At 45.9% G+C, this 72089-nt stretch overlaps 1 protein-coding gene and 1 long non-coding RNA gene across 2 annotated transcripts; one reads left to right on the forward strand and one right to left on the reverse strand.

The window, feature by feature from the left end:
• Positions 1-20100: 20100 nt before the first annotated feature.
• Positions 20101-35119, reverse strand: LOC137840504 (phospholipid-transporting ATPase ABCA1). The gene is given in 7 exon segments (XM_068651541.1): positions 20101-20279; positions 29826-29942; positions 33376-33577; positions 33680-33863; positions 33865-33941; positions 34124-34273; positions 34967-35119. Coding segments are annotated over 7 exon segments (1062 nt in total).
• Positions 35120-44581: 9462 nt separating this feature from the next.
• On the forward strand, positions 44582-46860 carry LOC125974006 (uncharacterized). The gene is made up of 5 exons (XR_007483360.2): positions 44582-45089; positions 45213-45290; positions 45391-45620; positions 45700-45819; positions 45906-46860. It is a non-coding gene; the product is annotated as an uncharacterized lncRNA (long non-coding RNA).
• Positions 46861-72089: the final 25229 nt, after the last annotated feature.

Consider the following 72089-nt stretch of genomic DNA (forward strand, 5'->3'; position numbering starts at 1 on the left):
GAAGGTCTTCACCTTCACACTAATAAAGGACAGCAATAACAATAGTGTGAAGGTCTTCACCTTCACACTAATAAAGGACAGCAATAACAATAGTGTGAAGGTCTTCACCTTCACACTAATAATAATAATAATAATAAAGGACAGCAATAACAATAGTGTGAAGGTCTTCACCTTCACACTAATAAAGGACAGCAATAACAATAGTGTGAAGGTCTTCACCTTCACACTAATAAAGGACAGCAATAACAATAGTGTGAAGGTCTTCACCTTCACACTAATAATAATAAAGGACAGCAATAACAATAGTGTGAAGGTCTTCACCTTCACACTAATAAAGGACAGCAATAACAATAGTGTGAAGGTCTTCACCTTCACACTAATTATATTAAATAAGAACTTACCAAGTGCGAACAAGGTCCATTGTTGTCAATAGATCCGAGGCAATATTTACTTCCTAGTTCCTGAGTTGGAGGAATGCCATTGGGAGACATCAAGTCACGTGCCGTTGTTACGAGTTTTGATTGGTTCTGCAGTAAGGACCCCTTTGCAGCAGTGCCTGTTGCATTTCGCAATCAAGCATTGATTTTCATAAAAGATGACCAAAAATAGGCTCCCAACAATCAGAAATGTGTTCATATAAAATCTATGTAGGTCATTAAAATATCACATCCTCCCTAGAACCAGATCAATCATTTCACTAACGAAAGCTCTAGCGAGCTTCGGCCTGCCACCTAATCAGGCTGTTAAAACCATCACCCCACCCCTGCTCATCCCATGCAAAGACTGACGCGGACCCTCCCCCCTTTTGGCCATTGTTCCAGTAAAGCTCAAGTCCAAGAAAGGCACACAGATAATTGAGACATACGCCTTCATAGATCCTGGCAGTTCGGCGACGTTTTGCACAGAGAAGATCATGAGAACACTGAACTTAAGAGGCAGGAAGACGGACATTTTGCTCCGAACTATGGGACAGGAGAAGCTTGTCCGTAGTCACATCCTGTCAGAACTGGAAGTCAGTGGATTTGAAGAGGAAAAATACATTGATCTACCTTCAGTGTTCACTCAACATGAAATTCCTGTCAAAAAGGCGAACATTCCTGATCAGAAAGACCTCCGGAAGTGGACATATTTGGATGAGGTGAACCTTCCAAGTATCAAGGCAGAAATTGGTCTGTTAGTTGGTTCTAATGCTCACAAAGCAATAGAACCATGGAAAGTCATCAACAGTCAAGGAGATGGTTCATACGCAGTGAAAACGTCGATTGGATGGATTGTCAATGGTCCTGTAAAGGGGGAAGAGGACGTTCAACAGTGTGAGAATGAGTTACCGAGGTTAACTGCGAACAGGATATCAGTGGCAAACCTTGAGGAATTGCTGATACAGCAATATAATTTGGATTTCACAGAGCGTAGCTGTGAAGACAAAACAGAGATATCACAAGATGATCAACAGTTCATGAAGGATGTGGAACAGTCTTGTCAGTTCTTCGACGGACATTACTGTATAAGTCTCCCATTTAAGAACAAGCCTCAGAAGATGCCCAATAATCGCAGTCTAGTTGAGCAGAGAGCCGTCAATCTCAAGAAGAAACTCGTAAAAAACCCTGATTGTCATGCTGACTATAAAGCAGGGATGTCAAAGTCAAACACACCGAGGGCCAAAAAAACAAATTTGCTACAAGCCGAGGGCCGGACTGGTTCAATGTTTATTAAAATATATCGGAATGATTGCACATAGCCTTTTGAACTAAGACCTAACACAGTGTACATTATTTAATGATTAAATGAATATGGCAATATTTTGTTATGGCTCTGTCAGTAACTTCAAGGGAAAACATTTTCAACAGCCAAACAGCAAAAAATTCAATTGTTTTAAAAACAAAATGTGTTTCTTAATATCAACATAAATGCATAAGTAAAAGTGCATGCATTATAAACTGAAAATGTATTATTGTGCTGCTCTATGATCTACCGATCATTGCTTTCAAATCGTAAAATAAAAAAATAATCAAATCAGTTGTATTCTTTCTCATGGCTCTTATCTGCAATTTTCCCTTGGTCCATTCAACTGAAAAATAAATATAAATAAATAAAATTCAAAAATTTACGGCACACAGACAAACCAATACTTTCTTCAAAGAAAAATCACGTCTTGTAGAAACAAATGTAAAAATGTAACCGAATTAAAAAATGGAAAATACGTTACTGTTCTGTGATGCTCACTTGTCTGAGGCTGAGCCTGATACTTAGAAGTGTCTCATTGTTTGTACAAGTTCATCAATGTTCGGGGTTAGGCTCTGAGGCTTAAAACCCGTTTTTGATCAACTCTCCTTCTGGAAAGGACCGGGCTGATTTGGCGATCTCTTTTGCCACAATTAAGCTAGCCTTGGCAGCAGCCTCGCTTTGTGATTTAGCATACGTGAACATAGCCTGTCTGGACTTAAGGCCTCGTTTTAATTCTTCCACCTTCTGTAGCTTTTGTTCATATTCCATATTCTTGTCTTGGTCTGTGTGTTTCTTAGACGTTTGATAGTGCCTTCTTAAATTTAATTCTTTCATTACAGCCGCATTTTCTCCACACAGAAGACACGCAGGTTTGCCTCTTACCTCCGTAAACATGTACTCTGCCTCCCACCTGGCCTGAAACCCCCTGTTCTCAGCATCCACCTTACGTTTAGCCATTTTTGAGGAGGGGGGTATCAGAAAGTTGAACTCTGCTCTGACTTCTGATGAATAATGAAGCCGCTTGTGCGAGCTGCAGGGACATCGCGGGCTGCCGTTGCATTGTGGGAAATGTAGTGTTGGTGCGTGCAAAACACCAGCGGGCGGCTGTGGCCTACGGGCCGGTTCTAATAGTAATTCAATATCATCCAGGGGGCCATAGATAATCAATTCGCGGGCCGGATCTGGCCCGCGGGCCGTAACTCTGACATATGTGCTATAAAGTCTTCATGCATGACATTATAGCAAAGGGTTACGCTGAAAAGGTGCCTGCAAACAGTCAGTGCAATGATGGAGAAGTGTGGTACATCCCACATCACGGGGTGTATCACCCAAGGAAGAAGAAAATCAGAGTTGTTTTTGACTGCAATGCAACATATCAGGGAGTTTCACTGAATAACCAGTTACTCCAAGGCCCAGACCTCACAAATACCTTGATTGGAGTTTTGACAAGGTTTAGAGAGGAGAAGGTTGCATTGATGGCTGACATAGAGGCAATGTTTTACCAAGTCAGGGTACCCTCAAAGGACTCTGATTTTCTGCGTTTTCTATGGTGGCCTGATGGAGATTTGAAGGGAAAACTGGAGGAGTAAAGAATGACAGTACATATTTTTGGAGCCACTTCGTCTCCAAGTTGTGCTAGTTTTGCCTTAAGAAAGACAGCCGAATACAAAGAAGATGAGACAACAGCTGAAGCCTCTAAAGCAATCAAGAGGAAGTTTTACATGGACGACTGTTTGGCAGCGGTGGCTTCAGAGGACCAAGCAATAGCACTTTCACAATCTCTGAAAGCTCTATGCTTGCAGGGTGGATTCAACTTGTCAAAATGGGTCAGTAACAGCAGAAAGGTTCTGTCATGTATTCCTGAAAATGAAAGAGCTGCAAAGATGAAGGATTTAGACTTGAAGACACTCTGCCTACCGAAAGAGCTCTGGGAATACACTGGTGTACAGAGTCGGACACTTTCACATTTAAGGTGAACGTACCAAGAAAACCTGCCACAAGGAGAGGAATTCTTTCAGTTGTTAACTCAGTTTATGATTCTCTGGGTTTAATTTCCCCATGTATTCTTCCTGCCAAGATGATTTTGAGGGAACTCTGTCAAAGAAAATTGAGCTGGGACGAGGATGTTGGAGAAGGAGATTTGCAAAGATGGATGCAGTGGGTTTCAGAACTCGAGGAACTTTCCAGCTTCCACATAAAGAGATGTATGAAACCAGATGATTTCTGTCCCACATCTAAAGCAGAGCTGCACCATTTCTCGGATGCAAGTGATATTGGTTATGGTACTGCTACATACCTATTGCTGATCAATGAAGATGGACGGAGGAGCTGCGGATTGCTCATGGCTAAATCCAGAGTTGCCCCACTGAAGAAAATAACAGTCCCTAGGATGGAACTGACTGCTGCAGTCATAGCAGTGAAAGTCGACAGACTGTTAAAACAGGAGCTGGAGACCCCCCTTGGAGCGTCTGTTTTTTGGACAGACAGCCTGATTGTACTTAGGTATATACAGAATGATGCTTCACGTTTCAAGACTTTTGTGGCCAACCGGGTTGCATGCATAAGGGAAGCTACTTCACCATCTCAATGGAGATACGTGAATAGTTCACTTAATCCAGCAGATACGGCTTCACGTGGTACAAAATTTACCACTCTTATCCAGAACCACAACTGGATTTGTGGTCCACATTTTCTTTATCAAGAGGAGTTTGAGTGGCCTACCAGACCTGACATACCAAGCACCATGAATGAGGACAGTGAGATCAAGAAGACAGCGCTGGTCAGTCTCTTGACCATGACTGAAATTACACCCATGAAGAGACTGGTGGAATACTACTCTGACTGGCACAAGCTGAAAAAGGCTGTTGCATGGATGCTACGCATGAAGGATCTGCTTCACTACCTTGTTGAGAAGAGAAGAGAATGTAAAGAGGTTATTTCCCTGAAAGAGACAGAATCATTGAAGCAACACCAGAAAGTGCATGAAGAAATGATGAGACTGAGAAAGTCAGTGAAAGGAAAACCTTTGTCTGTTCAGGACTTGGAAGATGCAAATGTTGTGCTAATACGTCACAGTCAAAGAGAGATGTTTTCAGAAGAGTTGTCTGCACTCTTAAGTAATGATTTACATATAAAGAGGTCACATCCGCTTTCCAAATTGGATCCTTTTCTGCACAATGGCATCATCAAAGTTGGAGGTCGATTGAACAAATCAACCATGCCAGAAGAAGCAAAATGCCCAACTGTGTTGCACAAAGAACATCACATTGCTAAGCTGATTCTGCAACAGGTTCATCGACATAATGGTCACTGCGGAAGGAACCAGCTGGTTGCAAAGGTCAGACAGCAATACTGGATACCAGGACTGAACAGAGCTGCCCGCACAACAATATCCAAATGCATCACATGCAGGAAAATACATGCAAAGCCTGCATTCCAAAAGATGGTAGACTTATTGGAGGAACGTGTACTCCCAGATAAACCTCCGTTCACGCATGTGGGAGTGGACTATTTTTGACCTTTTGGTGTAAAGAGAGGACGCAGCATAGTGAAGCGCTAAGGCGTTCTGTTTACATGCTTTGCACTTAGAGCAGTATACATAGAGGTTGCTCACTCATTGGATACCTCATCATGCATAAATGCCATCAGAAGGTTTATATGTAGAAGAGGTCAAGTTTCTACCCTGCACTCAGATAATGGCACTAATTTCATTGGTGCCGAAAAAGAACTTAGAGAAGCCATGGCTGAGCTTGATCATTCTAAAATAAGAGAGGATCTGATGTCAAAAGGTATTGCATGGACCTTTAACACACCAACCACCTCCCATCAAGGTGGAATATGGGAAAGACAGATTCGTACCGTCAGGAAGGTGTTGAACTCTGTGTTGAGGCAACAAACATTAGATGATGATGGCCTTCACACACTATTATGTGAAGTGGAAGCAGTCATAAATGATCGTCCTTTGACTGCTGCATCAGATGATCCAAATGACTTGGAGGTTTTGACCCCAAACCATCTTCTGTTGTTAAAGAAGCAGCCGATCCTTCCTCCAGGCTTATTTAACAGTGATGATACATACTCGCGTCGAAGATGGAGACAGACACAATACATGGCCGATCTGTTTTGGTCAAGATGGACAAAGGAATATCTTCCATTGCTACAAGAGAGACAGAGATGGCGGACTCAAAGAAGAAATTTTGTCGCTGGAGATCTTGTTCTCATTGTTGACAATTCAGCCCCAAGGAATACTTGGTTGACTGGAAGAATCCAAAAGACCTTCCCGGACTACAGAGGAATTGTGCGACGAGTTCAAGTTCAAACCAAGTCTAGTTTGTTGGATAGACCTATAAGTAAACTCTGTTTGTTACAGGAGGCAGAATGAGTCAGGAAAAGGCTGTTAGTTGACTCACAGGCAAAACCTTGATATATTTTGTTAGGTTAATAACTATATGGCTCTTTTTGAGGTGTAATTGTTATGCATCCTGCCTATACAATTAGGGGCCGGAATGTTAGAGCCATAAGTAGGAAATGTTTAAGTTAATTGTATTGTGGTTTGTTTTTTATTTTGTAAAATTGAGTTAAGACGATTGACATTTGTTTAGGCATTTTTATTGTGAAATTTTGTTTTATTTCGAAAGGTTTACTTCCTGTCAGGCTGTATTGCATTAGAACATACCATTTAGGGATCGTTTAGACAGTTGGATTACGTACCGTATTTTCCGGACTATAAGTCGCTCCGGAGTATAAGTCGCACCAGCCATAAAATGCCCCAAAAAGTGAAAAAAAACATATATAAGTCGCTCCGGAGTATAAGTCGCATTTTGGGGGCAATTTATTCGACAAAATCCCACACCAAAAACAGTCATGAACGAGCAACAACAGGCTAAACGATAGCAACAACAGGCTAAACGATAGGTATGCTAACGTGACAAACACAAACAAAGAGCTGAGAACGGGCCTGACGTAACATATAGAGTGATTAAGGACAACTATTACATGAATAACATGTTTATAAAACCATCAGTGTCACTCCAATTCATTAAATAGCAACAACAGGCTAAACGATAGGTATGCTAACGTGACAAACTCAAAGAAAGAGCTGAGAACGGGCCTGACGTAACATATAGAGTGATTAAGGACAACTATTACATGAATAACATGTTTATAAAACCATCGGTGTCACTCCAATTCATTAAATAGCAACAACAGGCTAAACGATAGGTATGCTAACTTGACAAACACAAACAAAGAGCTGAGAACGGGCCTGACGTAACATATAGAGTGATTAAGGACAACTATTACATGAATAACATGTTTATAAAACCATCGGTGTCACTCCAATTCATTAAATCCATCGATCGATCTTTGTCAACAATGGGTGCGCACGGCTGAGGGCGCTTGCGCTTCAAAATATTCCACAGGCTCATATAACGATAGATAAACTATATTTTAAATAACTATAATACAAGCCAATAATATTATCAAACCATCCGTGCACTTTAATTCCATTAAATCCATCGATCAAATTCCTCGTCCTTTGTCAACATCGCCGCGCGTGCGCCCTGACGTCACCCTCGTCTTTATTCCACAGATCTACTATATAACTATATTGTAGCATTAACAAAGTACAAGGATAGACGTAGGTTTGGTAAACGGCTCTTTATTAAACAAAACAAACTTCCAAGCGTGTGGCGGCGTGGACTTCCAGACAGACCGGGCGTGCGTAATGGCCATGCCCGAGCCCCGCGCACCGTTCGCGGACAACCACTCGGCCGATCGTCGGCCCCCGACTCAGTAGAGACCGGGCGTGCGTAAAAGCCATAATAGTTTTTCAAACCTTCTATGTCACTCCAAATCCTTAATTCCTTCAAACTCTTTGTCCTCCGTGTCACTTAGAAATGATCACCGCTAATGATGCCGGTCGTCCTTGTGTGGGCACGTTTGTATGTAAACAACCGGCGCGCCGCGCTACTGACGTCACTTGAAATAGTAATCCATTGGTACATCACGGTTCTCCAAACTTTCTTTCTGCTGCTCGATTACTGTTTTCAGCTGCATATTTTACAACTTGAAGTTTGTAACCTGCAAAATATGAGTTTCTTTTTGGTGCCATTTTTCTTAAGCCCACCCAGTTGATGAGTCACGGCCAACGGTAAAATTTAGAGCGCCCTCATCCAGTTTCGTCTGAAAATATAATTTTTTTTGGTTGTTTTATCAAAGTCAAAGTCTGCTTTATCGTCGATATATTTTTTTTATATACTAAGACACACAAAGAGATTGAAATTACATTTCCTCTATCCCTCGGTGAGATAGTACACATATGCATACAAGCAACACAAAAAAAACCAAGAAGGCACTAACAATGAATAAATAAGAGTATTGAATAAATGATAAATAAACAAATAATAATAAATAATAATAATAAATATAAGAGGAGCAAAAATGGAGCAAGTGTACATACAGCAGACAGTGGACTTGGATATGGTGCTTTAAAGTGTTAATTGCTTTATTTGATGTTTTCTCTATTTTTTATGTTTTGAATATGTTCAAGATAAAGAAATAAAAGCATGTGAAGTGATCAACTACACTAAAAATAACATGGGAAGTGGTCAACTATACTTGTAAGTGATGTCTTAATGATCAAGTAAAAATTTGTGAAAAAAAAACATATATAAGTCGCTCTTGAGTATAAGTCGCCCCCCCATCCAAACTATGAAAAAAACCGCGACTTATAGTCCGGAAATTACGGTAGATACGGAGAAAAACAGTTTTTGACCGTGTAGATCGTGTACATAGTATATACTGTGTATTTTTTGGAAAGAAAGAAAAAGGGATTGTAAAACTGATTTATCGTAATTTTTGTATTTGTATTTTTTATAGATAAAGACCTTTTTGTTAAATTCACGGTTCGCACGCATCCTTTACTACAAGTGTCTAGGGAATGACACAGATATTGGATCTGTTGCCATAATAAAATCCAACAAATGGTGACCCTGACGTGATTTCTTCAGAAGGGAAAGTGCATGCTCCACAAAGGATTCTTCCTTCTCTGCTCTTGCTCAACAATATTGCAGTCTGATCGGCACAAAAGGTAAGGGGGAACCTTTTTTTCTCTCTCCCAGTTCAGCAATATTGTGGAGTGAAAGCGGAATACAAAAATTAATAATTTCAGCTCTGTGTTCAGGAATGGTGGTTGTATAGAAGTGTGTGTTTGTGTGGAACTTGGTAAAAGTGATTTGTGGAAAAAATTAAAAATACAAAAACAGGTGAAGGCGTCGCTGATATAGCAGGACGGATGCCGAGCGACTCCAATAGTGTGACCTTAGAACATTATAGGGCTGTCTAAGGCGAGGGACATCTAGGATGTCCGAGTCGTGGTGAATTAAGAGAAAGGTGGTGAGGACTTTGTCTGATCAGCAAAGGGCGCTCACACCGCTGGAACTTGTGGGATGCCAGTGACTAGCATATGGGCACCTGAGTGGCCTCAATAGTAGACACTTAGGAATTTAGACTGTTGCCTAAGGTCGGGGTGGATTGGATCGGCCAGGCCACCAATACGAGTCGGGGACTCGTGAAAAAAAATAAAATAAATAAATAAATAAATAAATAAATAAATAAATAAATAAATAAATAAATAAATGGTGAAGGCATCGCTGATATAGCAGGACGGATGCCTGGCGACCTCAATAGTGCGACCTTAGAGACATATTGTTGTCTAGGGCGAAGGTCGCTACATAATTGTTGAAGTGTGTCTATGATGATATTGTGTGGAAAGCAGGCTTGGCTGTCAGATGGGACAGCGGCGCAGCTGAAGAAGTGAGTGATTAGTTGTGGTGCTGTTCATGGGATGAAAGTGATGATTTGTGGTTCATGAAGAACAATAAGTTGATTTGTATAAAATTGTTGATTTTATTTTGATTTTGCATGAGAGTTGGAGTCCAAAAAAAATGGCTTAACAAGAATTTGATAAAGAATGTATATTTAATTAGCATGAAGGTTATATCCCATTGTGTGGTGGGGTTAAACCAGGGGTGGGCAAACTTTTTGACTTGCGGGCCGAATTGGGTTCTAAATTTTGACCGGGGGGGCCGAACCAGGAGCAGATGGATGTAGTGTTTGTGTGAAGTAATATAAACGACCTGTAAAGGTCATTGCATAAAAGGTTTGGGCCTTTAGTAGGTAGTAAAACATGGATATTCCAAAAAATTTTTTTGAAAACAAATGCATTTATTAACAGCATTAAAAAAAAAAATCCCTAAATAACTGCTATCAGTGATTCTCATAAAATACGACACCGTTATTATGAATAACAGTCTCCATCACTTCAGTGCCTGCAGGTCAGATTAATGAAAGATGTATGTTTATCTTATGAGATCACATCAAACGGCAAACATTCTGACCAAATATATCATCTTGAAGAATCGGTGAAAGCATACATCCAAATAAAGTAATCAAAACGGCAACACGGTGAGGGGTATCTGAAAATCAGAGCAGAGTTTTAACTCACAAACACCTGGTAACAGAGGTGAGGAAACGGGAAACACTTCCTTAAAGTAAGCCTTAAGAACTTTACAGGTTAAGATTAGTCACAAACAGGTGGTGCATCAATGTCCTTGAGCATCCTGCATTGTTTGAAAATGAGAATGGTCGCTAATTTCAATCCCTGCTATTTGTACAGCTCATATTCAAAATGCATTTTTTTACAACAAACTTGAAAGCCTCCCCTTCATTTTCAGTGGGAACAGTGTTGTTGGTCTCCCTTTTTTTTGCTAGTGTGTTATAGTCTGGAGTAAAATTTGTTGTGGCAATTCTTAGGAGAGAGCCGAGGTGTTGGTCCGTTTACCTAGATCTGTGACGGGTTGATGTTGATCAAAGTCAAAGTCAAAGTCAGCTTTATTGTCAATTTCTCCACATGCCAAAGACACACAAAGAAACCGAAATTTCGTTCCCCCCTATCCCACGGTGACAAGACATGGCTCACAACAGACAAACAAGTAAACAAGTATAACAAAAGCGTGCTGAATAAATAATGAATAAATAACACAACAATAAATAAATAAATAAATAAATAAATAAATAAATAGGAGGAGCAGAAAAAAAGGAGCAAGTGCGCGTACAGCAGACATTCCCGAAAATAGCGCAACAGTGCCGCACGCTACGCAGAAGGGGGTAGCGAGTTCAGGGCCCTAACAGCCTGGAGAAAGAAGCTGTTGGCGAGTCTGGTGGTGCGGGAGCGCAGGCTCCTGTACCTCTTCCCAGAGGGCAGAAGGTCAAACAAAGAGTGAGCCGGGTGACTCACATCTCTGGCAATCGAGGTTGCCTTGCGGGCGACATGGGAGGTGTAAATGTCCTTCAGGGAGGGTAGCGAAGCACCAATAATCTTACCAGCCGTATTCACTATGCGCTGCAGGGCCTTCAAGTTCTGTTCAGTGCAGTTACCACCCCAGACAGCGATGCAACTGGTGAGGACGCTCTCAATGGTGCCACGGTAAAATGTAGACAGGACTGCCTGAGGAGCACATGCACGCCTGAGCTTCCGCAGGAAGTACAAGCGGCGCTGAGCTTTCTTTGCCAGTGACGAGGTGTTTTCGGACCAGGAGAGGTCCTCACTGATGTGCACCCCCAGGAACTTGGTGCAGCTCACCCTCTCCACCACAGCACCGTCAATGATCAGCGGCAGGTGTGTTGTGTGACCCTTCCGGAAGTCAACAATCATTTCCTTGGTCTTATTGACGTTCAGCAGGAGGTTGTTGTCCCTGCACCACGTGGTCAGAAGGTCAACTTCCGACCTGTACCGAGTCTCGTCGCCCTTCGTGATGAGACCCACCAGAGTCGTGTCGTCAGCAAACTTCACTATGCGGTTGTCGCTGTAGGTCGCAGTGCAGTCATGCGTCAGCAGGGTGAAGAGCAATGGACTGAGCACGCAGCCCTGGGGGGCTCCCGTGCTCAGCGTGATGCTGGCGGAGATTTTGTCGCCAACACGCACCACCTGAGGCCTCCGACAGAGGAAGTCCAGTATCCAGTTGCAGAGGGAGGTACTGAGGCCCAGCTCGTCGAGTTTGCAGATGAGTCGCTGCGGCACAATGGTGTTGAAGGCAGAGCTGAAGTCCACAAACAGCAACCTCACATATGAGTCCTTTCTCTCCAGATGGGTGAGGGCCGAGTGGAGGGCAGAGCAGATGGCATCCTCAGAGGACCGCTTGGCACGGTACGCAAACTGGAAAGGGTCAATGGTGGGGGGGGAGAACGGACTTGATGTGCTCCATGACCAGCCGCTCAAAGCACTTCATGATGATGGGCGTCAGTGCCACAGGGCGGTAGTCATTGAAGCAGGACGGTGCAGGTTTCTTTGGCACAGGAACGATGGTGGCAGATGTTCATGTGGCTGAACGTCACGTCGCGTACATCGAGCCAAATTGGCCACTCTTTTTAAACACTCGGCACTCAGTGTCCACCTTGCTTTTCCTTGGGCGACTCATTTTAATGGAAGGATTCCAGGGGAAGGTTTGTGGGTGGCTTTAGCGTAAAACTGTATCCGAAAGCTCGGCGCGCAAATTACAAGAATGCTGTCGTCACAGCCCACGCTCTAAATTCGGCACTTATACAAATAGAGCGCGAGTGCGCCATTTCCGTACTACTGAGTACGTACACGCACTTGTGAGTGTGCACCGAGCTTTCTGACACGGCTTCCGGTAGTAAATGCGCAGGCGAGTGGTTCCCCATCTACTGGGGAAACGAAGTCATTGCAGGCAAAATGACCGAATAAAAAAGTTTAATAATACAATTTATTTAGGGTTGGCGGGCCGGATTAAACGGTCCCGTGGGCCGGATGTGGCCCGCGGGCCGTAGTTTGCCCATACCTGAGCTAGAGGCACAACTGTGGAGGTGATCACAACAGGTAGGACACTCTGGCGACGAGCGGCTGACAGTGTGCTCCTTAAGGGCCCTCCTCTAACGAGCCTGATGAGCCGCACCTGGGACCTCTGCCACTCTGCTCACGGTTGCTCCCTGTGGAAAAAGGGGGTACACCACCCCGGACCCTGACAACTACTAGAATTGCAAATTGTCTTCACTTTTAAAAATATCGTGTTTTTTTTTTTAAATATTTGAACAGTTTTTACTAGTCTGATTTGAAAACGAGTTATTTGTCAGTTTGTTTTTAGCTTATACTGTATATAATATGAGGTGCTCATACATTTATTTGGGTTGACAGTCATAATGGCCCTCCGAAAGAAACTTTGACTACAATGCGGCCCGCGAAAAAAAAAAGAGTTTGACATCCCTGGATTACATGGTCGCCAATAATCGATTTGAATCTTTTCAGTCTGGTTTTAGAGCTAATCATTCCACCGAGACAGCACTTGCTAAAATGACTAATGATCTCCTCACAGCTATGGATTCAAACACTTCATCGGTCTTATTATTACTCAATCTTAGTGCTGCCTTCGACACTGTAGACTTCAATATTTTATTAGAGCGCCTTACAAGCTGTGTTGGTATTTCAGGGTCAGCACTATGCTGGTTCTATTCCTATCAATAAGAATGGACCCACCGAGTGGTCCATGGCAATGCGACCTCTGAGCTCTATAACATTACGTGTGGTGTCCCGCAGGGATCGGTACTCGGACCAATTCTATTTAATATTTATATGATTCCGCTTGGGGATATAATACATAAATATAACATTAGTTTTCAATGTTACGTGGATGACACTCAATTATATATGCCGTTATCAATGACAAATCCGCGGGACTGCTGTAATCTTGAGGCGTGCCTTGTGGAGATCAAACAATGGATGTCTCTCCATTTCCTTCGTCTTAAACCAGATAAAACTGAGATGTTGATAATTGATAAGTCTCGTATTTTTTGGACTATAAGTCGCAATTTTTTTCATAGTTTGGGTGGGGGGGCGACTTATACTCAGGAGTGACTTATATGTGAAATTATTCATAAATGTTCAAAATTCAAAAATCCACGATGTAGTGAAACCGCAATAAACGAACCGCGTTGTAGCAAGGGATTACTGTAATATGAACTGCAACTGAAGTCAGTACATAAAGGACAAAGGATTCGATCACGGGATTTAATGACTTGGAGTGACAGAGATTGTTTGATAAAATTGTTGTTTATACAGTCAAGCCTCGGTTTTCGATCACAATCCGTTCCAGAAGGCGGTTCAAGAAGTGAATTGGTTGAATTCCGAATGTATTTTTCCCATTACAAATAATGGAAAAAATTTTAATCCGTTCCAAGACAAAAAAAAACCCGCCATTTTTAAGCATTTTTTCATTTGTGCATTTTTGTCCAATCGCGCAACTGCAGCGCATCGCCTAACGTGCAACCGTAGCGCATCGCCAACCACGCAACTGCACCGCGCTGGTCGCATTATTGTGACAGAGCTGTCGCTGAAATTTACAAAATATTTTTAAAGTCCTGATGTACTTTCCAAAATTTAAGTGGACCTATGTGCGCAGGGGGCTTAATTTTGTCCGATCGCGCAACTGCAGCGCACCGCCGAACGCGCAACCGTAGCGCGTCGCCGACCACGCAACTGCACCGCGCTGGTTGCATTATTGTGACAGAGCCGTCGCTGAAATTTAGAAAAGATTTTTAAAGTCCTGATGTACTTTCCAAAATTTAAGTGGACCTCAGTGCGCACAGAGCTTAATTTGGTCCGGTCGCGCAACCGCAGCGCGCCGGGCGCTCACTGTCGCATTGCTTTGTGTTTTAGGATGGCTTTACTGCTCCCACTTGCTTTCTTTAGAGGCATGATTCGGGGTTAATACAATCCTCAAAGTAACGAAAATTCAATAACAATGGAGTCAGTTGGCATCCAGGCCGCGCGGTCGGGTTTTCTCGGGTCCTCCCGGCTCATCTCACGAGGTTGGTCCGAATTTTGTTCGACAACTGAAGCAAAAAAATCTCGAATGTTTTGTTCAAATTCTGATTTGTTCGAGAACCGGGACGTTCGAAAACCGAGGTTTGACTGTAATTACATGGGCCTGTGGAGTAATTTGAACTGCAACTGACGACAAGTCCGGCGTCAGCGGCGCAGCGCACACGCGGCGTTGTTTACATAAAGGGTGAAGATTTTGATCGATGGATTTAGATTAGATTAGATTCAAATTTATTGTCAATGTACAGCACTAGTGCAGTACAGCGAAAAGAACTTTGACATCCAACCAGAAGTGCAAAAGGCAGTAAAGTGCATGTCACGGATCGCACCGATCCAAGCGACCTCACTGGCAACCGCGGTCTGCGGCCACTTGGGGACATAAACTACAATCGGCGGCACACACTGGGAACCCACACCGCAATCGGCGGCACACACTGGGGTCCTAAACCGCACTCGGGCGGGTACTTGGGGAACCTGAACCGCACTCGGGCGGGTACTTGAGGAACCTGAACCGCACTCAGGCGGGTACTTGGGGAACCTGAACCGCACTCTGGCAGGTACTTGAGGAACCTGAACCGCACTCGGGTGGGTACTTGGGGAACCTGAACCGCACTCGAGCGGGTACTTGGGGAACCTGAACCGCACTCGGGCGGGTACTTGGGGAACCTGAACCGCACTCGGGCGGGTACTTGGGGAACCTGAAACGCACTCGGGCGACAACCCGGGGAACATGAACCGCACTCGAGCGGCAACCCGAACATGAACCGCACTCGGGCGGCAACCCTAACATGAACCGCACTCGGGCGGCAACCCTAACATGAACCGCGCTCGGGCGGCAACCCTAACATGAACCGCGCTCGGGCGCCAACCCTAACATGAACCGCGCTCGGGCGCCAACCCTAACATGAACCGCGCTCGGGCGGCAACCCTAACATGAACCGCGCTCGGGCGGCAACCCTAACATGAACCGCGCTCGGGCGGCAACCCTAACATGAACCGCACTCGGGCGGCAACCCTAACATGCGCCGCAATCGGCGGCACCTCTAACATAAACGCAATCTGTGGCAACTCTCACATGAACCGCAATCTGCGGCAACTCTGGAAGTCTGTACCGCAATCGGCAGCAACTCTGGAAGTTCGTACCGCAATCGGCGGTATTCGGAAGGCGGGTCTGTGCGCGGCGGCAAGAGCCATCACGCGCCGCAGCAGTGGGAGTGGAGCCAGGGACAATCGCGGGTCCGACGCAGCTGGCTTGGATGTCTGCTGACGTTCGCGGGTCCTGCGACGCTGGGGTGGAGCCCGATGGCGGCCGTGAGTCTGATGACGCCGGGAGGCACTCCAATGGCGGCTGTGGGTCCGGCGTCGCGGCAGCAGAGTCCAATCGCGGCCGCAAAGCCGCTGGCGCTAGAAGCACCCCGATGGCGGCCCCGAGTCCGGCGTCGCCGGAACAAAGTCCGATGGTGCCCACAGGTCCGGCGTTGCGCCAGCAGAGTCCCAACGCTGCCGCGAAGCCCATGGCGCTGGAACATGCACGGATTGGTGGTTGAGGATTGGGCATCGCAGCAGGATCTGATGGAGGAGGGGGGTTCAAGCGCTGGTCGTTGTAGTGGTCGGATCATTCTGTCACGGATCGGGTGGAAATGGAGCAGGACGACCAAATGCAGCTTGGACCAGGGTTTATTGAAGAACGCAAACTAACAGACTCGGCAACTGACATGTCTTAGCAAAACCTAACAACGAGACTGACCAAAAAGTCGTGAAACAAAAAGACAGGGTGACATTACCAATGACAGGAACAGGAACCAAAAAGACATCATGACATGAACACACAACAATGATCCGACCGGGAGTGAGGGGCAGACAGGACTTTATACACTACAGGTAACAAGAGGCAGGTGGGAATAATCAAACTCATCATGGGCACACAGGAAGGGAGGGGCGAGCACACAGTCAGAAACCAAGACAACCGACACTTAGTGGAACAGCTGGGGCTAAGGCATGACAATGCAGAGTAAAAAGAATACTGAGCAGTAGGTACAGTGCAATCAGGTAAATATGAGGTGAGTTATACTATGCGGGATAATATACAAGAGGGACGGGTGCGGATATGACTGGCTAAGTATTTACAATAAGGTGCAGTAGAACAAATATTTGCAGGCGGTACTAGAATGCTAATTATAAATATAGGGTTATAACTATATATAGTGTCTGTATAATCAGATATGAACAGATATGTACAAGCGGAGTAAGAGTGATGAATAAATATATTGATTATATAGAATTATATGCAGATATGGACAGTATATTTATTTATTTGTTTATTTATTATTTATTCATTGTATGTGCCTTCTTGTTTTTACTTTTTGTATTGTTTACTTGAATGTTTTGTTTGTCCGTGGATCAATATAATATTATATATATATATATATATATATATATATATATATATATATATATATATATATATATATATATATATATATATATATATATATATACTATGTCTACCAGTAATCAGATACCCTTCAGGACCACAGCAAGCTCCCTGAACAGAACCCAGTAACCATCAGAGTGGCAGACATCCAGAGAAGAGTCTCAGGAATGAAAAACTGGACAGCACCAGGCCCTGACATGATCCACAGCTACTGGCTCAAGAAACTTACAACTCTCCATGAGCGCCTGGCAGCACAAATGAACCAGCTGCTAAGGGATGGGACTCACCCTGAATGGCTAACCCAAGGGCGTACGATCGTGATCCAGAAGGATCCTTCAAAGGGTCCAGTCCCATCCAACTACCGGCCAATCACTTGCCTCTCCACAACATGGAAGCTGATGTCGGGCATAATATCAGATAAGATCAGCGGGCACATGGATCAATACATGAGCACTGCTCAGAAAGGGATTGGTAAAAATACCAGAGGAGCAAAACATCAACTCCTGGTGGATAGAACAGTCACCCAAGACTGCAGAACCAGACGTACCAACCTGAGCACTGCCTGGATTGATTACAAGAAAGCATATGACTCAATGCCACATACTTGGATCACTGAATGCTTGAGGCTGTACAACATCAATGGGACTCTGAGAACCTTTATCGCCAACTCGATAAAACAGTGGAAAACCACACTTGAAGCCAATGGCAAGCCACTTCCACACGTGACCATCGAATGTGGTATATACCAAGGAGACGCTCTGTCCCCAATGCTGTTCTGTATAGGACTGAACCCCCTCAGCCAAATAATCAACAAGACGGGCTATGGATACCAACTCAGGAATGGGGCCACCATCAGCCACCTCCTCTACATGGATGACATAAAGCTGTATGCGAAGAACGAGCGGGACATTGACTCCCTGATCCACACTACCAGGATCTACAGCTCTGACATCGGAATGTCATTCGGACCTGAGAAATGTGGCCGCATGGTGACTAAAAGAGGAAAGGTAATCCACACAGAGGGGGTCTCACTCCCAGAAGGAACAATAGCAGACATTGAGGACAGCTACAAATACATTGGAATTCCACAGGCAAATGGCAACCTTGACGAGGAAACAAGGAAAGCATCCATCCATCCATCCATTTTCTGAACCGCTAAGTCCCCACGGGGGTCGCGGGCGTGCTGGAGCCTATCCCAGCCGTCATCGGGCAGTAGGCGGGGGACACCCTGAACCGGTTGCCAGCCAATCGCAGGGCACACAGAGACAAACAACCATTCGCACACGCACTCACACCTAAGGACAATTTGGAGTGATCAATCGGCCTACCAAGCATGTTTTTGGGATGTGGGAGGAAACCGGAGTGCCCGGAGAAAACCCACGCGGGCTCGGGGAGAACATGCAAACTCCGTACAGGGAGGGCCGGAGGTGGGATCGAACCCGCACCCTCCTAACTGTGAGGCGGACGTGCTACCCAGTGCGCCACCGAGCCGCCACAAGGAAAGCAGCCACAGCCAAATACCTCCATCGAGTAAGGCAAGTCCTAAAAAGTCAGCTCAACGGCAAGAACAAGTCCCTAGCCATTAACAGCTACGCCCTACCAGTAATCAGATACCCTGCAGGAATCATACGGTGGCCAAAGGAAGATATACTGTTGGGTCTAAATACGATTAGACATTAAATCACTCGCTGGAATGAAGAGGAGAAGACAACCAGAACAGGTTTACTCGCGAGGAGAACGATAGAGAAAGCAATCTCAGTTACAACCTCCATCAGTTCTGAGTCCTTACTCCACGTGCCCCTCTTTTTAATGTTATGGTTGCCCTGGTTACAGAGGCGTTGCTACACTAAAGGGAGGGGGGATTGTGTCTGTAGCAACGCTGATTAGCAAAAGAATGTAGTGTGGTGTGAATTAGCACTTCGTTGTTGGCTCGTGACCCCCCGCAGAGGCCGTCCCCAGCTGTCCTCCCTCACAGTTGGCTGACTCTTCCTCGACCAGGGTCAAATACCCTGAAGCACGTTGATTGCCGCTTTGCTGTGGAACAAATGCAACTAGACCTTTGCTAACTTTATCTACTTGGTAATTAACACATAATAATAATAATAAGTAACTTGTCCTAAACATTTCAACACACATTAAACAAATGTGAGGTAACCGGTATGCAGTTCCTTAAACAAACATTGAGTAAATATGGGATAACTTTTATGCAACTTACTTCTAACTGTATGTAACCTTTAAAAAAGAAAAACAGGTCTGATAAACTACAATCTATGAACCAAACCTATATCTAAATGAAAAGAAATGAAGTTCCTGTGAATCAAACAAAGACCATGTCACCTATGCAAATAAGCCCTGCTCATTGTTAGTGAAAGCCTCTTACGGGAACCAAAACACACAGACAACATCAAGACAGGAAGGATACAAATGGCTGACAGGGATCAAAAGACATCCCTATCACTAAAAAGGAAGAACCTAGATAAAAGGAAAGATAAACTCGTAAAGGCGAGGCCTCCAGGTCTGGCAGGCCAAAGCTTCACTTAAAATTATTCCAACATATACAGACCACAGATATCAAGACACGGAAGCTCCTAACCATGCATGGAGGGTTCCATCCCAAGTCCAGCACCCTGAGATTGTACACTAGCCGTAAAGAAGGAGGCCAAGGACTAGCGAGCCTGAGAGCCACTATCCAAGATGAAACATCCAAGATCCGTAAGTACATCAAGGATAAGGCCCCAACGGATCACGTGTTCAGTGAATGTCTCAGACAATGGGCATCAAAGGAAGATGAGGTGTTGGAGGGACCATCATGGGAGGACAAGCCCCTACATGGGATGTACCACCGAAACATAGCTGAAGTGGCTGATATCCAGAAATCCTACCAATGGCTAGAAAAAGCTGGTCTGAAGGACAGCACACTGAGGAACACACAAGGAAACAATTGGAGACGAGACGTGACAATTTGGGCATTAGATAATGGAAAAAGGGACATAGCTGCAGCTTTAACTGAGACAAACATTTGTGAAACATTACAAAACTCAATCTGCTAGTACATGGCAGTAGTTTTTCCTGCTCCATTATGACCCAGAAATGAGGTGATCTGTCCCTCATAGAAGTTCAGGTTGAGGTGGTTGACAGCCATCATGTCTCCTTTCTTGTAGATTTTCACCAGGTTTTTTATGCTGATACCAAGCACCAGGTCACTTGGATCTGGCTCAATGCAATCTAAATTCACCCCCCAAAAAATGCTATGAAGAGACTATCAACTGCTATATCAACAAACTACACCAATGTTAAAATGACCATACAGTAATTTAAATATAGTATGCCCTGATTTTTGTCCCTGAAGATCACACACTAACAAAATCATAACATAGGTCAAAATGAGTTTGTGACCTTAAAGTGTACACGAGGAGGTCCTAGATGTGGTGTCCCCCATGTCTGTGTCTAGTCTTATATTTGCCAAAATAATCCCCCTCTCTATCATTTAATGCACGGCGTCATGTTGGAATGGATCATGTCATGATGTTGATCCACCACTTGCAATTGAGTGGATTGCTAGATTGCTTGTCAATGGATGGAATTTTTTCTTTGTGTGGGTGCATGTGCGTGCGTCCGTTCACAACTGCCATCCCAGGTAAAATTGCTGTGTCACGTCTCGTCTCCAACTGCTCCACTATGTGTCTGTTGTCTTGGTTTCTGTCTGTGTGCTCGCCCCTCCCCTCCTGTGTGCCCATGATCAGTGTGATTGTTCCCACCTGCCTCTCATTACCTGTCGTGTATAAAAGTCCTGTCTGCCCCTCACTCCCGGTCGGATCATTGTTAACGTCATGATGTCATTTTGGTTCCAGTTGCTGTCATTGGTAATGTCACCCTGTAATTTTGTTTCACGTCTTTTTGGTCAGTCTCGTTGTTAGGTTTTGTTAGGTAATGTCAGTTGCCGAGTCTGTTAGTTTGCCTAGTTTGAGTTCACCAATAAACCCAAGCTGCACCTGGTCGTGCTGCTCCATGCTCCACCCGACCGTGACAGAATGATCCGACCACTACAACGACCAGCTCTTGGACCCCCCTCCACCACCAGCTCCCGCTGCGACGCCCGATCGTCGTCCGAGCTTGTTCCAGCGCCATGGGCTCCGCGGCCGGCATCAGACTTTGCTCCCGCGACGCCAGACCCACGGCCGCGCTCGGACTTGCTCCCGCGACTCCGAACCCGCGGTCGCCACCAGACTTCGCTCCAGCGACGCCAGACCCGCGGCCGCCATGAGACTCGCGGCCACCATCGGGCCTCACCCCGGCGTCACTGGACCCACGGCCGTCGTCGGACTTCTTGCCAGCAACGCCGGACCCGCGGTTGTCGCCGGACTTTGAGCCAGCTGCACCTGGCTCCACTCCCACTGCTGCGGCGCATGATGGCTCCTGCCGCTACGCACAGCCACGCCTTCTGAAATGCCGCCGATCACGGTACGGACTGTCAGAATTGCCGCCGATCGCGGTACAGACTTCCAGAGTCGCCGCCAATTGCTGTACGGACTTCCAGAGTCGCCATCCAAATGCATTCTATGTTTGGGTTGCTGCCCGAGTGCGGTTCATGTTTGAGTTGCCGCAGATTGCGGTTCATGTTAGGATCGCCGCCCGAGTGCGGTTCAGGTTATGGTTGCCGCCCGAATGCGGTTCATGTTATGGTTGCCGCCCGAGTGCGGTTCGGTTCCCCAAGTCGCCGCCCGTGTGCTGTTCGGTTCCCCAAGTCGCCGCCCGTGTGCGGTTCGGTTCCCCAAGTCACCGCCCGAGTGCGGTTCTGTCCCCCAAGTCGCCGCCCGTGTGCGGTTCTGGTTCCCCAAGTCGCCGCCCGTGTGCGGTTCGGTTCCCCAAGTCACCGCCCGAGTGCGGTTCTGTCCCCCAAGTCGCCGCCCGTGTGCGGTTCTGGTTCCCCAAGTCGCCGCCCGTGTGCGGTTCGGTTCCCCAAGTCGCCGCCCGAGTGCGGTTCGGTTCCCCAAGTCGCCCCCCGAGTGCGGTTCTGGTTCCCCAAGTCGCCGCCCGTGTGCGGTTCGGTTCCCCAAGTCGCCGCCCGTGTGCGGTTCGGTTCCCCAAGTCGCCGCCCGAGTGCGGTTCTGTCCCCCAAGTCGCCGCCAGAGTGCGGTTCTGTCCCCCAAGTCGCCGCCAGAGTGTGGTTCTGTCCCCTAAGTCGCCGCCAGAGTGCGGTTCTGTCCCCTAAGTCGCCGCCCGAGCGCGGTTCTGTTTCCCCAAGTCACCGGCCGAGCGCGGTTCGGTTCCCCAAGTCGCCGCCCGAGCGCGGTTCGGTTCCCCAAGTCGCCGCCCGAGCGCGGTTCTGTCCCCCAAGTTGCCGCCAGAGTGCGGTTCTGTCCCCCAAGTCGCCGCCCGAGTGCGGTTCGGTTTCCCTAGTTTTTTTTTTTGGGACGTTGGGAGCCGTCCCTTGTGGGGGGGGGGTTCTGTCATGTCTCGTCCCCAACTGCTCCACTATGTGTCTGTTGTCTTGGTTTCTGTCTGTGTGCTCGCCCCTCCCCTCCTGTGTGCCCATGATCAGTGTGATTGTTCCCACCTGCCTCTCGTTACCCGTCGTGTATAAAAGTCCTGTCTGCCCCTCACTCCCGGTCGGATCATTGTTAATGTCATGATGTCTTTTTGGTTCCAGTTGCTGTCATTGGTAATGTCACCCTGTCATTTTGTTTCACGTCTTTTTGGTCAGTCTCGTTGTTAGGTTTTGTTAGGTCATGTCAGTTGCCGAGTCTGTTAGTTTGCCTAGTTTGAGTTCACCAATAAACCCTGGTCCAAGCTGCACCTGGTCGTCCTGCTCCATGCTCCACCCGACCGTGACATGCTGAGGTGTCATTTACATTACAATCGATTATAACAGAGTCCATCCATCTATCCATCTTCTCCCGCTTATCCGAGGTCGGGTCGCGGGGGCAGCAGCTTTAGGAGGGACTCCCAGACTTCCCTCTCCCCAGCCACTTCATCCAGCTCATCCCGGGGGATCCCAAGGCGTTCCCAGGCCAGCTGAGAGACATAGTCTCTCCAGCGCGTCCTGGGTCGTCCCCGGGGTCTCCTACCGGTGGGACATGCCCGGAACACCTCCCCAGGGAGGCGTCCAGGAGGCATCCTGATAAGATGCCTGAGCCACCTCATCTGGCTCCTCTCAACGTGGAGGAGTAGCGACTCTACTCCAAGTCTCTCCCGGATGACCGAGCTTCTCACCCTATCTCTAAGGGAGAGCCCGGACATCCTGCGGAGAAAACTCATTTCGGCCGCTTGTATCCGAGATCTCGTTCTTTCGGTCACGACCCATAGCTCGTGACCATAGGTGAGGGTAGGAGCGTAAATCGACCGGTAAATTGAGAGCTTTGCCTTTTGGCTCAGCTCTCTCTTCACCACAACGGACCGGTACAGGGTCCGCATTACTGCCGACGCTGCACCGATCCACCTGTCGATCTCACGCTCCATCCTCCCCTCACTCGTGAACAAGACTCCAAGATACTTGAACTCCTCCACTTGGGGCAGGATCTCATCCCCGATCCGGAGAGGGCATTCCACCCTTTTCCGATCGAGGACCATGGACTCGGATTTGGAGGTGCTGACTCTCATCCCGACCGCTTCACACTCGGCTGCGCGAGAGCTTGAGATCACGGCCTGAAGAAGCCAACAGCACCACGTCATCTGCAAAAAGCAGAGACGCGATGCTGAAGTCCCCAAACCGGACCCCCTCAACGCCTCGGCTGCGCCTGGAAATTCTGTCCATAAAAATTATGAACAGAATCGGTGACAAAGGGCAGCCTTGGCGGAGTCCAACCCTCACTGGGAACGAATCCGACTTACTGCCGGAAATGCGGACCAGACTCTGGCATCAGTGATACAGTGACCGAACCGCCCTTATCAGTTGGCTCGGCACCCCGTACTCCCGAAGCACCCTCCACAGAACCTCCCGAGGGACACGGTCGAACGCCTTCTCCAAGTCCACAAAACACATGGACTGGTTGGGCGAACTCCCATGCACCCTCGAGGATCCTGCCGAGGGTGTAGAGCTGGTCCACTGTTCCACGGCCAGGACGAAAGCCACACTGCTCCTCCTGAATCCGAGGTTCGACCTCCTGACGGACCCTCCTCTCCAGCACCCCTGAATAGACCTTACCAGGGAGGCTGAGGAGTGTGATTCCCATGTAATTGGAACACACGCTCCGGTCCCCCTTCTTAAAGAGGGGAACCACCACCCCAGTCTGCCAATCCAGAGGCACTGTCCCCGATGTCCACGCAACGTTGTAGAGGCGTGTCAGCCATGACAGCCCCACAACATCCAGAGCCTTTAAGAACTCCGGGCGGATCTCATCCACCCCCGGGGCCTTGCCACCGAGGAGTTTTTTAACTTCCTTAAGTGACTTCGACCCCAGAGATTGGAGAATCCGCCTCAGAGTCTCCAGGCCCTGCTTCCTCAATGGAAGGCGTGTAGGTGGAATTGAGGAGGTCTTCGAAGTATTCTCCCCACCGACTCACGACGTCCCGAGTCGAGGTCAGCAGCACACCATCCCCACTGTAAACAGTGTTGATGTTGCACTGCTTCCCCCTCCTGAGACGCCGGATGGTGGACCAGAATTTCCTCGAAGCCGTCCGAAAGTCATTCTCCATGGCCTCACCAAACTCCTCCCACGCCCGGGTTTTTGCCTCAGCAACCGCCGAAGCCGCGTTCCGCTTGGCCATCCGGTACCTGTCAGCTGCCTCCGGAGTCCCGCAGGCCAAAACGGCCCGATAGGATTCCTTCTTCAGCTTGACGGCATCCCTTACCGCCGGTGTCCACCAGCGGGTTCGGGGATTGCCGCCACGACAGGCACCAACGACCTTACGGCCACAGCTCCGGTCGGCCGCCTCAACAATGGAGGCGCGGAACATGGTCCACTCAGACTCAATGTCCCCCGCCTCTCGCGGGACGTGGGAAAAGCTCTGCCGGAGGTGGGAGTTGAAGCTCTTCCTGACAGGAGATTCTGCCAGACGTTCCCAGCAGACCCTCACAGCGCGTTTGGGTCTGCCAGGTCGGACCGGCATCTTCCCCCACCATCGGAGTGATCAGTTGACAGCTCCGCCCCTCTCTTCACCCGAGTGTCCAAAACATGCGGCCGCAAATCCGATGACACGACTACAAAGTCGATCATCGAACTGCGGCCTAGGGTGTCCTGGTGCCAAGTGCACACATGGACACCCTTATGTTTGAACATGGTGTTCATTATTGAAAATCCGTGTCGAGCACAGAAGTCCAACAATAGAACACCGCTCGGGTTCAGATCAGGGGGGCCGTTCCTCCCAATCACGTCCTTCCAGGTCTCATTGGCATTGCCCACGTGAGCATTGAAGTCACCCAGTAGAACGATAGAGTCCCCAGAAGGAGCGCTCTCCAGCACTTCCTCCAGGGACCCCAAGAAGGGTGGGTACTCTGAGCTGCCGTTTGGTGCATAGACACAAACAACAGTCAGGACCGTCCCCCCACCCGACGGCGGAGGGAGGCTACCCTCTCATTCACCGGGGTGAACCCCAATGTGCAGGCGCCCAGCCGGGGGGCGATAAGTATACCCACACCTGCTCGACGCCTCTCACCGTGGGCAACTCCAGAGTGGAAGAGAGTCCAGCCCCTCTCGAGAGGGCTTGTACCGGAACCCAAACTGTGCGTGGAGGCTAGTCCGACTATATCTAGTCGGAATCTTTCTGCCTCGCACACCAGCTCGGGCTCCTTTCCAGCCAGAGAGGTGACATTCCATGTCCCAAGAGCCAGCTTCTGCAGCCGGGGATCAGACCACCACAGTCCCTGCCTTTGGCTGCCGCCCAGCTCACATTGCACCCGACCCCTTCGGCCCCTCCCACAGGTGGTGAGCCCATGGGAAGGGGGACCCACGTTTCCATTTCGGGCTATGCCCGGCCGGGCCCCATGGGCGAAGGCCCGGCCACCAGACGCTTGCCTTCGAGCCCCGCCTCCAGGCCTGGCTCCAGAGGGAGGCCCTGGTGACCCGCGTCCGGGCGAGGGAAAACAAAGTCCATTTATGTTTTTCATCATAAGGGGCTTGGGTGAGCCGTGCTTTGTCTGACCCCTCACCTAGGACCCGTTTGCCATGGGTGACCCTACCAGGGGCATGAAGCCCCCGACAACATGGCTCCTAGGATCATAGGGGCACGCAAACCCCTCCACCACGATAAGGTGACGACTCGCGGAGGGGTATATGGATGGATGGATGGATGGATGGATGGATGGATGGATGGATGGATGGATGGATGGATGGATGGATGGATGGATGGATGACTTGACTTGCCATGGCGACTGCAAAGAAAACGAGGAAAGTTAACGGTGAGGGCTGTCGCTTTCAAGAGAAATAACAGAGTCATGTTATTAAAAAACAAATTTCAAATTACCATATTTTCTGCACTATAAAGCGCACTGGATTATAAAGCACACTTTGATTGAATTTATTTTATAAATTACTTCATATATAGGGCGCACCGGATTAAAAGGCGCATAGAAAAGAAAGCTACAGCATCAAACGGGTTGACTAGGGTTGCGGTATGCATCCACTAGATGGTGCTGTGCTAAAGGGAATGTCAACCCAGTCAATGAGGTAAAGTCCAACTCCCTTTCCGTATGAAAGTGATACGGTTTGGCTTCTTACTTGGTCCGGCAACCCCACAATTTTTTTTTATTGTCATAAACTTTCTTTAGTTGAAAAGAAAGAAACGAGCGTGTGCGTTGATGCGTAATGCGTTGATTAGCTTCTTAGCTTTGGTGAAGGGCTTGTTTAAAGTTAAAGTCCCAATGATTGTCACACACACAACTGGGTGCGGTGAAATTTGTCTCTGCATTTAACCCATCCCCGAAGGGAGCAGTGGGCACCAGCGGTGCCGCGCCCGGGAATCATTTGCTGATCTAACCCCCCAATTCCGACCCTTAATGCTGAGTGCCAAGCAGGGAGGCAATGGGTCCCATTTTTATAGTCTTTGGTATGACCCGGCCAGGGTTTGAATCCACAACCTTCCAGTCTCAGGGCGGACACTCTACCACTAGGCCACTGAGCTGGTATGTGCTGCGGTGAGGAATGGCGGTTCACTGTGACTGCCTCCTGACAGGCTTACTTGTATGTCAATCAAGTGATGGGATGGAGTCTAGCCTATAGAAAGAATGTTGTCTTTTTAAATGTCATGCGATCGACCAGTCGTAGCTTACTTCAGTGACGCACCTGACCACGGTTGCCGTAATGCTGAAAGCGATGCAACCTTGTAATTTAGTCGTACTAAAACGTACTGAAATATTTTGGCAGAGGGCTGTGTACAACCAGTATGGATCAACAAAGTCATCAATTGATCTATATATAAGGCGTTCTGCATTATAAGGCACACTGTTGTTTTTTGAGTAAATTTTGAGTAAAAAGCTCAGTGGCCAAGTGGTAGAGTGTCTGCCCTGAGTCTGGCCGGGTCATACCAAAGACTATGAAAATGGGACTTGTTTCCTTGGAATTGGGGGGTTTGATCACCAAATGATTCCCGAGCGTGGCACCGCTACTGCTCCCCTCTCCCCGAGGGGATGGATCAAAATCACAGGGGGATGGGTTAAATGCAGAGGACACATTTCACCACACCAAGATGTGTGTGACGATCCTTGGGACTTTAACTTTAAGTTTTTAAGTGGGCCTTATAGTGCGGAAAATATGGTATACTTTTGGACAAAAGCCAGTTTGTAACAATTGGCTCCCACTAACTAATTTCCCCTTAAATGACACAATTATAGTTTAATACAAATGATCATTATAATTATAGTAAAACACAATACGTATATAAATGTGTTTATAGTACACTGTATTTTTATTGCTTGATGGCTGCACAATGCTGTCTCACTTGCTACTACCCAAAAATCTACTTTTAACGTGTGAATTATGTGCCTTTTAACTGGCTCATATTTATGACCTCACTACATGGTACAACTGTCTACGGTTAGACAGTTAAACCTGTGGCCGAAACTTCAGCTGCGTCTGGCTCATATTTCTGACCTCACTATATTGTGCCACTGTCTAAACTACGGTCCGCAGCCCACATCCGGCCCACGGGGCCGTTTAATCCGGCCCGCCGAACCTAAATAAATTGTATTGTTAAACTTTTTCTTTGGTCATTTTCCCTGCAATTACCATGTTTACCCAATAGATGGGGAAGCGCCCGCCCGCGCATTTACTCCCGGAAGCCGTGTCAGAAAGCTCGGTGCACAGTCATAAGTGCGTGTACGTTCTAAGTAGTACGGACCCGGCGCACTCTGCACTCTATTTCCATCAGTGCCGAATTTCGAGTGTGGGCTGTGATGTCAGCATTCTCGTAATTCGCGCGCTGAGCTTTCAGATACAGTTTTAAAGGGCTAGAGACACCGGTATATGTATAAATCGGTTTTAGTTAGCTTATGGGCTTATAAATATAAATTGACGCTCGAAACAACGAAAAGGAAGCTGTTGCTCTGAAAAATATAATTTAAATTTGCCGCACAGACGAGTTTGACTGCACCGAGCCGCCAGCCGGAAGTGACGTCTCATGACGCCAACCTAACCAGAGTGACGGGAGGGGCACAATTCAGAAAATGTGCTCAGCTCAGCCCAAGTGAACTGCTAGATTCATCATATTCTGCGTCAAAAGAGGTTTCTGAATCGGATAAAATGATGCTAATATTGCCGCTAGAAACGGAGCTGTCGCTATCATCTGCCATGTTGTTTGGGTTTGTTGACATCCAGAAGTACAACTTGTGACGTCACAGTAATGGCGCCGCCAGTTTGGCTTCGTGCGGGACCCGATCGATAAACTGGCATTTCATTTCAGCTTTATTCTTAGTAATCGGTGTCCATTTTTAATTTCCAATGCGGCAAATGTGTTCACTTTATACATTCTATCAAATTTCGTTCTAATTGAAAAAAAAAAAGGGATGTCTCTAGCACTTTAATGGCACCCACAAACCTTCCCCTGGAATCCTTCCATTAAAATGAGTGGCCCGTGGAAAAGAAAGGTGGACACTAAGTGTCGAGTGTTTAAAAAAAGAGTGGACAATTTGGCTCAACCTTCGTGTGTGAGCAGACGTTCAGCCACATGAACGTCAACAAAGCCCATCACAGATCTAGGTTAACGGACCGACACCTCGGCTCTATCCTAAAAATTACCACAACAAATTTTACTCCAGACCATGATGCACTTGCAAAAAAGGGAGACCAACAATACTATTTATTTCTTTATTACTTTATTTAGATGTATTCTTTCACTGATTCTTTCAGATGATGTATTTGGTCAGAATGTTTGCCGTTTGATGTGATTTCGCCTCATTAGATAAACATATTTCATAAATCTGACCTGCAGGCGCTGAAGTGATGGAAACTATTATTCATAATAACAGTGTCGTATATAATGAGAATCACTGATAGTAGTTTTTTGGTGAAATATTTTTTTAATGCTGTTAATAAATGCATTTGTTTTCAAAAAGCTTTTTTTGAATATCCATGCTTTACTACCTACTGAAAGTACAAACCTTTTATGCAATGACCTTTACATGTCACTTCTATTACTTCACACAAACACTACATCCATCTGCTCCTGGTTCGGCCCCCCAGTCTAAATTCAGAACCAAATTCGGCCCGCCAGTCAAAAAGTTTGCCAACCCCTCGTCTAACCTGTGGCCAAAACTTGGGCTATAAGGAAGAGTATTAAACCCATAGACTGTGTTAGAGTCCACTAAGTTATCTGCATTAGTCAGTATGTAAGTTTCACCTTCATCCAGGTCCTTAGAAGCTGACGGAATCTGCCCGCTGACCACCACCGGAACTCCTCTCCAATAGTTGATGTCAAAGAGGAGGTACCATGGCTGTGGTATGCCATATTCAGCTGAAGCATACACATCATCCAGGTATGTTATTGTTACAAAACCAAAGTCAAAGCAATTTATGCCATAGTAATTAATTAGAAACAATAAAACAAAATACATAAACACAAAATTTTAAATATTCAGTTCAAGTCTGTCATTGTGCCTTTGGATACTGATGGATTGGCTTCTCAATTTGAACCCAAGTCAGCCGCAAGAACGATTTCTTCAGCCAATTTGAAAATACGGTAATCGTTCGCCAATTTGTGCTTCACTTATTGTGTGGCTTCACTATTTTGCGGATTTTTATAAAAATAATTCGTGGCAAACTCAACTAACTGACCAGGAATGCCGAAAAAGTATTTAAATACATGCCCTGATGAGCGGGTAACAAGGGACAGATGGCAGCAATGAGCGGCTTTCGCACAGAGCACACCTGTGAGCAATGTGCTGACTGATCACAAGCGCGGGAGGCAGCAGCCAGCCACGCGCGAGGGAAAAGAATCAGCTGGTGCAGGAAGAGTTGGGACTCGAGACACGTGACAATAGTATAGTTGTTCTTTTACTGTAAAGCAAGGGTGTTAAACTCTGGCCCGTCGGTCAAATTTGGACAAATTCTGCACCGACTTTGTGTCAATACTAAAATTACAAAGTGTCTTTACTAATAGAGATATTGCTAGCAAGTTCTATTATCTATCATTCATCTTTTTTTTCTATTTAGCAGTTTTTACTAGTCTCTGATTTCATCAGTTTGTTGTGTACACGTTCATACAGTTATTTGGGTTGACAGTCATAATGCCCCTCTGAAGGAAACTATGATGCGCCCATGACAAAAATGAGTTTGACATCCCTGCTCTAAAGGTACAACACATGCACAACAGTGTGAGAATGATTAACAAGGGAACGGGGAAGCTTTATCTTTTACAAAAGTATGGGGGAGGTTTTATAAAGCCTTAATTTTAGTGTAAAGGACCACAATGCAACAGAAGATTTGTGGGCAACCACGACCCACTTTGGTTTTGCTCAGCATGATCTCCCCAGGGTTAGTGTGGTGTGTCAATCCTGATGGTGGACTCTTTGAATTGCTTGACAGGTAAATCACATTTTCTTCATACGATAAACTTGCACTACATCCGACTTACTGAGGGAAATGTGGATCGCACTCTGGCACCGGTGATAGTGTGACCAAACCGCCCTTATCAGCACCCCTCACAGAACTCCCTGAGGGAGAAGGTTGAACACCACAAAACGCATGTGGACTGGTTGAGCGAACTCCCATGCATCCTCGAGGATCCTGTCGAAGGTATAGAGCTGGTCCACTGTTCCAAGGCAAGGACGAAGACCAAGAGATCCGACCTCCCGACGGATCTCCAACACCCCTGAATAAACCCTACAAGGGAGTCTGAGGCAGTGTTCCCTTTAATTTTTCAAGTGTCTGTGCAAACAAACAAGCTCCCGTGCACACTGTGGACCACTGTTTGCAAAACCAGATTGATTGATTAAATAAAAAAATTAAAAATAAAATAAATAAATAAATAAATAAAATATTGTTAATGACAACTTTAACTTGCTCGGGGTTGGATTTTGTTTTGTGTGACAGCTCGTTCCTTTTCTGTCGGACTTTTGCGCTCTCTCGCAATAATGTACCGATCCTCTGTCCCATCTTGAGTCTTCATACAATTTCAACAGCTTTCAAATGATATTTCTGCTGAATGTGACGCTTGAGCTAGTCCAACTTCCATTCCTTCCATATTTTTCCCTCCGTAAACTCGCCCGCCACTTTGGCTTTCACTGCATGTTTAGCAGGAGACCTTTCTCATTTAAAAAAGAGAAATCCTCTTTCCTCTTGTACTTGCACACACTCCGGCAGCTATTCAATCTTAAAAGAACTGCCACATCTCTTATTTGTTTTGGCTTAGCGAGTGGATGTGTCGCTACTCATTCGTTTTGCCATGATTAGCTAATTTAGCATTTGCATCGCTTGACTCCACCGCACTGTCGTTAGCTAGTTAACCTGCGCGGCACGGATGGGCAGGACACATGTTCAGTGTCAATCCTATGATTGGCTATCTAGCGTAAGTGAACCATATCATATCATTGGCTGGACACCTGTCAATTACTGATTTACACTACAAAAAGGCCCAGAAAGAAAATCATTCGTCCACTTAGATTGATGCTGAATTTTATTTTGTGCGCATCATGGAGTTTCTTGTGCGACCAGTGCGCAATTGCACAGCTGCGCAGCTTAGAGGGAACACTGTTCTGAGTTGATTCCTCTGTCGTTGGAACACATCCTCCATTACTCCTACTTAAAAAGGGGGACCACAACCCCAGTCTGCCAATCCAGAAGCACTGTCCCCAATGTCCATGTGATGCTGTAGAGGCGTGTCATCCAGGACAGCCCCACACCATACAGAGCCTTTAAGAACTCCGGGCGATATGTACTCCCGGGGTCTGCCAGCGAGGAGCTTTTTAACTACCTCTGTGACTTCAACCCCAGAGATGGGAGAGGCCACCTTAGAGTCTCCAGGCTCTACTTATACAATGCAAGGCGTGTCGGTAAAATTGAGGAGGTCTTTGAAGTATTCTCCCCACGTGCCGAGTTGAGGTCAGCTGCACTCCATCTCCACTGTACAGTGTTAAACAGTGTACTGCTTTCTCCTGAGGCGTTGGATGGTGGACCATAATTTCCTCACAGAAGTAGCCGCACAGAAGTCCTTCTCCATGGTGTCGCCGGACACCTCCCACACCCGAGTCTTTGTCTCAGCAACAGCCGAAACTGCGTGCTGCTTGGCCGCCCCGGTACCTATCAGCTGCCTCTGAATTTCCACAGACTAAAAAGACCTGACAGGACTCCTTCTGCTTGATGGCATTACTTACCACCAGTGTCCACCAGTGGGTTCGGCGGTTGCCGCCACAACAGGTATCGACTAGCTTACGGCCACAGGTCTCATCAGCCACTTCAACAATGAAGGCATGGAACATGGTTGACACAGACCCATCCAGGCAGAGACACATGCCTCCCTCAGGATGTGGACAAAGCTCTGCTGGTGGTGGGAGTTAAATCTCCTGCTCTCGGCTCATTAACTCCCCTACCCAAACCCCGCGATCCCAGCTAGTCTGTCAGTTTGTCCCAGTATTCCACCCGTTGGTTCTTGTGCCATCTTCTTTGCCTTGCCTTCCAGTTGCTGACCTTGCTACGTACGTTGACCGACAATGCTCCTTCGCCCCCTGCCCTGACCAACAGCCCATTGAACTATGTCGTTGCCTCCTCCTTTGGCTACTCCACAACCAATCTCCACTTCCCTCTTCACATTCAGTCAATAAAGTGTGTCGCACTTGGTTGTTCCGCCCCGTCTGTTCGTGATAGGGATGTTACAGACCGAGTTTTGATTCAATCACATGAAATTTGGAAAATGGCTATTTACTAAAAAATAAAACCAAAATTCAAACCTACCAGGAAAACAGCTTCAATATACCAGGCTGCAGAAGTATAGATGAAGGCATCCACATAAAACATCCCTAAAAATGTAGCAAGGTTGAGTGTGTCTGGCTTCTTCTTACTGGACTCTAAATTGTGCCACTGTATCCCAACAACTCTGTGTTTGAAATGACCAAAATACCCAGAGCCATATCCAAAGGCCACGGGAGACAGAAAGCTCTGAAAAAAGAAGCAAAAGCAAAACACAGCAAAATAAAAACACTTTTAAAGGCGCATTTAGCAGACATGACACATTCATTGTAAAATGTTCATATTACTTACGGCAAATATTATAGTTGTCTTAGAGACGCCTTTTGCGAACGAAAAAATCAGTGTGTATATCTCATGGAAGCTCAAGGACAGGAACCCCCCAAGTACAGAAGCCATGTTGGCGTTGGAGAAGAATGTACTCATGAGGAAACACAGTGTGATATTGGCAATGGCAAATGATATCAGGAAAAAAAACAATAGCCACACTGCTGTATGGCATGATCTCACCAAATTAGAAACAAGAAAAGAGAAACATTATTCAAAAAAGTTCACTCTAAACCACAACACATGGGCAAAACTATACAATAAAAGCAGAGATTAAAAACTACTGCGTACACTACTACTACTACATTTGAGCCTGTTCCTTCAATTTCAGTATTATTCCTTAATGCATTGAATGACAATTGTTCTTGCCTTAAACAGAGGAAGAAGGGGTATCGTAGACAGAAGGCAAACCACAAAAGTGCTGATGAACCAACTGAGCCACAGTGTGCCTACATTCAGACCCATTATTTTCATGGATTCTTTCAGCCTGGATTCCTTCTTGATAACCAGACGCTTAATGTTCATCATCACAAAAAAGATCCAGGCCAATCCCATAGCAATTGGTAAAATTGTGGTGTGTTATGAGAACAAGATGTAATTTTAGTTGAGAGATTTGTCAAATGAAACTAACAGGATGTCAGGCGCAGAGCAGGGAGAGGACTCGAATGCAGAGATTCCAAAGTTCAACAAAGTGTTTATTGTCTCCACTGATGGTCGAACAAAAAAACGCCTCACGAGGAGGGAAAAAAGGGGAAACTAAGGCGCCTCGAACCGAGGGAGAAAAAGGAGAAATCAAAGTGCCTCGAACCGAGGGAAATACAAAAACAAGATAGCGATGTAACCAAGTTAACATCGGTGAGCAAAGACGTTCAAACAAGGCTTTCTACGTGGACTCAAGGGTTTCGTGATCGCTAGTGTTCTCAGCAAGGCAAGACGCACTGGCACTGGATACGGGGAAAGACGCGGGTTATATGGACACAGGAGGGGAACACAGGTGAAGACAGTTGGTCATTGACGCAGGTGCACACACTTGGAATCAGAGGATCACGTGACCGGACGTACAGGGGAAGGACACACTGACTGGAACGAGAGGAAATCACACAATAAAACAGGAAATGATCCGGACGACACATGACAGCATGACATAACCCCCCCCCCCCTCTAGGGCCGGATCCCAGACGGACCCGGAGCATCGGGGTGAGCCGCGTAAAAGTCATCTAGTAGCCCGGGATCCAGGATATAACTACGCGGCACCCATTGCCGCTCCTCTGGCCCGTAACCCTCCCAGTCCACCAGGAAGTGCCAGCCACGGCCCTTCCGGCGCACGTCCAGCAACTTCTTAACAGTGTAGGCGGGCCCACCCCCCACCGTCCGCGGAGGTGGAGGTGCCGCGGGAGCCGGCACCATCCCACTCTCCCTCACCGGCTTGACCTTCCCGACGTGGAAGGTGGGATGCACCGCAAGGGACCGAGGCAGACGGAGTCGCACAGCCGCTGGACCGACGACCTTGGAAATTGGGAACGGCCCCACAAAACGGGGGGGGCAGCTTCCTGGAGCCCACCTGGAGGGGGAAGGTCCCGGGCGGACAGCCAGACCCGCTGGCCGGGCCGGTAGACGGGCGCCGGACGACGTCTCCGGTCAGCCATCCTCTTCACCCGGTCGCCCTGGCGGACCAGTATGGCCCTTGCCGCCGCCCAGATGCGCCGACAGCGTCTCACCACGGCGCGCGCCGAGGTTACTGACACCTCCGGCTCGCTGTCGGGGAAGAGCGGGGGCTGGTATCCGAAAACACACATGAAGGGGGACATCCCGGTAGCCGTGGTGGGAAGGGAGTTATGGGCGTACTCTACCCAGGTCAAGTTTTGACTCCACGACGAGGGGTTCTGGGTCACCAAGCAGCGGAGGCCCGTTTCCAGCTGCTGGTTAATACGTTCTGCTTGGCCGTTCGCTTCCGGGTGGTAGCCCAAAGTGAGGCTCACGGTGGCCCCTATAAGCTTGCAGAAGGCTTTCCAAAAGCGGGACACGAACTGGGGGCCCCTATCTGACACGACGTCCCGAGGAAATCCATGAATCCTGAAGACGTGGTCCATGAGCCGAAGGTAATTTGGGCAGGGCAATGAAGTGGGCCATCCACGACGGTGAGTATCGTCGTCTTACCGCTAGACACCGGCAGTCCCGTGACAAAATCCACCGAGATGTTGGCCCATGGTCGAGAGGGGATGGAGAGCGGTTGCAGCAACCCCACACGGCTGCCCGGAGTGTTCTTACTTCGCGCACAGATGGAACAGGCTGCAACATACTCCCGGACGTCTGCCCCCATGGAGGGCCACCAGAATCTTTGTTGGACGACGTGCAGGGTTCTTCGCACGCCCGGGTGACACGTGAGCCGGGAGGTGTGCGCCCAGTGGATCACTTGGGATCGTAGTTGGGGCGGAACGAACAGTCTATTCTCGGGACTTCCTCTAGGGGGTGGATCATCGTGGTTTGCCTGCTTCACCAAGTCCTCTATGGGCCAGGTTACGGCTCCCACCACGCAGTGAGGGGGAAGAATGGGCTCTGGCTCTGTGGACACCGGGTCTGGGCTGTAGACGCGTGACAGCGCATCAGGTTTGGTGTTCTTGGCCCCCGGTCTGTAAGACAACGTAAAATGGAAACGGTTAAAGAAGAGGGACCAACGAGCCTGGCGGGAGTTCAATCGCTTGGCATCCTTGATATATTGCAGGTTCTTGTGATCGGTCCAAACCAGAAAGGGGTGTTGGGCTCCCTCCAGCCAGTGTCTCCATTCTTCAAGGGCCTTTTTGACCGCCAACAATTCCCGATCTCCGACGTCGTAGTTCTGCTCCGCGGGGGTCAGCCGTCGGGACAAAAAGGCGCATGGATGGAGCTTGTTGTCGGCCGGGGATCTCTGAGACAGGACGGCGCCAATTCCCTGACTGGAGGCATCAACCTCCACCACGAACTGACGAGAGGGGTCAGGCAAGGTAAGGATTGGGGCGGTGGTGAACCGCCTCTTCAGCTCCTGGAAGGCGGCTTCAGCCTCCGCCGTCCAGCGAAACGGAACCGTCGGGGAGGTGAGAGCGTGCAGGGGAGCCGCGGTGGCGCTGAAGCCTCGTATGAAGCATCTATAAAAGTTAGCAAATCCCAGAAATTGCTGTACCTTTTTGCGGCTATCCGGTACCGGCCATTGGGTCACCGCGCTCACTTTGGCTGGGTCCATCTGGACCTTCCCTGGGGCTATGATGAAGCCAAGGAACGATATTGTTTCTGCATGGAACTCGCTTTTTTCGGCCTTTACATAAAGTTGATGGTCCAGGAGCCGTTGCAGGACTGACTTAACATGATTCTCATGGGTCCTCAAATCTGGTGAATAAATTAAGATGTCATCCAAGTAAACGAAAACAAAGTGGTCTAAGAAATCACTCAAAACGTCATTGATCATGGCCTGGAAGACGGCGGGGGCATTGGTGAGGCCGAACAGCATTACCCGGTATTCAAAGTGTCCCCTGGGGGTGTTGAAGCCCGTCTTCCACTCATCTCCTTCCCGAATGCGCACGAGGTGATACGCGTTACGCAAATCTAGCTTGGTGAATACCCGAGCCTGCTGCAACTGATCAAACACGGCCGACATGAGTGGGAACCGATTCTTTATAGTGATCTGGTTGAGGGGACTGGGGATAAGCGGATTCAGGGGGGAGGTGACTACATGCAATCTTACTAGTTCATGATGAGTTCCAAAAGCCAGTGAGAGGGGTTCGGTTATAGAGGATACGTCAAAAAGGGCTTGTCCGTTAAGTGCCTTAGCCGTTATGGTCGTGTTCAAGGGTTCGGTCTTAACACCTAAGCTGCGAGCTAAAGCCCAGTCAATCAGATTCTCGTCGGCCCCAGAGTCAATCAACACCCCAAGCTCGATTTCCTTGCCTTGGCAGGTTAGCGTCCCGACGGGTAGAACCCGATTCTTCTGCCGGACCACGGAGAAGGTGCTTACCCTCAGCGCATTCCGCTCCGGGCAGGAGAGGCGGAGATGACCACGCGCCCCGCAGTAGTAGCAGCGGCCCTCCTGGCGTCGACGCTGTCTTTCCTCCTCGCTCAATTTGGCCCTGCCGAGCTGCATGGGTCCCGTCCCAGCGAGTGGTAATGCCGGGGTCGATCTTTGGTGGTGCGTCTCGTGGGATGACCGCCCGCCCAATGATGCGGAAGGAGTAACGATCACGCCCCGGCTTGTGCGCTGCTTCCTCCATTCCTGTAGTCGGTTGTCTGTTCGGACGGCCAACGCGATGAGAGCGTCGAGTTCCACAGGAAGATCAAGGGGAATGAGTTGGTCTTGGATGGTCCCGGAAAGACCCCGGAGAAAAGCATCGTACAGAGCCGACGAGTTCCATCCGCTTTCCGCGGCCAGAGTGCGGAAGCGGATCGCGTAGTCGCTGACCGTCTCTCGACCCTGGGTGATATGGCACAGCTCTCGTGCCTTCTCTCTGTCCGTGGGAGCTGGATCGAACACCATGCGCAGGGCCTCGATAAATCCGGAAAACGAGTGACAGGTAGCGGAGTTCCTGGCCCATTCTGCGGTCGCCCACGCCCGGGCTCTTCCCGTCAAATAGGATATCGTGTACGCCACCCGGGAGCGTTCCGTTGGGAAGTCGCCGGGAGCTCGCTCGAACTGCATCTCACAAGTCGTTATAAAGGCTCGACTCAGCCCGGGTTCACCGGCATATCGTTCCGGGGAAGCTAGTCTGATCCCCCTCGCAATAGGCGCGGGTGCCGGGTGGTCCACAGGGGGCGCCGCTGTGGAACAGGGTGTCGCAGCTCGCCCCGTGGTCAGCAGAGTGATGACGTCTTGCATTTGATGACTCAACGCATCCACCTGGGCGGCCACCGCCTCTTGGAAGCCTTCCTGGTTCTTCGCCAGTTCCTGAACTCCAACACTCAGAGCGTCGACCTGCTTCTGCTGTTGGCCCAGCTGCGACGTCTGGGAGCGGACTTGGGCGACCAGCTGCGCTGTCTCTGCCGAGTCCATGTCTGGCCAGTGCGTAATGTCAGGCGCAGAGCAGGGAGAGGACTCGAATGCAGAGATTCCAAAGTTCAACAAAGTGTTTATTGTCTCCACTGATGGTCGAACAAAAAACGCCTCACGAGGAGGGAAAAAAGGGGAAACTAAGGCGCCTCGAACCGAGGGAGAAAAAGGAGAAATCAAAGCGCCTCGAACCGAGGGAAATACAAAAACAAGATAGCGATGTAACCAAGTTAACATCGGTGAGCAAAGACGTTCAAACAAGGCTTTCTACGTGGACTCAAGGGTTTCGTGATCGCTAGTGTTCTCAGCAAGGCAAGACGCACTGGCACTGGATACGGGGAAAGACGCGGGTTATATGGACACAGGAGGGGAACACAGGTGAAGACAGTTGGTCATTGACGCAGGTGCACACACTTGGAATCAGGGGATCACGTGACCGGACGCACAGGGGAAGGACACACTGACTGGAACGAGAGGAAATCACACAATAAAACAGGAAATGATCCGGACGACACATGACAGCATGACACAGGACATGCAATCAGGACACAACAGAAAACACCATGAATGAATTGAGTACACTAACCAGCCAGAAGATTATCGACTTGCACCATTTACTACATTTACTATTAAGATCACAAAAGCTGTGTGAAAATTACATTCCTTTAAAGCAGAAGTCAAATATTTTGTTTGCAATACTATACTCTGTCGCTACTAGTCAATACATAGTATTTTGTAGATATTGCATGTGTAGAATATATTAAGCAGCAATATCCACCTCAGGGGACTCACCTGTTTTCTGGACTGAGCCCAGGGCACTCTGAAATAATTTTTAATCACCAGCAGGTGGCAGTGCAGTGTAAAAGGCTTCCACTCATTGTTATTGCAATGTCTTCACTTGTTAAGGGTGCACTTTGCAGGATTTTCCCCCGAAATATATGTCCATAATAGCCTTTTCATTTGAACATTTTTTACTCACATATATTCTAAATAACTGATTAACGCTTTAGCTGAAACTATGCACGTGAGTAATTAATGCTTAGTAAATTGAAATTTAATAAATTTCACTCTTCTACTGCAAGCGGTAATAGCGATTAGAAACGCAAAATACTGCAAAGTGCATCTAACATATGTTAATTTTGTTCAAAGGTGAAAAGACTCTTCAGGTGAGTCTTTGCTGTTGTGAAATCGGAGTGGATAAGAACAAGTGTAAGAAGCAAGAGGAAAAAGACAAATAAAGGTATTATTTTGATTAAGTTTCTGTATTAAACCACCTTAGCCATATTGTTGTGGTAGATAGTGATGTCTTTCACCTCCAAACAAATTTAGAATTGAGTTGAAGTTGCATTATACCGAATTTTGATACTGCATGACTTACATGTGAATCTTATTAGGTACAAAAATGTCATCGTCTCTTTCCTCAATTTCGCGTGATATGTTTTTACAAATATATGTTGTCTGATATGTTTTCCCCAATTAAACGGCCGATGTTTGGTTGCGCTTCCGTCAGAATATGGAAGATTGCCTTCTCCACCAGGTCCTGAACAAGACACAAAGCTGTCCCAAATGTGTCGCATGTCACTGATTAGGTTAGTTGCTGGACCAGAATACCAAAACCTGGAGGGGAAAAAAAATCACACCAGTAACAGTGAGCATGCTCAGGGATTGTAAAAACATTTTCTTTGCCAGACAGTCAGAGGGAAGTCCATCCATCCATCCATCCATCCATCCATCCATCCATCCATCCATCCATCCATCCATCCATCCATCCATCCATCCATCCATCCATCCATCCATCCATCCATCCATCCATCCATCCATCCCACTTCATACAAAAAGTTACAAAATAAGTTTTACGAAATTTATTAAAATGTTGTTGAAATTTGTTTCAAAACAGCTTACTGTACATGTTTGAAAATGTAATAAATAACAGCAAGACGAGACCACAAATAACAGGGCAAACCCCCACGTGCAGGCGTGCACACACAGCAATTATGGTACGAGGATGTTCCAAACGATGATATCCAGTTACAACCGTGAATTTATGAAATATGAGAGCCAAGACAAGTGCATTATTTAATCGCAACTGGAATTCTTCCCCCCTGTAAATACGACAAGCGACACAGCCAGAATCATTCATGGATAACAAACAAATCTCACAATACCTTCACTTTACTCATTATTTTCCCAATATTATCACAACCACTTCCCTCCTTTCACCTGTAAAAAAAAAAAAAAACATGCCTGGTTGAGTACGAATTGTATCTTCGGCTGCTGTCAGCGCCGGTGCACATATATTCACAATCTCTTAACTCACTCTCAAAACCATTAGCACCCCCCCCCCCCCACACACACACACACGCACACACACAACACACACACAGATTTAACTACTCCATGCACCTTACCATTTTTATTCTATGCTGCTACTCTGTATTCTGCCACTGCATCTGCATCTGTCATACTATTACTGCTTGCACTCCAGTAACAAATACCTCAACTGATTTCCCATTTGTATTGTGTTGCTGTACCATTTGCACTCAAGTAACAATATCTCAATGTGGAATGTGGCAAAGCTTTTTGCTATTTATGAGTCATTAAACATATTGCGGAAGCGCTCCCCGCGACTACAAAACATTGACATGTTAAACTGCTCACTAGGTCAGCATATCCTTAACTGTTGACTAGGGTTCGACTCCATGTGTAACCAGACAGCATTCAGCCCCATCCAGAAGATAGTGTTGTTTTTTTTGTTTTTTGCAAACATGGCAATAGCCTCTCGGTTGTTACCAATAACTGGTCTAAACCAATCTTTAAATATAGCGTCCTCCAACCAACTATCAAAAAACCTATATTTTCCCATGACTTCGTTTTGCCTCCATTACCAGGGAATATTATCTAGGCACGAATTATTTTGTTGATGTTTTTACTTTGTCAGATGGCATTTATTACTTTTTAATGGCCATATTTTTTGCTAATTTCATTTACTACCTTTCACAACCCAGAGGATACCCTGTATCGTGTTTTGTGTCGAATGCCTTGTATTGCCGGACCTCAAGTCATGTTACTGTGCAGTTATGAGACGGAAAGTTCAGCCTGCAGAGGGAGTAACACCTCTCAAGGATACAGCTGCAAACTGTAAGTGATAAGTCAAAAAACAACAATCAGGTTGCATGGGATTGTGTCCCCTATGATAGCAGAAAGAGAAAGAATATAGAAGAGCTCCAACTTTGATAGCCACAAAAATCTATGAGTGATGGCGCCGAAGAAGGATCTTGCAAAGGGATCTGGCAACGGTGGAGTGTCTGTAATAAATCAGCAGAAAAGAGAGAGAGGACCAATGCATGAAGCTTTGATGTCTATTCATATGCAAATGAGCTAGGGGTCATAAAATTTTATGACCTTTTTATGACTTGTTATGGTATCATAAATCACCCCCTTTTGAATTGGGGCGGGGTTGGGGGCATCAAGATGGCGCCAGTCGTGACGGCGCCATCTTTGACTGTCGCCATTTTGGTTTGCTGGCGCCATTTTTAAGATGTGGATATGTATGGGCATGTATTTTTATGAATCAAGACAGGTGTAGCATCTGAGCTAGCTTTGCTACCAGCCCGTACGTGTGGCTTGAAGGGGCCCGTTTTGTTGAGAAGGCGAAGGGGAGGGGTGTTTGTGGCAGTGTAGGGCGTCGTCATTATTGGTGCCAAAGTTGTCTGGAAGAGAGTCGCATATAATTTGAGAAACAATAGTTTAGCCAAAGTTATCTGAAAGCGAGAGAGACGCATGTAATTTGACAAACAATAATTTAGAGGATCAAGGGGGTTTTGTTGAGAAAATCATTGAAGTATCGTCAGCATGATGCCAAAGGTATCTGAAAGATAAAAAAATCAAGGTGTTGGCACATGTAATTTGACAAACAATAGTGGAGTCGGCATTATTGGGGCCAAAGATATCTGATTTCTCGCGACACGCGATCCCGTAGGCGTGGTCTTATCCCCGCCGAATTTAAAGTTTGGTGTGGACGAGCATCATTTTGGAGAAGACAAGACAAGACAAGCCATCGCTCTGAGCAACGGAGTCGAAGCGCGTCAAAATGTCACATCTCGCCCCCAACTGCTCCACTATGTGTCTGTTTTGGTTTCTGTCTGTGTGCTCGCCCCTCCCCTCCTGTGTGCCCATGATCAGTGTGATTGTTCCCACCTGCCTCTCGTTACCTGTCGTGTATAAAAGTCCTGTCTGCCCCTCTCTCCCGGTCGGATCATTGGTATTGGTTGGTTTTGGTTTTGGTTGCTGTCGTTCGGTGTTGGCGTACTGTCTTGATGCCGTCATGTCCTGCTGTCTTCTTGATTCACGTCCCGGTCAGTCAAGTTATTGTTTAAGTCATGTCAGTTTACCGAGTCTGTATTTTGAGTTGCTTCAATAAACCCTGGTCCAAACTGCACTTGGTCGTCCTGCTCCATGCTCCACCCGACCGTGACAGAATGATCCGACCACCAAAACGACCAGCGCTTGGACCACCCTTCACCACCAGCTCCCGCCGCGACGCCCGATCCACATCCGAGCATGTTCCAGCGCCATGGGCTTGCAGCCGCCATTGGATCTCGCTCCCGCGACGCCGGACCCGCGGCCGCCATCGGAGTTCCTCCCGGCACCATCGCCTCTGCGACCGTCGTCGGACTTCGCTGCCTCGACGCCGGACCCGCGGCCGCTATCGGAGTGCCCCCCCGGCGCCATCGGACTCGCGGCCACCACCGGGCTCCATCCCAGCGTTGCAGGACCTGCGGGCGTTGCCAGACATCCAAGCCAGCTGCGTCGGACCCGCGATCGTCCCTGACTCCACTCCCACTGCTGCGGCGCGTGATGGCTCTTGCCGCCGCGCAGAGCCCCGCCTTCCGAATGTCGCCGATCACTGTACGGACTTTGTGAGTGGCCGCCGATCGCGGTACAGACTTCCCAAGTCGCCGCCCCAGTGCGGTTGTGTTTCCCCGAGTTTCCGCGGAGTGCGGTTCTGTTTCCCCAAGTCGCCGCCCGTGTGCGGTTGTGTTCCCCAAGTCGCTGCCCGAGCGCGGTTCTGTTCCCCAAGTCACCGCCAGAGTGCGGCTCTGTCCCCTAGGTCATCGCCCGAGTGCGGATCTGTCCCCGCAGTCGCCGCCAGAGTGCGGATCTGTCCCCGCAGTCGCCGCCAGAGTGCGGATCTGTCCCCGCAGTCGCCGCCAGAGTGCGGATCTGTCCCCGCAGTCGCCGCCAGAGTGCGGATCTGTCCCCGCAGTCGCCGCCAGAGTGCGGATCTGTCCCCGCAGTCGCCGCCAGAGTGCGGATCTGTCCCCGCAGTCGCCGCCAGAGTGCGGATCTGTCCCCGCAGTCGCCGCCAGAGTGCGGATCTGTCCCCGCAGTCGCCGCCAGAGTGCGGATCTGTCCCCGCAGTCGCCGCCAGAGTGCGGATCTGTCCCCGCAGTCGCCGCCAGAGTGCGGATCTGTTCCCCGAAGTCGCCGCCAGAGTGCGGTTCGGTTCCCCCAAGTCGCCGCCAGAGTGCGGTGCGGTTCGGTTCCCCAAGTCGCCGCCCGAGTGCGGTGCGGTTCGGTTCCCCAAGTCGCCGCCCGAGTGCGGTGCGGTTCGGTTCCCCAAGTCGCCGCCCGAGTGCGGTTCGGTTCCCCAAGTCGCCGCCCGAGTGCGGTGCGGTTCGGTTCCCCAAGTCGCCGCCCGAGTGCGGCGCGGTTCGGTTCCCCAAGTCGCCGCCCGAGTGCGGCGCGGTTCGGTTCCCCAAGTCGCCGCCCGAGTGCGGCGCGGTTCGGTTCCCCAAGTCGCCGCCCGAGTGCAGCGCGGTTCGGTTCCCCAAGTCGCCGCCCGAGTGCGGCGCGGTTCGGTTCCCCAAGTCGCCGCCCGAGTGCGGCGCGGTTCGGTTCCCCTAGTTTTTTTTTTTGGGACGTCGGGAGACGTCCCTTGTGGGGGGGGGTTCTGTCACGTCTCGCCCCCAACTGCTCCACTATGTGTCTGTTTTGGTTTCTGTCTGTGTGCTCGCCCCTCCCCTCCTGTGTGCCCATGATCAGTGTGATTGTTCCCACCTGCCTCTCGTTACCTGTCGTGTATAAAAGTCCTGTCTGCCCCTCTCTCCCGGTCGGATCATTGGTATTGGTTGGTTTTGGTTTTGGTTGCTGTCGTTCGGTGTTGGCGTACTGTCTTGATGCCGTCATGTCCTGCTGTCTTCTTGTTTCACGTCCCGGTCAGTCAAGTTATTGTTTAAGTCATGTCAGTTTACCGAGTCTGTATTTTGAGTTGCTTCAATAAACCCTGGTCCAAGCTGCACTTGGTCGTCCTGCTCCATGCTCCACCCAACCGTGACACAAAAGCTGTTTCGAGAATGGTTAAAGGCAAGTCATTTTACTACTTTTCTCGCAATAATAATGATAATAATAATAATAATAATAATAATAATAATAATACACTGCGGTTATTTTATAAAACAATATGTAATGTTTATATAATATTTGCAGACATCATCGCTCTTGCCGATGTCCACGCATCTTTTGACGACGATTTTAGCAACGTTTACCTAACACAATCAGACTACGGTGAGTCAATAGTGCATCTACGATAGTTCATATAAATGTCAGTAGTTGATGATTTTATTTTATGTATGTATGTATCTTATCTCGTGGCCGCGGCCACTAGGAAAAACAATCGGCCGACACAAGCTGCCTTCGACCGCCATATTGGAGCAGTCAAAACGACAGAGCCATCTAGACCAAGCGCCTCAGAGTCACGTGCGACCGTTGAAACCAATCCAATTGCATCCCACGCCGACCAGCAGGAAGCAGCGACGGACTCAGAACTAGTTGAAGCTCTATCTACTTACGAGGGTTTAAACCATCACCATCAAGAGTCGACAAGCAAAGTTGGAGGTATTCCTTATATTTTTTCTCTCTTTGTATGCTATCGTCCGACATGCTATTTTCGGTATTATAAAGGATTAACTTGCAGGTGAGCGTCGTGACACGGAGGCACAGAGAGAGAGGAAGAGGAGGAGGAGGAGGAGGGGGCAGCCCTTCTACAACACGCGCCACTCAACCAGCAGGGGGCCTGTAAAGTGCCGTGGTAACTGTATGTTGGAATAATTTTAAGTGAAGCTTTGGCCTGCCAGACCTGGAGGCCTCGCCTTTACGAGTTTATCTTTTCCTTTTATCTAGGTTCTTCCTTTTTAGTGATAGGGATGTCTTTTGATCCCTGTCAGCCATTTGTATCCTTCCTGTCCTTATGTTGTCTGTGTGTTTTGGTTCCCGTAAGAGGCCTTCACTAACAATGAGCAGGGCTTATTTGCATAGGTGACATGTTCTTTGTTTGATTCACAGGAACTTCATTCCTTTTCATTTAGATGTAGGTTTGGTTCATAGATTGTAGTTTATCAGACCTGTTTTTCTTTGTTAAGGGTTACATACAGTTAGAAGTAGTTGCATAAAAGTTATCCCATATTTACTCAATGTTTGTTTAATAAGGAACTGCATACCGGTTACCTCACATTTGTTTAATGTGTGTTGAAATGTTTAGGACAAGTTACTTATTATTATTATGTGTTAATTACCAAGTAGATAAAGTTAGCAAAGGTCTAGTTGCATTTGTTCCACAGCAAAGCGGCAATCAACGTGCTTCAGGGTATTTGAACCGGGTCGAGGAAGAGTCAGCCAACTGTGAGGGAAGACGGCTGGGGACGGCCTCTGCGGGGGGTCAAGAGCCAACAACGAAGTGCTAATTCACACCACACTACATTCTTTTGCTAATCAGCGTTGCTACAGACACAATCCCCCCTCCCTTTAGTGTAGCAACGCCTCTGTAACCAGGGCAACCATAACATTAAAAAGAGGGGCACGTGGAGTAAGGACTCAGAACTGATGGAGGTTGTAACTGAGATTGCTTTCACTATCGTTCTCCTCGCGAGTAAACCTGTTCTGGTTGTCTTCTCCTCTTCATTCCAGCGAGTGATTTAATGTCTAATCGTATTTAGACCCAGCACTGTATCTACAAAAGACGGTTACAAGAATGTTTTAAGATTATATGTGCTCTTACAGATTTAGCCGAATCAAAATAGGTTTGTGTTGTTTCTGTTGTGTTTTGTAAAAGAAAATATAATGGATCATCCAAACCTTACGTCAACGGAGTCAGATTTCTTAGCAAACATTGATGAAATAGATTTGCTACCATTTAGCGAAACAAGCCAAAGAAGTGACACACCAGAGCTAGATTTATCAAACGTTAACAATACGTCTACGAGTCAAATAACAGATTTGCTCAACAATGTGAGCACGGCTTTGTTAGAGGGGGAGAGACCAGACAGTCCTGCTATTCTTACCCATTTACAAGCTGTCATAGATGAATTGAACAATCAAAGTCTGAATGAGGGTGGACATAGTCCTACACAAATCCCGTCACAATTTCTAAACATGATAGCAGAATTAAACAACCAAGCTAATGACAGCAACGGGCGTATCAGTCCTGATATTCCTGTCCAGTTGCTAAACATTATCCAAAATCTAAATACACAGCCTCTGGTTGACCCGTCGACCACTAACACTGTCGATTCATCACCGGTTGCTATTGACGACGTTCCGCCGATATTTCAGCCTAACAACTGCTCTGTTATAATTGATCACGAAATAGATGTTATTGATGACAACACACCAGCATTTCAACACACGCCCCTGCAATCTAACAGCGGTTCTGTATTAGCTGATCAGCGCGGCGGTTCGGTTGTAATCAATAGGCCGCATTTCAATAATGTAGAGATAAGGCAACAGTTAAATATACCATCGCAACAGAACATTAATGATTTTGCAACCTTCTACCTCCAGATTGAAGATAAAATAGATGATGTCATGCAAGAGGTAGCTAGCAGGGCCCAAACAGGCGATGTAATTCAGATCGAGCTAGCGGGTGGTAACGATAGAGCTCACATCTACCAGCAAACTAGTGATATAAACTCTATCAGAGATAATGTATCAGACATGCTTGAACGTTTAGCCCAATCAAATACAGAGCTTCTGGCTGATGAGGGCTTAGAACTCATTGTACAAATAGTCACTCCATTGCGTGGTGGAATGCGTTGCAGGCTGTTGAACACTACCAACAGAGAGATTTTGAGGTTGAAAAAACGACACCTACACATACCTCGTAATAAAGACAACAATTTGTGTTTCGCTCTCTCACTAACCTATCTGCTAAATGACACACTCACAACAAAACAGGCCACAAGACAGGCACGGCTCTTACATGAGAGTGTAGGATTGGATTGTCAAACACCTGTGAGTCTGGGCGATGTCCATAAATTTGAGAAAGTCCTCAAACGGAAAATAACTGTAATGTATCGAAAAGAGGACTGCCGCTCCATGACCTTTTTTGACACGCGTTATCCCAAAACAGATAACGACACTTTATTTGTCTTGCACCTCGAGGGCCATTATTACGGCGTGAAAGCGATAGAGGTATTCGTTGGTCATGCATTCTTTTGCAGGCATTGATACAAAGGGCATGAGAATTGGCAACAGCATCAGTGTGAAGGACACTGTAGCGTTTGTCTCGATCCATGCTGTAAACAGCGATGGATTAAACCTCTCATCTGCCCCGACTGTAACAAAACTTGTCGTAATGAGGAATGCTTTACCAAACATAGAGAGTTTCGATCAATGAATCGTGTGAGCAACTGCGCTTCATACAAAAAATGCTTGCAGTGTGGTCTTCACTATTATGTGAAAGCTGATGGTACCGGTGCTAAACATCGTTGCCCTGTTAAAAAGTGCACAGTGTGTGATGAGATCTTAAATCAAGATGACGCCTTGTTGAACCCCCACATGTGCTACATTCAGCCCATCAAGCCTCAACCACCGTGCAAAAATGTAGTCTACTACGATTTCGAAACCTATGTAGATACAAACGGTTTACACAAACCTTTTCTCATCTGTTGCAAATCAAATAGACTGACGAAGCAATGGTTTGGCACAGATTGTGTTGACGAATTTCTCAGATTTTTTCGAAGGCCACGGTTTAAACAAACTACGTTTGTTGCACATAATGCGAGAGGTTTTGATTCATACATACTGATAAGGAGTCAAACTTGACATTCTGATGCAAGGGAGTAAAGTTCTATCATTTGTTGATTTAGACACAAAATCTCGATTCATAGACTCTCTCTCATTCTTGACGATGCCTCTAAGTGCAATGCCTAAGGCCCTGGGGTTTGAAGACAAATCAAAGGGTTACTTCCCACACAAATTCAGCTCTTTGAAGCATCTAAACTATGTAGGGTCTCACCCTGACCCCGCGTGCTACGGTACCGAGCGAATGTCACCCTCCCAACGATCAAAGTTTGACGAGTGGTATGCCAAAGAAGCTAACAATGTGTTTGATTTTGCTAAACAGGCAATAGCCTACTGCGAGAATGATGTTGATCTGTTAATGCAAGGGTGTGAAAAATTCAGGAGCGAGTTTTTTGAGGCCACCGGAACAGATCCATTCAATGCGGTAACAATTGCGTCGGCGTGCATGAAAGTTTTTCGAGCTAATTTTCTAACCCCACAAACACTAGCCATTACACCATCAGACAATTATATGCGTCAGCACAAAGCTTTCTCGCATGATTCTATTCAGTACATGCAATGGATCATGCACAGCCAAAATATCCAAATTAGACATGCATTGAACGGGGGCGAAATTGCATTAGACAACTACACTGTAGACGGCTATTCTGAAATTGGGGGCGTAAAAATAGTGTTTGAGTATTTTGGTTGTTATCACCACGGCTGCGCAGAATGCTTTGACCTCTCTAAAATATGCCTGACAACCAAACGCCCTTTTCAGGAGAGGTTTGATAAAACACAAAAGAAAATTCAGGATCTACAGCTTAGACAGGATGTGTACCTTGTAATTATGTGGGAGTATGAATGGTTGCAAATGAAAAAGAAGGACATAGAGGTGAAGGAATTCCTTAAAAAAAAACAAATTTCCTACACCGCTCAAACCGAGGCAGGCTCTTTTTGGGGGCCGAACAAACGCATTCGTTTTAAGATACACGGCAGAGCCAAACAAGCGTGTGTTGTATGTTGATGTGACGTCATTATACCCTTTCATCAACAGTACAGGCACCTACCCTATCGGTCATCCAACGATTATCCACGGTGATTTTAAAGACCCTAGGTCGTATTTCGGTTTCATCTGCGCCACAGTCAACCCACCCCGTGGTTTGTATTTTCCTGTTCTACCCTTCAAAACAGCTAAAGGTAAACTCGCCTTCACACTGTGCCGTACATGCGCCAAGTGTAACAACCAGCAGACGGCGTGTACACATAGTGATGAGGAAAGATCGTTAACAGGTGTTTGGACAACCCCTGAATTTGTTAAGGCACTTGATCTCGGGTACACGGTTGCAGATATTACCGAGGTATGGCATTACACAAGAACGAGCGACACAATTTTCCGCGATTATATGCGTACATTTCTAAAAGGTAAACAGGAATCTTCAGGTTATCCGGCTCACGTGGTCAACCAGGCTGATAGAGAAAGATATATACAGGAGTACGCCATTCATCAGGGTATCTATCCAACTAGACCCTTCCAAAATTGCTGTAAACCCTGGCAAAAGGCAAGTGTCAAAACTCTGTCTTAACAATCTGTGGGGAAAACTCGCGCAACGTGACAACATGGCAAACACAAAAATTGTGACAAAATCTGAGGATTTTTTTGAACTTCTGTTTTCAGGTCTGTACAATGTGAAATTCTTCCATTTTATCAGTGAGAAGCTTTCAATTGTGCAGTATTGTATCATCATAAACAATGAGATCCCCGCCTCAAAAACATCAAACGTGGCTACAGCGTGTTTCACAACAGCCTATGCACGCGTAAAAATGTACAGCTATTTAGAAATTTCACAGAGGCGTGTCCTTTACACCGATACAGACAGCCTCGTGTACACGGTTAAACCGGGCGAAAGTGTTCTCCCTCTAGGGGATTATCTGGGTGATTTGACAGATGAGCTTTCGAATGACAGCATTTTAGAATTTGTCTCAGCGTGGCCAAAAACATACGCTTACAAAACACGAGGATCATCTCAGACGGTCATGAAAGTGAAGGGGATCCCGCAGTCTCACGAAAGCGGTCAGAGCATCAATCTCGATAGCATGCTCAGTTTGGTTCAAGGGTACATCGATACAGCAGGTGCAACCTCAGATGTGCTATACGCTCCCCAACATAATATCGTTCGCGATAAGAGAGGGTTTCATCTCAGAAACATGTCATTTTCCAAGCGGCGTCGTGTGGTGTACGATAAAAGAAGGCTGCTAGAGCGAGGCACCACTGAACCGTTTGGCTACTGATATTTCTATCTATCCATACGTGTGTCTGTGTGTGTGTGGAAATGGCTTTTAACCAGATTGAATTTGACCCTAGATTAGAACTTCCTTTTTCATCTCTAGTAGCAGGGCCTTCAGGTTGTGGCAAGACTTTCTTTGTAAAAAATGTATTGGAAAATCCTGAACATGTTATGAGAAAAAAACCTGATAATATTGTCTGGGTTTATACTTCATATCAACCAATGTACGATGAGCTCAAAAACCTGAATAAAGACATTGTTTTTATCAAGGGGCTGCCTGAAACTTTTGATGACGAGAAGCTGTTCCCGCCACAGCAGCAGCATCTACTGATTTTGGATGACGTCATCTTCCAAGCTTCGGATAACCCGGAAGTGGTCCGAATATTCACCCAATATAGACATCATAAAAATTTAAGCGTTATAATGCTAACGCAGAATGTATTCCATCAGGGCAAATTCAGCCGTACTATTAGTTTAAACAGTAATTATTTGATCTTGTTCAAAAACGCCCGCGATAAACTGCAGGTGAGTGTCCTGGCAAATCAAATTTCTCCCAGCAACCGGAATTTTTTCCTGGAATGCTTTGAAGATGCTACAAGAGAGCCGCATGGGTATTTACTGGTAGATTTGACACCTTCATGCCCAGAACAATATAGACTACATACAGGTGTACTACATAACCAGTGGCCTGTCGTTTATATACCCAAACAATAAAACGATGACGAAGCTTTTAAAAACAAACGCGCCGTTACTCAAATCTCTGTTTACATCCAAACCGGCCAAACGTAAGCATTTGCTACTCAGAGGTCCCAGTAGTTTAGTGAAAGCATTATGTGAGATTGCTCTAAATCTTCTTAAAGGACATGTACCCTTAAAATCAAAACTTTACAAGAGACTTAAAAAGCAAAAGAAAAATATCCGCTTTTTGGCTGATAAGAAAAATACTTTGAAGAAGAAAAGAGCTGTGTTAGTTCAGAAAGGTGGTTTTATATTGCCGTTACTGACCGCTTTCGCACCTGTTCTCGGAAGTGTCATTAGTGGCTTTATGAACAAATCATAAAATGAGTTTGAAAACGGCTCAGAAAATGTTCCTGATTTCACCTTATCATCTCGAGAGGCTGAATCGACCCGCTCCGACCATCCGTGATACAGCAGAGCATTCTTTGGATGAAGAGATGAAACAGGTTTTGGATAATAAAAATTTAAATCAATATGAAAAGATCAAAATTTATCAAACCTTAATGCAGCGTTACATGGGGTTGGTCAAACAAAAAGACTCCGAGCAAATTCCTATTACGATTCGCAACGAAGCCAATGAGAGGGGTGAAATAAAGACCATGGATGAGGCCACAATTGAGGTGACCGGTAGACGCTATGAGGATATTTTGGACGCCATAGGTCCACGTTTCCGACGCAATGCCAACTATGTGCTGAAAAGACTGTCGGCAGAAGATGTAAGCTGGACGCCGTTAAGTGAATTTATTTCTAGAGGAAAAACTATCAAAGGCTCCCATATGAGCGATTTGTTGAGACATTTGTGTGCGAGTGGGAAAAAAAATCAACAAGAAACCGGTAGGATGGAGTGAATTTCTTCGGACGCTAGCCCGGTTAAACTTACCGGAAACAAGCATCTCCAACCCCTTGGCTCGCGCAGATTTTAAACGTTTAAAATACGCTACAGGTGAAGATGAGGATGTTTCTTATGTAGAAGATGTAAGCATGATGAATAAAAAAAAAAGAAAGAGGACATCGCCGATACTAAAATAGGTTAGTTATTAGATGATACTCTATTGTTGTTAGTGAAAAAAAACGCAGGACTCTGTAACTCTCTAACAATGTTTATTGAATAAAAGAGATTTTTATAAAACATTAACACGGTTTCAGACAATGACATTTTTTAAATTTATGCAATGAACATGATGTTTGCCCGCCACACATCCGGTCTGGCCTTCGACATTTTTTGACAAACTCACTAACCATGGCGTCGTTATGGAGAGGATCGGAATTGTAATGAGTCAGCACTTCACGATAGGTGAGCCCCCACCCACGTTGACTTAGATAATACACACAGTGTTGACCACAGGTGTCTGTCAGCTCGTGTTGCAGCTGCCCGTTCTGATATTCGACCCGTTTAGAATGCTTCTTCAAAAATCTGTATATACTTGACGGGTAATATGGACTATCCGGTGGCGGACCAAAAGGATCAAAGAATGTGGCCGAACCGTCCGATTCTAAAGTCAAAGCGAGCCAGCGCTCGCAGTGGTAGATGTCTTGGATGGGTGTTGACAATGTAATATTTTGGAGGCGGGTCTCTGACGTCAGCTAACGCATCTGATGCGAAAACACCTCCAAATAAGGTTCTCTGCATCCGAGTCATAATCAAGTCCAATTCACGACCGTTCATAGCGTTAATAATAGTCCATCAATACTTCCCTCTTAGCGTTAATCGCTATAAGGGAATCGTATGCAGCATATACAACGAGAGTTGCTGTGTGCGGTATCGGTACACGGAAACGCAAATCTAGTCTTAAAACCCCATTGTTTATGGGCGTTAATGCGCCGGAATCATCTGCCTGACTTAAATTGAAAACAAAAAGTGAGTACCCCTGACTAAAATCCTGTTGATCTATACAGAGAGGTAGATCTTTCAAAAAACGACCTGTTGCTGTGTATAAATTATGAAATTCACGTGTACATATCCCAGCTTCGAAATTGGGCTGAAAAGCTTTGGCAGGTATCTGTCGACCTTCGTGGCTGAGAGCTAAATACTCTATGTTATAATGCAAAACATTAAACGGGTTTAAATCTCTCCGTCCCATAAAACTGTTGTGGTTTACGAGCGCTATTACAATTTGTTTAGGGATATGTCCGAGGAACAGATTATCCTGATGACAAATCCGTGAGTTTTGTGGGATCGAGAAAGTCTTCATGTTTATTCGAGTTAACGGATAGAGTGCGTTACCTTTCTGTAAAGCGGCTGCGTGGCCTATTGCTACGGCCGGTGAGACTGTTACTTTTTTCACAAATAAGGATGCTCCTAGTATTTTGAGACACAAATCGCTGTCTGGAGCGCTCATGAGACAGAAATCATCAGAAGCTCTAGTTAACTTTAGACGCAGATCCACATTATTCAATAGATGGCGTTCGGAAAAGAAAATATCTCCATGGAGCGGTCCCGTTAGATGGAATTCACGTGAGCCTGCAATCTGCTGTGCGCGACGCAGAAACCCTAGATTAATTTCAGCCCCATCCACCGTGAGGGAGTCCATACGCCCCCTAGTGTCTTTTGCGAACATTCCTGCTGTGAATTGTGACTCCAAAGAATCGCTTGAAAAGTTTAGCAGCAACTCGATGATGGACCTATAGGTGTGTGTGGCACTAGATTGTGAGATTAGCCGCCCGCCCAACGAAATATCTAATTGACTAAAAATTGTGTTTATAGGGAAATTCACGATGCCGACTTGTTCTTGCGGTGGAATATTTGTCCCATCCCTACGCGTCACCTTTGCACGGAGATGTAGTAGAGTGTCGGATAAATCTAAATATTTTGAGCCGTCCCCGGGTATAAAAAATTCTATGGGACCCTGATCCACAATTGCGGACAAAGGTTGAAATTCGACATATGAACTATCTTCTATGGAGAATTGCGTCAAAGGGGCCGAAAACAAATCTAGACTTGATAATGTCGCCTCTTGACTTTTAAAATCTAGAAGGGCCATTTTTTTTTTTTAAGAGAAAATATCTACCTTGCGTCTTCGCTTTTTCTTAACAACTGACCTCAGACCGGTCGAGCGCCTTTTCCTTTTAACGCTCCTTTTTCTCCGCCCACCAGGATGGAGCCCCCCACGTGACAATACAGCTAGCCCGGAACCTTGTTGCTCGGGGTCTTGTTTCTGGTGGATTCTTTGAATGACGTGCCCAGCTACATCCGTTGCTATGTTTTTAGCGGCGGCTTGAAGATGCGGCTTCGCCAAGTTAAACCCGTTTTTGAACATAGGCATCACGAAACGGAATAATTTTGCAAAAATAGACCCTAGGCCAAAATCCCTGGAAATTTCCGCCGACTTGTGTTTCATAATAATCAACAAAACGATACAAGTCGGGATGTATTGCCGATGTCATCATTATTTTTTATTATTATTTCGATCTAAAATGCAGAATGAGAACGACCTTCCCGTATTCAAAATCTATCGGATTGTTCTGGTCTGTTCGCAGGTAAACCGAAATGGTTTCAATATGGCTTCTGCACACATCTAAATAGTAAACAGGATTAAAAGTTTTGTTTATAACGTCACCATAACTACCCTCAAGAGGTAGGGTCCTAAGCAATGGAGCGTAGGCGTCACCAACTGTCTGATGATGTATGACGACAGTGTAGATGAACATGAAATATGATCCGGCTCGTCTGTCGGCAGGATGTTGTGCGTTTACGCCTTCCGGCTTGAGTGAGAGCCAATGTTTAGGGTTCATTCCAACAATGTACGCTAGGGGGGCTCTTGAACATAATTCTCAATCCTTCTTCGCCCGAAAACATGAACCTCTGTTTATGTTGATCAAATTGGACGTCAATCTTTTTGTTACTCGCTTTAGTTAATAGAGTTTGAATGTCCAAAGCTAACGAGTCATGATTTTGATAAACCCCTCCTTTCGTTTTGAGCATGGTTCGAACTTCTGAGTCATCTTGAAACGTGTCCCCTCTAGGAAGCGGGAGCTTAGGCTGTTTCAGGTAGAAATTCCGTTTTTTCTCAGGAATGGTGGGTATTGAGTTGATGTATGAAATCTCACATAAACCAACCTCCCACGAATCTTTTAAATCGATATGTTGAGCCAGTTCCGTTTTAAATTCTGTGAGGCTGTTTGAGCTAAATAGATGCATACTAGCATTTGACGCTAATGTTACGTAGAATTCTCTCTGGCCTTCACCCATCTTGTAATTTTTACAGAATGGCCGTTTTACCGATCGTCAGATGTTTTTAATACTCTTTGCGGGTACCCAACTGTCGAATTTGGCTGGCCAGCCCACCCAGTGGACGAGTGACTCGCGTTTGCCTGACACAGTGCGTGATTTAAGAATTTTCTGTATGCGAAATTTTTTTTATTTTTTATTTTTACTTTTTGTAATTCCGCTTTGTAAAAGCTGCCTTCTACAGGCATACCATCCAAGTCCGATATTTTATAGACGGGGGGAACGCGATGGAGACGTTGTCTTATTCTGAAAATTTCATCCGTGTAACTTTGTAAATAACCTTTTTCAAAATTGCCTTTTATTTTGGAAATTCTCACAGTTTCACCCGGTGCGAACCGGAACTTGTCCCCCCGTCGGAAAGGATTTTTGGCGTACAGGTTGGTGAAAACATTATCCTTATTCTCTTCGTTTACGGCGTTCGGTGTCATTTTTATACTGCTGTGAAAACTGTCGTTATAACTGGCAATAAAATCCTGAATTACATCCACGTATCGTTGTGTGTTCTTAGCTGTGAAATAGCGCCACATTCGTGATTTTAGAGTTCGGTTAAATCTTTCAACGGTTTGCGCCTTGGTGTCGGACACGGTGGAAAAATGTGTAATATTGTACTTTCTCATTAATTTCTGGAAATGTTTGTTAAAAAAACTCCGCCCCTTTATCTGTTTGAAGGCGTAATGGTGAACCGCTAACTGATAGGATATCTTCAAATGCTTTGGTGACCTGCGTACCTGTTTTAGCTTTCAAAACGCGTACATATGCACATTTCGAGAAAATATCGATTACGGTTAGTAAATATTTATGTCCATCGTTGTAGCGTGCTAGTGATTGCATATCGCATAAATCTGCTTGGAATTGTCTCATAGGACCTCGAACAAAAACTTTATTTCTAGGAAAAGTTATTCTGGCTGGTTTGTGTAAAGTGTAAGCATCTTGATCGGATAAAAAAGCTTTCACTTTTTTAATGTTAGTGTTTTTACAGCTAACAGCCGCTGTTCTGTGTAGGCGTGTCTCTCCCCCAAAACTAGCTGGATTCTTAGCACAATAATAGAGTCTCTGAAGACATCTCTCGCCACCCATTGTTAGGTAAGTTCTGTTGGATATCAGAGTGTGATGCTGTTAATAAAACAAGCAGGTATGACATCTTGTGATTTTAAATTGAATAAACACAGAGAAACAATCGCTTTTCCGGTCACAATAGTTTATTACAGAAAAAATCAAACTAGTTCTTAAAAAACATTACTAATAAACAGAAACAAGTATAAAACATGGTGAAAATAAAAAAATGGTAAAAAAAATGTTTTTCTATAAATCCTAAGGTTTAACATAACGCATGAATGAATGAAGATAACATAGATGGTGTTACTTTGGACCCTATTAGAGTTTTAAACTTCTTTAGCTGCTCCCCTGTTAAATCTAGAAGTATTGTTAGGAAACTCATCAATTGGCCCCACATTTTCTTCACAAAACCTCCCATTGTGTCTTTCCAAACGTTCTAAATAATAGAGCGACTTCGTTGCTACTCAACACAGTGTCACGCGCTTCTTGTTTTATCGCACGGAGCCGCGTAAAGATCTTGCACTCGTGAGCTAGGTCATGTAGAATGGCAGAAACAGAATTGCGAATGTTTAGAAACGATGCAGAGGTTTTAAAATAGAAAAGCATTGTCGACAACGTGTGGAGGAAGTCAGCATTGCACAACTCAGCCGTCACTGCTTCATAATTCACGTAGAAATAAAAGTTTCGATCCTCAACATACAAGCATGTATGATGCATCTGGCTAAGATCATCAAGAGCACATCCGTCACACTTAAATTTAGCATGCTTCATTAAGGCATCATACAAAAGATGAGCCACCATAAGTTTCAGGCGTGTATAATCTTCAATCACCAACCATTTAAGCGGCTCTACCCTCATATTATACTCTGAGTCCTGTTGTGTGTTGATTCTCCCAGGCATCGAAGCCACCGGAGGAACGACACCAAACTCAAGATCCATCAGTGGGATGTTTCCAGCTGTGGGCGAGGGGTCATTGTCAGCGATCGTGTCATCAGCCTCCTCAAAATCACCGGGCACCTGTGCCTCTGCCTCTTTGAGCATGACTCTAATGTCAGCAGCAGACAAGCAGGGCAAATCCATGCCATTTTCAGGATAGCGTGCGCAGGCATCGTCAAACAATTCGATGGCTCGTGACGAGGACCATGGTTCATGCTGTTGCGGCCTCTGCTTCTGCGGCTGCTGCTGCTGCTGCTGTTGCTGCCCCGTCGTGCTTGCTAGGTTGTACCCCGAGGTTTCAGGGGTTTCAAACACGTCAAAAGTTGATGACAAAGCTCCATAGAGAGAATCGGGTTGCAGATCGTCGAGGCAGATCGGTGACATGCGTTCGCCCGGGTCGGGAGTAGGCAGTGGAAGAATCTCAAACCTCCGCTCAAGTTTTTCTGTAGGCCTTTGTTGCATACGCCTTAGATACATTTGTTTCTTCCTAGGGGCATCTAGCAAACCATCAGGGCCTTTACGGCAAAGATGGATACTGACCGGCGTTTCTGCTATCATGATTTGAGCTTCAGGTTTGCAGTTTAACACCACAGCTTTAGCTTAATTCTTTTCTATGAACTAGCAGCACAATACTCTGGCGCAATATATGAACAACAGGTCCAGCCCCCTCTCTCAAACCACACCTCTGTGTATCACGTTTTTTTTTTTTTTTTAATCAGGATATGTTTTAAACTTAGACAGCCTTCATAAAAACAGAGGCCTTCATCTGTCTCCCTCCAAAATTAAACGATTCCAACAGTCTCTAGCTCATCAGATATCTTTGGCCCCAATAATGCCGACTCCACTATTGTTTGTCAAATTACATGCGCCAACACCTTGATTTTTTTATCTTTCAGATACCTTTGGCATCATGCTGACGATACTTCAATGATTTTCTCAACAAAACCCCCTTGATCCTCTAAACTATTGTTTGTCAAATTACATGTGTCTCTCTCGCTTTCAGATAACTTTGGCTAAACTATTGTTTCTCAAATTATATGCGACTCTCTTCCAGACAACTTTGGCACCAATAATGACGACCCCCTACACTGCAACAAACACCCCTCCCCTTCGCCTTCTCAACAAAACGGGCCCCTTCAAGCCACACGTACAGGCTGGTAGCAAAGCTAGCTCAGATGCTACACCTGTCTTGATTCATAAAAATACATGCCCATACATATCCACATCTTAAAAATGGCGCCAGCAAACCAAAATGGCGACAGTCAAAGATGGCGCCGTCACGACTGGCGCCATCTTGATGCCCCCAACCCCGCCCCAATTCAAAAGGGGGTGATTTATGATACCATTACAAGTCATAAAAAGGTCATACAATTTTATGACCCCTAGCTCATTTGCATATGAATAGACATCAAAGCTTTATGCATTGGTCCTCTCTCTCAGAAAGCTCTTGAAGAAGGAACTGATGGGGAGAGAAGCTCGGATGTAGGAGATCCAATTCCTCAAAAATGAGAAGGATCCAAGAAGGATCAGCTGATCAAAACCCTCACCAGCAGAGTGTAAGAACTTTATCGGCAGAATAACGTCAATGTCCTGATTTCAAATGCTCTCAAGATGACACAGAGAAAACACCAGACATCAAAGCAATGTGGATAAGAACAACCGATTCATGGAAGAAGCAAGTGTCGGAGTTAGCACTGGATATTCCAAATATGGACTCATGCCACCTGCTTCCCAAGAGAGGAGACACCGGTGGTCAAGAACTGATGGTTTTATGATTTTTAAACCTAAATGAATAGATTTTTTTGATCATTCAAATTTGGCAGTTATTAGCAACACTGTGGGGGGGTGTAAAATCTAGAAGGAATATTATCACTTGTGTGACAATTTGGCACAAAAAGCATCACACTACCTGTCCATCTTGTCAGTGGGGGTGGCATCATTAATGTCCATCTGGATCTTATAAATGATGTTGGGGGGCAGCTCGGCAGAAGAATTGGGTAGCTCAAACACCACACCTGCCAAAAACTGTCTGTCCCGCAGAAGCTCTAAAGCCCTGCTGATCAGCTGATCTTCATCCTTTAGACCCTCTAACTTGTTGATGAAAAAACACTAATGGAGATGAGAGATGTTGAAATGTATACTTGTTCCCAGTAGAAGCATAAATGAAAATTGCAATCAAAGATGGAAACCTCAGTGACTTGTGCAAGATAGCTGATGGTGTAATTGAGTTCTTTGTAGACGTCCTGCCACGTTGAAAATTCTCCAGGCGCATCTGGTGTAGGACTGGACAAGAAATGTGCCATGCTGTCCGTGTGTTCTAGTTCCTGGTTGACCAGTTTAGTAATGTAGGGAAGCTGAAACAAACCCTGGCCCCACCAAGCAACGATGTACACACATAGTTACTATAAGGTACTAAAAATTGAGAAAAAAAGAGTTTTCTCATGAATAAAACACGAGTTTCCATGAACAGACTGTCTATAGGGAGTTGAACCTGTAGAAGTGAAATCTCCACTCTAAACTCCGTTGTTTGTGTTAGGGTTTTCCAGGTTATCTTGATCCTATGATTATGTTGGAATATAACCTGTAATAATTAAACTCGCCTGTCCTGTCTTAACAAAAGTAGTAGAACAAAGTGCTAAGATCTTTTGAACTGATTGACCAGCTGCAGAGGAAGCAATCAAAGTTGTTCTGTTTCCCACAACATCGTAAAACACCCCCTGCTCTGATCTTACCAGAGGCCGGGGGTTCACCAAACCTGTCCACTCTCACCCCCACTCTGTTCCTCCTAATAAATATGCCCTTGCATGAAGGAGACTTTTCAGACTTCATTCGATAATCGCTGTTCAGACAGCGACGAATGGACTCTCCACCTGCAGGTGTCTAAAAGAACTTGCTTGTCTCCTGTTTGGTTCTTGCAAAATAAGTTGGAGTGAGCAAATCTCTAACATTTTGGTGCCGAAACCTGGGACCCTCATACCCATCATCTGGCTGACGGAGGACGACGCGCTGTACACCGTCGACGGGCCAGCGTCCATTAGCCGGACCTGGTAAAGAAAGACCTGGGAAGGAAATTCTTCACTGGGCCAGCATCTTAGGTCTGCCTTCGTCTGACAGAGGTGGATTGACGGGACCCGGCAGTGCAACGAACCAGGGGACAAGTAAGTTAAAGGCCTGAAATTGTGTTGTGTTGTTAAACGCGTAACACATAGAGGTGCACGGGAGCCAGCTTGGGTTCAAGTCCCAGAGGAAGAAACAGGCTAAGAAAGGCAGAGCTTCTTTTTCATTCATCGAAGAAGTGTGTAGACTCTTCTTTGTCTGTTTTTCCGAGCTGAGGGATCTGGCTTGGGTTAAAGTCCGAGTGGAAGGAACGTGCTAAGAAACACGGAGCTTCTTTTTTGTTAATCAAAGAAGGGCGTAGATTTTTCTTTGTATGTTTTTCCAAGCCAAAGAATAGCTTGGGTTCAAGTCCCAGTGGAAGAAACGGGCTAAGAAAAACAGAGCTTATTTTTCTTAATTGAAGAAGGGCGTAGATTTTTTCTTTTGTCCGTTTTTCCAAAGCTGTTTGGGAGGGTTTTACACCCATCCCTGGATAGGCCTGGAAAAAAAAAAGCGCTTGAGTTTGTGTGGTTGGGAGTGTGACTGGTAGGATAAATTGACTAAATAGCAGTTCTAGCATTGATCCACGGCAATAATACAGGCTAGTAATTTGTTGAAAGGTCAATTTAAACCTGCATTGAGGATCCTCAAAGACATAATTAAATAAATAAGTAATAAATAAGTAATAATAATAATAATTTTGGGAAAAAGAAATTGTATAACCTAAAATTACTAGAATTAAGATGGGAAATAAAAACGGTAAATCTCTACCTCTTGACGGAGATAAGAAGTACATGGCGAGTAGATTTCTTAATTGTATGCAATACATGCCAAAGTGGAAGGAAAAGTATGGTGTAGAAGGGAAGTTGAAAGTTGAAGTGTGGAAGATAGTGGTTGAAGTTTTGGAGGACAGTGTGGCTAGGAAGATAGGACTGAAAAAGAAAAGAAAAGAGAGTGAATTGGATTGTGCTAAAATGTGGTTGAAAGCTTCACAAGAAAGAAGAGAACAAATCCAAAAGACAAAAGATAGAAAGTTGAAAAGTGATGAGGCCGCCATTCAATTGAGATTTGAAAAAGAATTCAGGGTGCATAGTGGCATCCCATTCAATGATACAGCTGAGAGTGCTTATCAACAACAGCTTAAAAATGCGCTCCTCACTAATTTCCGCCCTGAAATAGGCAACTGGGTGAGGAAACATTTGGTGGAAGTGGATGTTGCAAGTGTGACAACAACTATGCAATGGGCCAGACATGCTGAAAAAGTGATCAAAAAAGGCAAAAGTTCTGATGTATTTCATCTAGATAATGACGATGAACTAGATGAAGATACAACAGTCTTCTTCCAAGGGTCCCAGCAAGGCAGAGGCAGAGGTAGAGGCCAACAAGGTCGCAGGCCGCCATATAATTCAAAACCCCCACGAGATTCTGACAACTGTTGGAACTGTGGGAGACGAGGACACTTCGCACGAGAGTGTCGTTTTGCAAAACAATATCAATCAAAGGGTGGAGGAAGGAGCAGAGGAAAAGCCAAATTTTTAGCATGACAAGCTTCCTCCTCTTTGACCGCTTATGCTCATACAGAGAAAGAAAGAATAGATGCCCATATGACAGCAAAACATGTCATTGTCAGATTATTAGAATTTTTTTTAGATTATTAGAAGTCCTGTCCATCCAAGAAGTATGACAATGCTGTTTGTATGCCCAAATTACAAATGACTAGAGCTCAAATTGTGTTACACTGAAGTTAAAATATGCAAATCAAGTGGTAAAGGAATGCAACTTGCCTCTAGAAGATAAATAAATAAAATTAGAATGTGCTGTCCTCGTGTGCATGGGAGGGACCAGCTCATGATCGACCACAGGAAATGGCCAGCCTGTGACGAATCATTGGTGCTGGGAACTACCTTTTGCATGCGAGAGCTGTGCATGTGTGTGCGTATATGTTAAAATGATGAACATTGGCTAAAGTTTTAGTATAAAAAAAATTTGCTAGACTGTGGTCTATCCAATTAGCACCACAGAACAGAAATGATTTTGAAAGATAAAAATGAGAGGAAAAAGAGAGAAATCTGTTTGCAAGCAGAAACTAATCCACACTAGTGCATGTTAAGTGTCGAGCCCACATGAGAAATTCGAAGAAAAAAAAAAATGACAGAACATGCTTTCAGGAATTGGAAGAAGCTAAATTGTGAATTTAAGATTTTGCAATGCTACATTTAATAGGAATAATTGATTGGTTGTGTTATGAGATTATACAAAATTCTAAATGCAAGCTAAATCTGAGAGATTGAGTTCTTCAAATTTAAAAACAAAGAAAAAATTCAGATTAATTTGCCAGTTGGTTGTTATAGTTAAGTTTTTTTGAATTGGTGGATTGTTCTACCAGGAAACCTGAGTTGAAAATGATATATGAATGGTGTGTGGTGAGCTAGGATGAATTGGGACCAATGTGATAGAAAGACTCCTTTTTGGAGACTGCGTGTGAGATGCAAATGAACATTGATGAATGATAGCCTGAATGAAAAGAAATTACAGGTTGAATGGTTGAAGTTGTTGGCAACTACTATGGAAAATTAGTAGAGCGACTTTGATGAAAGAGTGATTTTGAGCAGGTTGAATGTTAGAAAGAAACACGTAGCTTTTGGGTAGACAATTAACTAGAAAAAAAACTGGAGAACCAGTAACACATGTAGAAGATGTGTGAACTGAGAAATTGAGAAGCGTTTTGGAAAGAAAGTCAAATTAAATGATGATGGAATCGTATGTAGTAAAGAACGCATTCTCCCAAAAAGTTTGTCAAGGTGTGAGGCATGGGCGTTGCCAAGCCTCAAAAGGGGGGAGTGAGTAGGACAGATAGTGGAAGATAGTAATAATACACTTTATGACAATGAATTTTCGAATACATTTGGTGTTATATTGTGGTAAATTTTTTGTTCTGGTGTAGATAGGTTAGCAACACGAGAGATTTAGAGGTTCAAAAGAAAGACAGTTAAAAGAAAACATTTTTGATTTGGACAATTGCAGGCTAACAGGAACATGAGAACGATAAGAACTACGAGGTGGGATCCAATTTCATTGGGGAGATTGAGAATTCACAGCACCATACTCTAAGTCACATTTTTGAGCAAGCATGACAATAACATGTGAGAGGTCAAGACATACAGATCAGGACTTGATGTGGAAAGCAGACCTCGATGAGTTGATTTTCAATAATGATACTGAAGACAACATACTGTCCGATTAAATTGGAACTATAGATAAAATGTAGCTCAAAAATAGGATGAGTTGCAGGATTTACGATATAAAAACGAGACCGCTGTTATTAGGAGAATTTGAAGTTTGGTAAATAAATGTTACCAGCAAATTGATGGAAGCAGCTACATTTGGAGATAGTCTTACAAGTTTGACGTCCCAGCCTGTCATTCTCAGTGTCAGGGCCCCTGAAACCCAATCCGAGTCTTCGCCTGCAGCCGTGAACAACTACAAAATGGTGCCTGGCTCTGAAGCACCTTTGACCTTTGGCGAAGGACAAGAAAAGACTGCTGTTGTGCTTGGAGGAGGACAAGTGCACTCCGGAGGAAATACAACATCCTCGGGGACGAGAAAAGACAGTGAAAAGCGGAGGAACTCACAATGATGAAAATTGACTCATTTGAACAATGGACTCATTCAAGAGTGATGGATGGGGTCGCTCTGAAGCAACAACAAAAGAACACCAACTTGATAGGGTGAAGTGCGGCAAAAAGATATGGACTTGGAGTGTCCGACAACCAAATCGCACTCCTTGCTACGGCGTTCCCAAATTTGGTGAAGCTTGGGTCAAAGTGGAAGGGAGGTTCATTGTGCACTGAGTTTGACAGAACTGAGGAGATTTGATAAATAAATAAATAAATAAAAATTTGAAAAATACGTAGGGCTACAGATTATAATCAGAGATTGAACGGATTTAGATAAAACAAATAGGCTAAAACGGTAGGAAACAAGAGCAAGATCTTTTACTTTGGCTCATCAAGCTTAAGACGTAGAGGTCGAGTTATATAAATTTTAGAACAGGACATTTGGCAGTCAGGAGGAAGCTAGGTTGCTCAATGTACCTACTCAATACAATAGTAAGGTTTTTTATACCACAGTGGAGGTTGGATGGTCAGAAAATTAGGTACGTTCAATTTTTGACATTCACACAGTCATGCATAGGAGTCACAAGGCGACAGTTAACAAGACAATGACTGCAATAGGGTCCACCTACGACTGCACCGACATGAAAAAGTAGAAGTGAAAGAGCAGAGTATGGGATTATATGCTAAAACGTCTGATATACATTTACCAATAGGAGATTCTATCAAGAGAAGCTACATGAGAGATGGATTAGAATCTCTTTGTCTGCGTGGGTGCGTGTGTGTGTGTGTGTGTGTGTGTGTGTGTGTGTGTGTGTGTGTGTGTGTGTGTGTGTGTGTGTGTGTTCACACCCTGTGTGGGTGCGAGCGTGTGAGGAGAAAGAAGGCATGGGTAAGACAATCTCTTTTAAACCAGGAGGCAATAAATGGGAACGCCCCAATCATAAATACTTTTTGGTTAAAGGGAATCATTAGGAAGTGTTCAAACTCTTCCCGCAAACATTCCTATTTGCCAGTTAAATGGGCACTACAATTGACTACGAGAGTTGCAAACAACAGATGAAGAGCAGTCCTTGGCAGATTATATGATCAGGACGCTCAAACTGTGTCAAAGACAAATTTACTGCCGCTTGATCTTTCCTCCTCACAGGTCGACAACCCCATCAATCCAGGAGACTGGGTCTACATCGAGGTCATCAAAGGAAGGAACTGGGCCAACCACGACGGGAGGGACCATTCCAAGTCTTGCTGACTACACATGTTGCACCCAAGGTTGCAGGACCCACAAATGCATTAACGACGACTGCTCTCCAGGAGGTAACTGGATGGGAGCTTTGGACATCACCGCTGTGTGCCAGGATGAGAGAGCCGTTTTCAAGGTGTAAGGGCTCTACTACCAACATGGCTGCACCATCGGACGGGACCTACTTCATTCAGAAGTTCAGAGGCACTGCCTCACCTGCATCCTATGAGTGCACGTGCCTGTTCAGTACGGATCATGGTTTTGTGGTCACAGGAGTTGTCCGATGCTGCCTGCCAACTGGACACGAGTGTGTGCGCCGGTGTGTGTGACAGACCTCACCTACAGACTAGAACATCATCAGCTGACGAAAACACGGGCACATATACAACTTCTTAGACGTGACAGTTGTGATAATGATAATGAGACGTGGATTGCGTAGATGCTGTTCTGTTGAGCATGTATTACGGAAACTTGTTGATTTGACCATCGAAAATGCTTCACAAGTGATGGATACAATGATGTACTGTTTCTGTGTTTTTATTTTTATTTTTTATTGATAGCATTCTGGTCGCCTGTGGCAACGGGGCCGTGTAAGAATTTTCCTGCTAATAACATCTGGCCAGCAGGTTTTTTGCTTACACAATAAGTTTGATCTGGGGTGTTGAGGTAATGCCTCAATTTCACTGGAAAGTGTTGCTATCATTGTTTGTTGTTTTTATTTTTACTATTCTTCTTTCTTCATTATACATATATATATGTTTTTCTTTCTTACTTGTCTTTGTTGTTTGGGGTGACATAATCATATGATAAAACAGGAGGGAGATGTTAGGGTTTTCCAGGTTATCTTGATCCTATGATTATGTTGGAACATAACCTGTAATAATTAAACTCGCCTGTCCTGTCTTAACAAAAGTAGTAGAACAAAGTGCTAAGATCTTTTGAACTGATTGACCAGCTGCAGAGGAAGCAATCAAAGTTGTTCTGTTTCCCACAACATCGTAAAACAACCCCTTACCAGAGGCCGGGGGTTCACCAAACCTGTCCACTCTCACCCCCACTCTGTTCCTCCTAATAAATATGCCCTTGCAGGAAGGAGACTTTTCAGACTTCATTCGATAATCGCTGTTCAGACAGCGACGAATGGACTCTCCACCTGCAGGTGTCTAAAAGAACTTGCTTGTCTCCTGTTTGGTTCTTGCAAAATAAGTTGGAGTGAGAAAATCTCTAACAGTTTGTTTTATTTCTGATCCCACCTTCAGCCAAGCCATATTCAGGTCCCTGAAGATCTGCAGGTCTTGAAAAGTTTTGTTCACCTTCAATTATAAGAAATGATGGGTGAAAGTTCAAATATGTGCAATTGCTTAATCAATTGTTCAGTTGTCTTACAGGGAGATCAAATATGTGCAATTGCTTATTAAATTGTTCAGTTTTCTGACAGGGAGAGCTAAAATATGAAAAGCATACACGCATTTGTCTGATTGCTGTAAAACCAAAAATTAAAGTCTCTACATTCAAGTCTAGACCTCTATACCTCTTTCATAACTTGTTGAACTGCAAGCGTGTCTGGTGTGTGCAGCAGTTTTCCGAGGAGAAGAGGTTTAATCGCTCGCCATATAATACCGGAAACCGGCTTTGCCTTTACATCTTGAATCAAGCTCTTGCAGAAATAAGCTTTTTAAGATTCAAGATTCAAGAGTTTTTATTCGCCATGTTTGAGCGTGCCAAACAAGAAATTTGACTTCGGTAAATCACAGCCTCTGTTCAACATTTAGGTGACTAACAACAACACTCAGGACATGTGAAAAATGGCAGATATTCTCAAACATCCCCTGATCTTAAACTCCCAAGAGGGCAAGGAAAAACTCAAAACTCCAGCTAGGGGAAATGAGAAACCTTGAGAAGAGACCACAGATGAGAGGGTCCCTCTTCTAGGATGACCAGGCTGCAATGGATGCAGAGAGGACACATAGTACAAACAGTGTAGACAATTCAAAAAAGGTGTGGAGAGCAGGATGTTATTAAACAGTAATGACTCTGAGACTCTAAGAGTGGTGTGAGTTCATCAGAGCAACAGCCTGGGGGAAGAAGCTGTCTCTGTGTCTGCTGGTTTTAGTGTACAGAGCTCTATAATGCCGTCCGGAGGGGACTAGTTCAAACAGACTGCAACCTGGGTGAGAAGGGTCTGTAGAGATGTTACTTGCACGTTTCCTGGTCCTGGACAGGTACAAGTCTTGGATAGATGGGAGGTTGATTCCAATTATCTTTTCTGCAGTCCTTATTGTCTGTTGCAGTCTGTGCTTGTCTTGTTTGGAGGCCGATCCAAACCAGACAGTGATGGCGGTGCAGAGGACAGACTGGCTGATGGCAGTGTAGAAGGTCTTCAGCAGCTTCCGCGGCAGGTTGAACTTCTTGAGCTGTCTCAGGAAGTACAGCCTCTGCTGGGCCTTCTTCCGGACAGAGTCTATGTGGCCGGTCCATTTCAGGTCCCGAGAGATTGTGGTTCCCAGGAACTTGAAGGTGTCTGTGGAGAGAATAGTATTACTGCGGATAGTGGTGAAGGGCCTCGCCTGAAGTCCACTGTCATCTCCACGGTCTTGAGCGGGTTCAGCTCCAGGTGGTTTTGGCTGCACCAGTGGACCAGCCGCTCCACCTCCTGTCTGTACGCAGTCTCATCACCGTTCTGGATCAGTCCGATGAGAGTGGTGTCGTCTGCATACTTCAGGAGCTTCACAGGAGAGTCACCTGCGGAGAAATCGTTGGTGTTGAGTGAGAAGAGCAGTGGGGAGAGGACGCACCCCTGAGGGGCTCCAGTATTGGTGGTCCGGGTGTCAGATGTGATGCTCCCCAGCCTCACACGCTGTCTCCTGTTGGTCAGGAAGCTGGTGATCCACTGACAGGTGGAGGCAGGCACCGCGAGCTGGATGAGCTTCTGTTGGAGGATGTCAGGAGAGATGGTGTTGAACGCCGAGCTGAAGTCCACAAACAGGATCCTGGCGTACATTCCTGGGGTGTCCAGGTGTTGCAGGATGTAGTGCAGTCCCATGTTGACCGCATTATCCACCGACCTGTTTGCCCGGTAGGCAAACTGGAGGGGGTCAAGCAGGGGGCCCGTGACATCCTTCAGGTGGTTCAGCACTAACCTCTCAAAAGATTTCATGACCACAGATGTCAGTGAGACAGTTCTATAGTCATTCAAACCTGTGATGGCGGGCTTCTTGGCCACTGGAACGATGGTGGAGTTCTTGAAGCACGAGGGCACCTCACACAGCTCCAGGGAACGATTAAAGATCCGTGCAAAGGTGGGCACCAGCTGCTCAGCGCAGACTTTCAAGCAGGAAGGAAAATAAGCCAAAGATTACCAAAACAGCAAGTACCACAACAACTATCAGGTCACTGACTTACCGGTGTGATTCTTAGGGGTGACGTCATTGTCCTCAAAGCTGCTTGTCCCCATAAAAGACTCAATGTTGTCATTTGCATAAAAGCTGAGTGATGGGATCTGTTTACCACTGTTGGATTTTTGGTCCACAATTTGGGAAGCGCGCTATCCGCGCCTCACGGCAAAAGGCATAGCCAATCCCCCGTTATCCAATTTACTCACCGCATGCTCGTTTTATTTCTTCAGTTTTAGGAAAAAGCTAAGACACCGAAACAAAATTTAGACTTACACAGGTTGGTTGAGTTCAATCACAATTCTTGTTAAGAAAGCTTTGTTTTCAGGAAAGTACAATACAGTGCTGGGCCTTTCGTGCGACCATGCTCAAGAGCAGAAAGTCTCCATTCAGAAAAGGCAACGTTCAAGGTTCTTTGGTGAGCTTATATTCAGTTGCACATGCCAGTGTGGGCCGAGTTTGATGGGTGATGAGTCAGGGGGTGTGGCAAGTTCACAGGAGATTTTGATTCCATGGAAGTGGGTGCTGGTTCGGTGAGAGCTGGTTCCGTGGTGGTGGGTGCTGATTATGGGCGATTCGGTGTGTGTGTGAGGGCTGTTGTCTTCCATCCCGTCTTTGGGCCTTGGCGATCACCTTTGGCCGGGTTCTTGGTTGTTTTTCCTCCTGCCGCTCTTCCTCTGGCACCTCTACCGGTTTTATCTCCAAGTGTCCTTCCTGTAAACCATTCTTGCACATACATCCACTTCGCCCACTGTCGCACACCGTCCATTCATCATTCTTTCAATTTTGTCATTTTGTACGGAATTACGTGAGCTTTTGGCTGTGACATCATCAATTTATTAATGTTCTCTGACTGTGCAAAGTTTGTACTCACCACTTACCATGTTTTTGTTTGTTTGTTATTTTGATACTCCTTGTACTTGCTTACGTCATCATATTCTTAGTTTAATCATGCTTCCAACCATATGTTTTCTTTGTTTGGCAAAATATTTCCCTCTGTCCAGAACGTTCAGTAGTAATCGAAAACTGGCGTCTAGCATTAGTCAAAACATAAGATATAATCAAGTACTGAACATTTTTAGACGACTTTGGCAGTGTCCGTGATTTAGAAAATCATCAGGCATGCATTAAACGGTTCCTTAAGGGTCATTAAGCTATTCAGGCAATATATCAAAAAACATTTGTTATTTCAAAGTGCTCAGATATACATATCAGATTATAAAGTTATAAAAACCTTTGTTATTACCCCCTATCAAAAAAATTCTAGTTATGTCTTCTTTATTGATTTGGTGTGTATGTATAATTATATGCTTAAAATGTTTCTTTTATTGATTTAATATATGAATATACTTGTCTGCTTATGTACTTTATTCAATGAGGTTTGAGCATATCTGTTTTTGTAGCTAGGCAGGACTTTTTGTATTTCAAACCCATTCCTTTACTCCCTCTGTTGACCTCAGTCAAACTGAGGTCACCAAAACAGTTGATACCACCAGGGTCCCTCTGTTGGCACACCACGTCCCTCTGTGGAGCCGCTTCAAGTCCCTCTGTGGGGCCGCCAATGAGTGAGAAAAATAAATATCGATAAAATTCATACCCAGACATTTGTAAAAGATGGAGAGTGGAAAGGCAATTGGCCTAAATGACATTCCAGTGACAGCATGGAACTATCAAGGAGAGATGGCAGGGGAGATCCTTAAAAAGTGAGAAGATTCCTGGAAAGGTGCTGACTCCTATTATTTCAGACCACGGCGATGCGCAGAACTGTAGTAGCTACAGAGGTGTTGTTATGTTGATCAAGCAAAGCATGAAGTTGTGGGAAAGAATGTTAGAAGCGAGGCTTGGAAATCTCTACTGGCCAAAATAATGGAGAGTGTGGCAGAGATGAAGATGTTGCAGGACATGCAGATGATTGGTGTGACAGGACAGAAAGATTTGGAAACGATTGCTCTGTTGTCACGACCGCTAAAAGGAGCAGCTGAAAGAAGAGGAAGATGAGAAAAAAATGTGAGCGAAAAATACATAAACAAATAACGAAATACATATACATACATATATATGTACGTATAGACAGACAGACATCGAACGATCGCCCATTCGGTCACTCAGTCATTTGGTGTCGGTCATTCTGTCACTCGGTCACTCAGTCATTCAGTCAGTCACTCAATGAATCAGTCAATCAATCAATCAACCAATAAATCAATCAATCAATCTCTCACTCAGTCTAATGGAATATGTGAATGTCCATATCATTTTTATCAAATTCTAATCCTACTTTACCTTTGTATAAGGCACAGGTGTCAAACTCATGGCCCGGGGGCCAGATGCAGCCCGCCACATCATTTTATGTGGGCCGCGAAGGCAAATTGTGCTTCAAATTCATGTGTCATTACTCGAATTGCAAATTGTCTTCACTTTTAATAATATTTTATTTTTAAATATTTGACCAGTTTTTACTCGTCTGATTTGAAAACGAGTTACTTGTCAGTTTGTTTTGTAGCTTTTATGTCATGCTGTCATGTTTTGTTTTTGTCACTTCCTGTTTTATTGTTGTAACTCTCCTCTCGTTCCAGTTCATGTGTCCTTCCTCTGTGCGTCCCGTCACGTGACTTCCCTGATCCCAAGTGTGTGCACCTGTGTCGTGACCCAATTGTCTACGCCTGTGTTCCCCTCCTTCTGTGTGTATATAACCTGAGTCTTTCCCCTTGTCTGGTGC

Source organism: Syngnathus scovelli, chromosome 8, assembly GCF_024217435.2.
Source record: "Syngnathus scovelli strain Florida chromosome 8, RoL_Ssco_1.2, whole genome shotgun sequence".
Lineage (NCBI taxonomy): Eukaryota > Metazoa > Chordata > Actinopteri > Syngnathiformes > Syngnathidae > Syngnathus > Syngnathus scovelli.